The following is a 72,089-nucleotide window of genomic DNA, read 5'->3' on the forward strand; positions in this document are numbered from 1 at the left end:
TTTTTATGCAACTTAGATGCACGGGCTCCACAGTTGCGTCAAATTTTTTCTCGCTTGCAGGTGAGCAGACAACAGGAACACATTTCGCAGACAATGGCGGCACAGTTGTGTCCACGAACACGCAAAGAACATTTTCCTGACAGGGCGAGTTTTCTATAAACGCAACTGGGGTATGGGAATCTATTGTAATTTGTCCTATCTACAGTGGCACCACATAGCTTCATGAAATCGAGTCCCAGAATGACGTCATGCGTTGTATGAGGGAGAACAGCAAACTCTGCAACAAAGTTCTGGCATGCTGAACTAACAGTCACAGTGCAGACACCAAGAGGTTGTAACACCTCTCCACTCACTCCACGAAACTTATCAGGATGGTCCCAAAGAAACATCACTTTTCGTCGTCCAAGGAGGCGGGTGAAAACTAAACTCACCACTCACACTGTTACACCTGTGTCCACCAACGCCATCGTTGGTACACCATCGATAAGCACTCGAACCTTATTTCTAAACATGGAAGCTAACGGAGGTATATCTGTTGAAATCGAAGACTGTCCGGCGACCTCACCTCTAACGGCCGCGCCGGCTAGTTTTCCGTAGGAGGCGAGGAGTGGCGGCGCCGAGGAGACCGTGATTGGTAGGTGCGAGGAGCAGGCGGTGGTGTCACACTGCAGTCAGGGGCCGGAGATTGGTTTCGTAGCGGTCCTGGAATTTCGTAAGGCGCGCCTCCCGGGAATGTCGGTGCTAGGGTAACGCCAGAACGGTTATATCTCGGTGATCGGTCGTGCCTTGGCGGCGGCCGGTAGTCGCAATACCTGGCAATGTAGCCTTCAAAGCCCCAGTTGTAGCAGACTGGTAGAGGACTCCCGCCGAACCAATGCTCAGACCACTCAGCTGTGAAGGGTCGGTGACGAGCTTGCTGAGCGCGGGCTGCCCACCTATGTGTGGTGGGGCCGTGACTAAGACGTTGGCCGCATCGCTGGTCAGCCGCGAATGAGTCACGACGTGGCCACAAAGTTCCAGTTTCGCTGATGTCTGTAACAGATACCGATGGTGGCAAAGGAGCTAATGGCGCCACCGTGTAGTAGAGTGGATTGGTAGGTGGATGAGTAATGGTTTCGTCCACCACACCACCTTGTCGCTGCAGCTCTTCACGCACTATTGCCCGAATAGTAGCGGCATGGTCGGTGGGCGAGCTCACGTCGACGGTGGCGACCGTTGTCACATTTGCCAGACTACCAAATTTCGGGGCAAGTCTTCAGTTTTTCAAACGTGCGGCTGTGATGTTGGACGTCAGAGACAGAGGTGAGGTCCTCCCTGCCTATCAGGAAATTGTAAACGTCTTCCGCTATGTCTTTCAAGAGGTGCAGACCCTGTATTTTCAGACATCTGCGGGTTTATAATCTTGCAAAGCTTAAGAACATCCTCTATATGAGCAGTGCATGTTTCTCCAGGAGTCTGAGCTCTTCCAGCCAGAGTCCGCTCCGCACTTTTCTTCTTTGTGTTGGAGTCACAAAAACACTTCTTCAGTTCTTCAGCAAATAGAGCCCATGTTGTCAAGGACTCTTTATGGTTTTCATACCACATCAGGGCAGTGTCCGTGAGAAACAGCGCTACGTTGTCCAGTTGATCGATAGAGTTCCATGTGGTTGTACCGGCTCACCCTTTTGTAGTGCGTTAGTTACGCGTCCACATCTTCTCCTGTCATTCCCGCGAACGGGCGGGGTTCCATCTAGTGATGCTATAGGTGTAGCCAGCGTAGACCTGCGCGAAGTCGAGGCAGTTGACTCCTGACCTTCGCTCTCGGCCATGATGGTTGTTGTCGGTGGCTGACTTGCCAGATGATGGCTCCGGGTGGCTCCATGGTACGTCGACGTGCCATACCCAGTAGCTCTACCACTCTGTTACGTCTACGAGATAGGTTTATTCATAGCCGACGTAACGGTCGACTGGGCGATATACAGCAGTGAACGCGCACCAGCGAGCTTGTCTTGTCTTGTCTCCTACGAGATCTTGGCTCATACCCACAACCAGCGAGCTCTTGCCACCAACCGAACGTCCTCTTTTTCTGTCACCACCCTGTTCCCAGCTACACAGATGCAGATACCTAAATTACATATGTGGTAACAATGTTATGCTGCTTCATAAAGTGGCAATCACCTGCATTCTGGTGCTACCAGATAATTCTCAATTAGTGGTCATATACTAAATATTGTCTTGTTTTGTCTTGTCGCCTAGAAGAACTTAACTCAAATTCACAAAAGGGATTGGCCACACTGTACCTTGTAATAAAAATTTTTACACAAAGCTTTCTAGAAAGATAAACTAGATAAGAACAATAATAATGTTTCTTTTAAAATGGTGAAAAGTGCAGAGGAATCCGATAAACACGAATATAGAAAACAAATTAGGAAAAATGTAGAAGGGGCGAAAAAAATTTAGATATATCTGGCAGTAACACTAGCAGCGTATCCTTCCGGTTGTCTGAATGAATTTCTCTATGTTTTATCGGGAACCTATCGCGTCTTCTTCTTCAGAAGTTTCTCCGTTCACAGTTTCCACCTATACTTGTTTCTAGGTAGTTTTCTCTTGCGATTTTATGCTAAGTTGGTCTTCCGCGCACTCTTTATATATTCATCAAATTTGACAGTCGTTAATTTGTGTTTTGTTGCTGCTAAATAGGTACAGAACGCACTGTTTCCTTGTCCCATTTTCTCACTCTGGTTACCACCAGTGCTGCAAGTAAGGATTTTATGTCACGACAAGCACACGCGGTAACCTTCCATTTCTTCAACCGATAACTTCAAGCATGCGCTTTTGGGAGGCTTAAGGGTCTCCCTTTCAAATGACCAAGACTGATGCTAAGGAAATGAGACCCGTAGTTTAGGCAGTGTGTTTAGAAAGGTGTTTAACGATTTCAAGTACTTCGTAGTCAACTACGGAAGAGACATCAATCCATACGTCCCGATGGATTGATGTCGCTATCAACGACATGTGTTCAGAAAAAAATGTGAACTACTTGTTGTGCTACATATACTCTACTATGGGAGAGCTGTGAGCCGTCCTTGTTAAGAACGCAGCCTGCCACGATCAGAGAAAAATATGCTTGGAAAAAACTGGTAAACAATTCAGAGCACTTCGTACCCTACTAAGCGAGAACAAAAGCCGTTCCCAAGACCTCGAGCCAAAACCCTTAGTTAATAGCAAGAGCAAGGATGTACTTTTACACGTGTTCAGAAAAAGTGGTTAATAATTTAGACAACTTGGTAGTCTACTATCGGAGGGCTTAAAGCCGTTCCGCAAACTTGAAAAGCTTACCCATCCCTAGCTGACTACCAATAAGCGACAAATGTATGGCTTCAGCCACGCTCCTGTTTTTCCCAATAAGCCATAGTGGTCCAGTGATTATGGTGCTCGACCGCTTTTCTGAAGACGCTGGACCAAATACTGGGCGTGACAGTCACATCTAGATGGACGCAAGATGTCAGGGGATCATGGCCTTTTATTTAGGTGCGCGGTAATGAACACAGGAAACAGGCCTTAAAATTAAAATCCACAAAAACTAATGTAATGCCGACTGGTTTGTAAAAAAAGGGCATTTGTAAAAAATCACAGCATATTCGCGGGGCAAATGATAATGAGTGGGGCGAAGCGTCCGCCGATGAGTCCGTCTGCCTATCGCGATGGATGGAAGCACGGATGAACGGACAGACGCATGAATGAATGGAAGCACGGATGGATAGACAAGTGGAATGACTGGCTCACGGACGCACAGATGAACGGAAGCATGGACGGACGAACAGATGCGTGGACTGCCAGACGGATGGACGAAAGCACGAACGAATGGGTGAACGGTCGGCGCACGCACAGACAGATGGAGACACCGATGGGCGAATGGACGTTTCACCCCACTCATCATCATTCACTGCATGAATATATTGTGGAAACCACTAACGCCATCTAGTTATATAATTCTGATGAACTCATACACACAAGGGCATTTATAGAGCAACTTTTAAACTAAAGGTGGCTACGTACTAATACGACGACTACAGAGGACGGAACGATCCACAACCTAAGGAGCTTCGCCCCTAAAGGTAACCCGGCACTGCGAATGGTACGGAGAGCTGGTGACCGCAGAGCCAAATCGTTGGACTGAAGTAACTATCAAAATAAAAATTACGTGAAGCACACCTATCAGGCATTGTACAACCATGAATGGTAGTGTACCCCCTTTCGTGACTCCAACTAAGCGTTTGCCACCAAGCGGCCACGCTAGGAAACGGTGCTAACAGGGTCCACCTTGAAAAGAGAAATGTTAACATGTTGTGTTCGTTAAGAAGCAACCACATAGTCCTTTAATTTTCGCCGTGCAGCACGTGCGAGCCCGAAAAAATTATGAACCATGCGAAAATGCCAAAGCTTAAGTACCATGCGAAAAAATATAGACAAGGCGGTGACCTGGTTGAAACGGGAGTCGACGCGGGTGCTGGAAAAACGGTTTAGCTCAGGAAGTTCCGGCGGGCGAAGTAGGTAATGGTAACTATGCGTAATTTTCATCGTCGAAACTTGCCCGTCGTGAGTGACTCTTTGCAAGTGGCGCAGATCGCGAAGTCATACGGGTCCACACCGAACTCGCGTTGAGTCACTTCGATTGCCGCTTCCAACTGCTTGCGGTTGCGGAAGAAACCAGCGTTGGACAGGTGGTTGTCTAACCACAGATGGCCGCACACGCGGCACCTGTGACCGAAAGTACCTTGAAAGAACTCTCGTCGGAAGCAGGCGTCAGCCCCGGCATTGCTAGAGGCGTCGAGGATGACTCTGGCCACGCGCCACGTGCGGACGCGAGCGTAGTTGTGGCAGCGAGAGGCCTCTGGATTGGCCGGTGGAGCTCGGCACCTGCGGGCGGGCGCATCGGTGGAGGATGCGCGGCGCTTTGGAGACGTTGCCGACGACATCGACGTTGAGGCCTCACTGACGTTTGCCTTCCGCTGTCAGCATGCTCTCGGTGCTTCCGTTCGGTTTCCTTGGCCCACGTCTCGTCGGCGTTGCTGACGCGTTGAAGACGCTTGCGCTCGGCTCCCTTCACTCGCGTCTCGTCAGTGTCACCAACGCGCCGTCTCCATTCTCAAACGCGAACGGCGAGCATGACTTGCACCTTGTTGGTGTCGTTGGTCTTTCAGTGTTGACGCTTGCGTTCGGCTTCCTTGACTCATGCATCGTCAGTGTTGCAGGCGTGACATCGCTATTCTCGAATGCGATCAGCATTGCTTGCTAACCCTCGCAACGCCCGTAACAGCTGGGTTAGGCCGAATCGCTTGGACGCATGTTTCGGCGGGCGAAGCAGGTTCCCTTTCCGGCATCCTCCCTATTGCAGATAAACTTGCAGAAAGTGTGTTCACTCGATGTGCGGTGGAACAATACGAGCAGTGGAGAGAACAAAGCGAGAGAGAGGTGACACGTGGTAAGCAGTGGCCTGGCAAGGGAGAAAGGGACGTCAGCACGCACGGCGGGGGAAGGCGTGTCCTACTAGGCACCACCCCACAACAGCCGCGAAGGGAGCGTGGTGCAGCGCGTTGGCACGGAGAGGAACGGACAGCGTTACGTAGGCTAGTTAAATAACCGCTTAAAGAGTTAAAGAAGGAAGCGATTTGCAAAGACCATGGAAGTGCACCAAATGCGTGACATCGTGGTGAAAAGATGTCAACGTATTGTTTTCTGAATTCCTGAACGATACAGACGTCGTGACGAATAACAGCGTTAATCAGAAACTTACGCTTTAGAAAGAAGGTGACGGACGCTACGGCTATGATTCGTTCAAATGAGCTTGCTCGGGCCAGCCCGATTCTCCTCAATTAGTACACTATTACTTAGCACGTCTGCATTCTTAGGAATATTCGAATTTCTATAAGGATGCACTGTTGGTTCATTCATAAAGGAGGTGCTTTAGAAAATTTGTTGCGCTACGTATGTGACTGTATTTTCCACATATGCTTGTTTTTTGTGCAACTCTTAGTGCTACCCATTCTCTAATCCAGTAATATATATATATATATATATATACATATACATATATATATATATATATATATATATATATATATATATATATATATATATATACATTACCGCCATTGATGAACGAGCCATTCATACTCGTTTTGGGCTGAGAAGAAGAGAGCATTTTCATTGCTCTGGTTCAGGTGAACTCCTGGCTGTAGGTCTTGTTTTGCTTGTTTTGCTCGTGACAGTACTAGTGGAGACGCTGGGTCTGTAGTCCATGTACTTCAGCTGTGTCGGCCATATTAGAGACAGCCACATCTCTCAGAGCAAGAATCAGCTGCCGCCTGCGTGGGTTACCTTCTGAATTCGGTCCCTTGGGAGACCGTCAGGTGGCGCCGAGGAGTGCACACGCGTTCACATCGGCTCCATCGATCATCGTGCCTAGCAGCGGTTAAAATCATGTGACTACCAGCGACACTACTGGAATTGTGCAGGAAGACGTCAGGTACACGCTGACACCACCTTTTTTGACAAGTGATCTCGGTTTCCTCTGAGAAGTGAAGACCTTCGGCAGAGCATGCCAACCCGCCACGGTAAGCCTCGCGGCGAAGCGAAACACGGAGTCCTGGCAGCCAGCTCTCGGCCCACGCGTCGCGCTGCACCTGCCCGAACCCCAACGGACAACGACCCGGAACTAGCCCAGGCACTTATGGACACGGATGACTAAGGCATCGAAACCCAAGTGAGCTCTGCGGTGGACGCCAACGAAGATTTCCTTTCACCTGACGAGGTGCTATAAGGGGAATCTACTAGCGACGCCGAGAACGAGGAAAAAGACTCTGTGGAGGAACGCAACGACGAAGCCAAGAATGGTCAGTGGCAGGCAGCAATGTCATTGCGACAGCGAAAACACATCAGGAAACAAGAACGCGCAGCCAGTGATGACAGCGTTGCTCGAGGCGTAACTGAGAGCAACAACTCCGGCGCTAGAATGCTTGCAGAAGAGCAACGCGGAAGAGCATCTGAAAGGGGCCGATGACGAACGCGCGCGGCACCGCTGCCCAAAAACGATATGAAGGTTATCATGAGGCCCAGACAAGGGTTAGTTGTGAAGGAACTGAAAGCATGCCAGGTTGCGCGAGGGATAGAACATGCGAGCGGTGACCCGGAGGCCTGTAACAGCCACAAATTTCTGCTTCGCCTTCGCAACGGATAAAACATAATTATTGCAAGCACTCCATACGGAGATGTAGCAGAAACGATCTTGAAGATAAAGACACTGGAGCTCAATGGCACCAACTATCCCGTAAACGCCTACATATCCACTCCTGCTGGATACTTTAAAGGAGTGGTACACGAATTAGAACGCGAAACGCCAGAAGCTGAACTCCTCAGCCATCTCCGAGTGCGCACTCAAGGAGTGACAATTGTTCAAGCCCGCATGCTCGTACAGTCACCAACTGCAGTGATCACGTTAGATGGAGCAATACTGCTGCGCTTCGTGTATTATTACGGTGGCGAAATGCCGCGCGTGCCTTCTCAACCCACACGGCAGTACTATAATCTCTGCAAGAGCCAGGGACATAGGACGGATGTTTGTCCCACACCAATGACAAAGGCGAGTAGCAACTGTTGCCTAAGAGACCCACCTGAAGACCACACTTCCAATCCAGAATGTGCCCTGTGTGGCGGATGCCATCCCAAGGCGGCATCGGAGTGCACCAAAAAACTCAAACGCGTCTATCAAAAGGGCTGGTCGCTGCTATCGCACCAACACAGCACACCACAAACCGCTGGCATGCTCAAGAGACGCTGGTTCAGCACGGACCGTGAGGACTCTGCCCCGCCAGGCGAGGCACGTTCCAGTTCCCGATCCAGGTCTCGATCTACATCCCGATCCAGGTCCGGCTCTCGAGACTGTTCCAACTCCAGGAATGGTGACTACAAGGAGGCCCAAGCAAAGCAACAAAAGCACAAGGGCAAGAAGGCGCAGAAAAAGGAAGCAAAGAACCAGGTGAGCTGGGCAGCGAAATCCTCCCTACACTCACACCAATCATCACAACTCACGCGCTTAAAATGCGAATTAGAGATAATACGGGTAATAATAGGTGACATAGAACGCGAAAATAGGGAACTAAAAAAGCAACAAACGCAGCAACCACAACAAAACTACAGAGGGACCAGAAATTGCAGACGCAACCGAATGCAGGAGGCGACTCAATGATTACGTCGTCGATGCTGAAAGACACATTAAAGGAAGTTATACCGACAGTTATAGAGCAAGTAATGATAAAGGTAGATAGAAAGCTAGAGATTCTGAACAAGAAAATCCAGGCACAACACATCGAATTCACGAAGGCCTTGCGAAAGCATGCTAAAGGCATCAACATCAGAGAAAAAGCTGAGAAAATTTACTACAGGCCCGAATTGTTGGTCATGAACCAGGAGACGCATAAGGACAAAATATCAAACACAGCGGTCAGAAAAGTGTGACATAAGGCAGTGTAACTGCTGTGGTTTCCGGCGGAAAAGAGGGCAACTGTTGCAGCTGCTGGCGTCGCAACAAAAGCCACCTGCTGTCATAGCAGACCAGGAAGCCGGAACACAACGAAAATTCGGGGCTACGAAACTTACAATACCAGGGACGCAGAATGAAAAGTTGCTACATTAGTCAATAACTCAATTACAGCAATATGTCATCAGCCCATAGAAGAGGCGGATATCCCGCATATAATAACAGAAATAACGTACAAAGGAAGCCGCGGAAAGAGCGCCTTCGAACCTAATATCTTTTGTCCCCAAGGACAAAAGAAAGCAACGTTCGACAAGCTCTTTCAAGAGACAGAAAACTAGCGAAAGGGAATCTATTAATCATAGTTGGGGACTTTAATGCCAGGCATGCAAGCTGGGGATATAAGATTCAGGACACCAAAGTCAAGGATATCGCAAGAAAAATTGAGAAACTGGAAATGGTGCTGTTGACTGACCCTGCAATACCAACGAGAATAGGCAACAGCGTATCCATGGACACAAGTCCGGACTTGACGATAGTACAAAACTGCCACAGGGTGGACTGATACAACACCCTTGAAAACCTGGGCAGTGTTCATTACATACTAAGCACCACAATCCGCACCGGCCGAACCCGCAAACACATCGGTACCGCTAAAATTACAGACTGGCATGCATATAGAAAATCGCTAAAAGTGCATGTGACTGCCATAGACGATTTGGAAGAGTGGTGCAAAGTAATTCGAAATGAAAAGCAAATGCTCACCAAAACCGTCGCCAGAACAGATGACACCCCTGAAGTAGACGCTCACCTTCTCCACCTGTGGGAAGCAAGAAGAAACCTCACTAAAAGATGAAAAAGGCAAAAGCGAAATATGAAACTTAAAGTGAAAATAAAGAAATAACGCAGCAAGCCGAACAGTACGCTAATCAACTCACGAAAGCCAACTGGGAACAATTTTGCGATTCACTAAATGGAACACTAGGAACAGCAAAGACATGGAAAATCCTCAGAGCCATGATTGACTCATTGAAAACTAAACCCGAAGGGCGAAAATCTCTTGAAAAATTATTGCACACGTATTCAGGCACACGAGATGACCTCGTTCAAGTCATTTATATTAAGTGTTTCGGCGCCCGAGCCATCGCAGCCCCTTACCAGGATAAATACACTGGGCTCTCAAACTCAGAACTGGATGCACCTTTCACGCATGCCGAGGTCAGAGGGGCAATCGTCAGCATGAAACGCAACACAGCGCCTGGGGCGGATCAATTCACCAGTTCCATGATTCGCAACATGAACGACGAAGCCACAACAGCGCTTCTAAACTTTATTAACAAACACTGGGTGAATGGCACTACACCTCAGAAATGGAAGCATGCTGTAATAATTATGACACCCAAACCAGGAAAAAAATTGGCAATAGAAAACCTCAGGCCAATGTGCCTTACCTCGTGCTTAGGCAAAGTGTTTGAGAGATTATTTAATACCAGACTTCAACGGCACCTTGAACAAAATAACTTGTTGCCAAACACCATGTTCGGCTTCCGCTCGAACCTTTCGACACAGGACATCCTTCTGCTTTTAAAGGAGGAAGTACTAACAAATGTTCCAAAAGCAGGAGAAAACATTGTCATGGCCATCGACATAAAAGGCGCTTTCGACAAAGTAAGCCATAAGGCCATATTAGATGGGCTAGCAATGACAAACTGCGGTCGAAGGACGTGCCAATATTTACAGAACTTTCTTACTAAAAGAACCGCTGTTATCAGATTAGGAGAAGACGAATCCAATGTCTTCCGCCCACCGAGCAAAGGCACACCACAAGGCACTGTGATCTCACCTGCGTTTTTCAACATAGCCATGCTTGGTCTAGCCAAAAAGTTGGAAGATATTCCCGACATTCGAGACTCCTTCTAGCGGATGACATCACTAAATAGACAACCACGGGTAGCTTGGCAGAAAAAGAAGAGCGGCTTCAACTGGCAGCTAAAACCATCGAAGAGTACACTAAAGAAAGGGGACTTCATTGCTCAGCAGACAAATCGGAACTCATTCGGTTCTCCAAGAGTAAAAAACAAAAGACAGACCCGAGCTTTTGCCTTGAGGTCAAGCTAGACGGCAATATTATTTCAGAGAAAATGTTCGTTCGAATCATAGGGATGTGGTTACAGTCCAATCAGCGATGTTTCCACACACTGAATATGCTTAAACGAACAGCTCAACAAAGTGTTCGTATGATAGTTCGAATAACGAACAATCGTGCTGGACTGAAAGAACAAGACATGCTTCGTTTGGTAAAGAGCTTAGTCATCAGCAGACTAACGTACTCGCTACCCTACCACAACATGAATAGAGAGGAGAAAGAAAAAGCAGACAAAATAATAAGGATGGCGTATAAAGCGGCTCTGCGACTACCACAAAGCACTTCAACTGCGAAGCTATTAGCGCTCGGACTTCACAATACATTTGATGAGTTGGCTGAGGCGCAAGTAACCGCCCAGAATTATCGCCTGCTACAGACAGCATTCGGCAGAAAACTTCTTCAGAGGATCGGCTTCGGTGAACAAGTACAGGCACATGGAAGAGCTAAGGAATTGTCGTGCTCAGTCAGAGCCTGGTACAAGATATGCCCCCTACAGAAGAAGATGAACCCAGTTTTACATACTGGAAGATGTAAAGCAAGAGCCACTTACATAGATAAAAAGACAAAATATTTGAATACGGCGAGATTTACTGACGCTGCACCATATCAGGCAAATGCGAAGAACATGGTGGCCGTGGTCACTGACCAAAAACGAAAATGCACAAGTTGTGCCTCCATAGCCCAAGCCTCTATCACAGAAGCGGAGGGGACAGCGATCGCGCGGGCAATCAAGGAGGGCAGGGAGTGAAAAGCCCCAATGACAATAATCACAGATTCGAATGCTGCATGTAGAAATTACGATAAAGGCAGAATATGTATGAAGGCCTTCCAAACTCCAACCAAAGCTCATAAAGACTTTCAAATTGAATACACCCAAACCATTATCTGGGCGCCAGGGCACGAGGGTGTCACCGGGAACCAGTTTGGGGATGAGGCGGCTCGAGGCTTCACAAATCACCGAGCTTCCTTGCACACTGCAATAGAGGAACCAACGCCCCTAGACCCTAACTTTGGTACAATTCTTCAGTATTACAGGGCCAATAAAAAACTGTATTCAGCACCGCATAAGAAACTCACAGCAATAGAATCGGTGCCATTACGCAGAATCCAAACAAACACATACACGAACTTACACAGGCTGCATGTATTCTACCCCACAGCATACAGAGATATATGTCCGTGGTGCGGGGCCACACCAACTCTGTTTCACATCACGTGGGAGTGTACGCAGCACAATGAAGAACACCGCAACATGAACAACACAGAGGAACAATGGAAGGCACTGCTGTCCAGCTCAGCCATTGTTGATCAGCGCTGGCTGGTCCAACAGGTAGAGATGATGGCTAGGGCCAGCGGAGCCCTGGAATAGGAGCCCGACCATTTGGAATGCTCCGCGTTATGCGCAAATAGTTTTCTCTCTCTCTCAGTCACTTGGCATCGACACCCAGAAATATGGCAACTGCGATGACAAGCCAGGTGGTCTAAAGAAGTGATGTCCATGGTTCTCACGCATGTTTTTCATGCGCTACAGACACCAAAGCTGTTCTATGGAGACATCCTCGAGGATGTTGATGACTGGCTCGACCATTTTGATCGGGTCACCAGTATCAACGAATGGGACGATGCTCGCAAGCTGCGCCGTGTTTACTTCTACTTGGAAGACTATGCGAAGACGTCTTAGGAGAACCACGGGGGCTCCCTTGTAAGCTGGCAAGAGTTTAGCCGACAGCTCCGTGATGCCTATCGCAACACCGAGAGGAAGGAGAGGGCTGAGCAAGCCATATCCTGCCGAAACCAGCAGCCGAATGAACGAGTATCCATGTTTGTCGAGGATACGCTTCGGCTCTTCAGGCGCGCGGGCCCTGCTATGCTGGAGGAAAAGAAGGTCCGGCATTTGATGCGCGGAGTAAAAGAACAGCTTTACGCTGGGCTTATGCGCAATCCAGCGACGACAGTCGCTGAGTTAATCAATGAGGCAACTACAATGAAACGTACTCTGCCGCAGCGTTCGTCACAATACAAACGCCACATCCCTGCTACTGCGTGCTCTATCGGCTCTGACAGCAAGAGACAGGCCCTCGCAGACTTTACTCGAAGTATCGTTCAGGACGAATTGCAACAGCTTCAGGCAGTGGGATCTCATCCACCTGTGTCAGCCCTCGCGGATGTGATCAGACAAGAAGTCCGGCAGGCCGTCACACCCCTGACCCCAATCGCACCACCGATTCCCGAGGCCCCAGTCCGGACATACGCAGCGGCATTGCGATCCCCTGCGCCACTGGCTACAGATCCTGCTATATGTCCAAGGTACCAGGCTATGCAATCATTGCAGGACACTGCTTCAAGCCCACCTCTCAGCTGAAGGTTTCAGAGCACACCCTCCTATCTGCCATCTGCCTGAAGACAAAGTGGTAGCAAGGCAAGCACGTGGCGCACCTCGGATAACCGTCCGCTCTGCTAACACTGCGGCGAAGCGGGTCACGTATACCGGAACTGTCATTGCCGGCAACTAGGTCTCCGCGGCTTCCACTTTGATGCTCGATGCCCACGCTACGGTGAGCGGCCCCGCGAAATCGAAGCCTATCTGCCGGGCCGGCGAACTCCAACTATTCAACACCACCAGTCGAGATCACTATCACCTCGCCTGTCTACGTCCCCCAGTTTGCCATCATCGTCTTCCGCTCCTTTCAGGAGCCGGTCACCAAGTCCCCGCAGGGAAGATTAGGAACGGCGACTTCTGGGGGTGAAGTCGTGGTCCGGCAAACTGTAAACGACCCTCCTTCGACGCAACGACCCGACGAGGACCATTCCGGTTTTGCAGTGTTCTCCGACTGTGGAATGATCGTTTCTGCCGAAATCGCTGACTTCGTCTACAATCATGCTGTCAACGCCCTCATCGACACCGGCACCGACTATTCCGTAATGAGCGCCACACTGGCATCTGAACTGATGAGGGTTACAACACCGTGGCAATGACCCCAGTTGCACACGGGAGGTGGCCATCTGGTGATGCCTACTTGTATGGGCACGGATCACATTCGAATAAGTACGTCGACATTTGTGGGCTTTTCCTCGTATTGCACGTGTGCTCATGGCAAGTCATTCTAGGAATGGACTTCCTTCGTAAAAACGACGCCGTCATCGACCTCCGTGAATTACTTGTGTCGTTCGAGGATCCTTTTTGCGCTGCAACTGAGAGTACGTAATTCCGGGAAAGAGCCCCCGTGGAAATAACACTCTATGTTACCGACGATTCTTTAACTCTCCCACCTCTGAGCAGCATTTTTCTGCATGTAGATTTGGGACAGGACGTGTCTGACGCGGTAATTGCAAAGTTGGATTTGTCTCTCCTTATTTCACGACAAATTTGTGTTGCTCGAGGAATCATTCAGCCTAGCAACAGGCATGTTCACCTGCTGGTCACGAACATCAGCGACGAATATCGCCACCTAACGAGACACACTGCCATTGCATATAATGAAGAACTTACCGATGCCGAAGGTTCGTCCATGTTAGCTGCATTTTCATCGAATGACCACCTTGACGAGGCCTTCGCAATCACTATCGACGTAAACGAGAGACTACCTTCAGCTCAACAAGAAAGCCTTTTGCGTATACTCGGCTCATTTCAAGACTGCTTAACCCCTACGTCAAAGGTTGAACAGGCACCACTTGCTCAGCATTGTATCATTACGGAACCCACTGAGAGACCTATCCGACAACATGCCTGTTTAGAAAAAGTTTATTCTTTCATGGGACGCAACAAACCTAAGAGACAAGCGTCTGTATAACAGGCACAATAACAAACAAAAGACAAGGCACAACATACACTACACATTTAAACTAAAGTGTACGAGTCCGTAGGATGTCCATAGTTCATTGTACTAATGCCTATAGTGTGTCGCAAAAAGAGCAAGACGCTATACATGACCAAGTCTAGCAGATGCTTCAAGACGACATCATTCAGCCATCGACCAGTCTCTGGGCTTCGCCAGTTATGCTAGTAAAGAAGAAGGATGATACGTTACGCTTTTGCGTTGATTACCGTAAACTGAACAAAGTCACCAAAAAGGACGTTTATTCTCTAGCCCGGATAGATGATTCGTTGAACCGTATACGCAACGCTAATTATTTTTCCTCCGTGCATTTGCGCAGCGGCTACTGGCAAATCGTAGTGGAAGAGCACAACCGCAGAAAGACGGCTTTTATTACTCCCGACAGCCTGTACGAGTTTAAAGTGTTGCCTTTCGGTCTATGCTCAGCACCAACTACTTTCCAAAGAATTATGGATACTGTTCTCACGCGGCTCAAATGACAATCATGTCTTGTTTACCTTGATGACGTCGTGGTCTTTGCAGATACGTTTAAACAGCACGTCCAACGCCTTCTGGCAATTCTTCAGGAAATTAGAACAGTGGGGCTTGCTCTCAAACCCGAGAAATGTCATTTTGGTTACGAAAAATGAAAGTTCCTTGGTCACGTTGTGAGTCATGCCGGCATTCGCCCAGATCCGGAGAAAACCTGCGCCGTTGCCGCCTTTCCCGTGCTCACAAATAAGCGCAACCTACTCCAATTTCTGGGGATTTGTGCGCATTACAGGCGCTTTGTCAAAAAATTTTTGAAGATATCCGAACCCCTCAACAAGCATACAAAAGACAATGTCTTGTTTGTTTGGGGTTCCCATCAGTGCCATGCGTTCGGCACCCTCAGAAACCTCCTCCAGGCTCCGCTTGTACTGGGTCATTTTGACGAAAGCGCCGACACGGAATTCCACACTGACGCCAGCAACATTGGACTATGAGCGGTATTAGTTCAGTGGCATAATGGCGTAGAGCGCGTGATCGCTTATGTGAGCAGAATGTTATCCCCAGCGGATAAAAACTATTCTGCAACCGAAAAGGAATGCCTCACTGTTGTCTGGGTCATAACAAAATACCGCCCATACTTGTATGGCTGCCCATTCAGAGTACTTAGCGACCACCATTCCTTTTGTTGGCTCGCGAATCTCAAAGATCTCTGAGGTCGTCTAGCACGATGGAGCCTTCGGCTACAACATTTCAATGTCACCATCGTCCACAAATCTGGGCGGAAACACTCCAACGCCGACTGTCTTTGACGTGCACCGGTCGAAAATGCCAACACTGACCTTGAAGACGACAACACTTTTCTTTCTGCCGTATCAGCAACCAGCTTGGCGGAGCAACAGCGTGATGACTCGGAGCTCATCCCACTAATTGACTACCTGGAAGGGCGCGATTCCCACCATCCTCGAAGGTTTGCACGTTCGCTATCTTCCTTTTGTTTCCGCGATAAATTGCTTAATAAAAATAACTTTGATTCAACAACAACACGGAAGAAGAAGAAGAAGCCGAAGTGTGCGAACGCTTCCACTACGGCTCCTGCTTTTTTCAACGTTTTTGCGACGCCACTTTGTGATTTCAACGTCATATTAGTGCAACGACTTCCAGAAGACACAGGGACTCTGCCGACACAATTTGGGCGCAGGGAGTGCTTGCTTCTTGCATTTTATTTCGCCTCCTCTATTGTCACTGGCCCACCGACAGCTAGCCCTGACGAGTGTCTTCTTTGCTCTAACGTGGCACGTGCTTGCTCGCACGCTACGTAGCCGCACTGTCTCGCTGAGCGATGGAGTACCAAGTGACAGGGGAAGACATTGACCCTGAAGAAATCACGCCAGACCAAGGCTGGCAGACCGCCTCGTGTCGCCGAGCAAAAAATGAAGGCTCCAAACGTGTGCCGTCATATAGCGCTTTGAAACGCATCGAGCACAAGCCCCGCAACAGAGAAAATGTGAAGAACAAGATTATTCGAGAAAGCCGAATGCCTCACCTACCAAGGAATGACATCCGCATTATCATTCGGCCCAGAGGGGGTCTTAACATCGCTAGGGTTGGCCCAACGACAATCGCTGAAGCCATCTCGACTTCGGCAGGTATCAGCCCATCGGAACAGCAAGCAGACACGCTCTGCCCCAATATTAAACAGAATATCTTAGTTGCAAGCACGCCCAAGAGAGAAAATGCTAATCGCTACGTGCGCGTTAAAGAAATCCGCATCGCTGACAAGACCTATGAAGTTAGTGCCTACGAAGCGGCACCACATTCTACATTCAAAGGTGTCATTCGAGGGATTCCCGTGCAAGACGGTTCGGCGGACATTGATGCGAAGATTGTCAACGAGCGCAATCCACTAGCTTTGGCTGCCAAGCGCATCGGAAATACCACTGCAGTGATCGTGGCCTTCGATGGACATCGTGTGCCCAATTTTGTGCGATACGGATCGCTGCTACTTCAATGTACACTATACCGTAGACAGATAGATATTTGCTACACCTGTTGTCGGCTCGGCCATCGAGCGGACGTGTGCCCGAACCCTGGATACATTATCTGCAGAGGCTGCAGCGTGCCGAACCCCGAAAAGGAACACCGCTGCACACCAACATGCAAGCTTTGCGGAGGAATCCACCTCACTGCCGACAGGGAATGTAAAGAACGCTACCACATTCCATACGTGGTGCGCCGACGACGATGGGAGCGAGCACACTCGACGCGACACAACAGTTACGATGCAATGAACGAGTTCAACGCAACCACTGACGACGACCAGGCCTCGAAGCTTTTTACAGATGGTCGATCCGATGGCAGCCGATCCCGGTCCCGATACCGGAGTCGTCCCAGGAACCGCACAATGCGTGTATCGAGGTCCCGGAGCCGTCCTCGGACCCACTCCCGCAGCGCGCGAAGTGGGACCCCAACCAGATCTATATCGCGAGGCTACTCCAGGTCTCGTTCTGGTTCACGTCACGGTTCCCGTTCAGGTTCACGGACACGGGTCACGCTCCGGCTCCCACTCAGGTTCCAGGCCTCACCCCAGTCTCACCAGGGTCTCGCGTCAACGATCGCCTAGCCCATCGGCACCACCATCGCCAGGCAACGTCAGCAAGAATAAGCGGGGACCTCTCACTTGGGTGGACGCCGTCCGGAGAAAAGGAAACACTACATCACAGGTAGGGTCGGGTTCACTCCCAGAGCATGATACACACAACACCTCTGAGATAGCGATCTTAAAGCACGAAAATGCGATGATGAAGAAACAATACGCAAACTCACAGTCGCAATTGCCGAACTAAAAACTGAGAGAAACGCACGCGCTGCTATGCCCCCAACCGACAACGACGACAATGCAGTCACTCCGTTGCAGCCGCAACCCGTAGGCGTTGGTAACGACGACGGCGACAGCGCACCCAAGAAACGCGCGGTCGCCCACGACCAGCCAGCTTTAAAGGAAGAGTTAGACGACATTGAGAGCACGCTATCGGCGATTAAGGAAAGCCTTCGCTTTCTTGGCGAAAGCATGGCTCTCGTGCAGTCTACTCTCGCGGTACACGGTAATCGTTTGGGCCAAGTGGAGCAATATCTTGATCACGTCGTCGCCCCTGCCGTTTCCGCGGATAAGCCGTTGTCGCAACGTACAGCCGTGCCCAGTCCACCGCATCACGCGGCCCTTATGCACCCGCCGGGTGCTCAGGCCAACTCCTAAATGCTTCAAGATGGCCAGGCCAATTGACGAGTTGCGAATCTGGCAATGTAACTGCAGGAGCTTCACCCACAAAAAAGCTTTCCTGCAGCAATACCTCCGTAGCCACGAAGCCAAACCTCACATCATGCTATTACAAGAGACTGTAGTACCAACCGCCACGTTTTCCGGATACCAGTGGTTGCCCGGCCCCTCGGGAGGACGCGGTATCGCCACCTTGGTCGCTAACAAGATTGCCTGCACAGCGCACAGTCTCAATGTGCCCGAAATTGAGCACGTTATGGTCGAAATTCTCCCTGGAAACATATCACAACAAAGCGTATACATGCTCAATGTATACAGTAGTCCCAGTCACCATAGACAAAGATTCACACGCTTGTTCTAGAAAGCTGTCCGCCTCGCGGGGCCTAACCCGCTAGTGATTGCAGGCGATTTTAACGCTGCGCATAGCGCCTGGGGCTACACGTACGACACACCCAAAGGTAACGAGCTTTGGAAAAGTGCGAATGACATGGGCCTTATTCTCATTACGGACAAGGCCTTCCCCACTCGCACTGGTACGTCCACGCAAAGAGATACTACGCCGGATCTATGCTTCGTCAAGAATATCTCCGACGCCCACTGGTCCAACCTCGCGGTAGATCTCGGTAGTGACCACTTCATATTGGCTGTACACCTCCCCACAGTAAGCAGGAAGACCAAGTCGTACACGTGGGTCGACTGGGACCTCCTTCGTAAGACCCGCGCAGAACGACCTCCTCCCGATACCCCACCGAGCCTCGAGACGTGGACGGCCCAGCTCAAAGCTGATGTAAACAAGGCAACGAAAACTATCAGCACAGATCTTCCAACCGAAAAGATCGACAGTCGTCTCGCCCACCTACCAGAGGCCAAACAGTCTCTATTGGCCCGGTGGAAGGGCCAGCGCCTTAATCGGAGGTTACGCAAACGCATATCTCAGCTGAACAAGACCATGATGGATCACTGCCGCATCCTTTCAAAACAGCAGTGGGACGAAATTTGTAATTCGATTGATGGTCAGGTTCGAAATGGCAAAATCTGGAACTTACTCAAACACCTCCTCAATGAAACCAACACCCGCACAAATCAGCGTCATTCGATCGTGAAGATACTTCATCAGGCTAAACGAACAGTGTCACTGGAAGATGTTGTCGAGAACCTCGTGGAAAAATATCTCCCGCTCCCCACGGGCCCTGTGATTTCTCACCCTGATTACTCTGGCAGCGACAACACTAACTTAGACGCCGAGTTCTCTATTGAAGATGTGCGCCGAGCTCTCCATGAGCTCAATGGCCGCTCAGCCCCTGGCCCCGATGGCATCACCAACAAGCTCCTACGCAACCTGGACGATTCTTCCGTCACTTACCTCACTGACACTATCAACGAGATATGGAAAAAGGGTGAGATACCCGATGCTTGGAAACTAGCTCACACGGTTCTCATACCCAAACCGGGAAAGGCGCCGAGCCTAGATAACCTACGCCCCATATCTCTCACGTCGTGCGTGGGCAAAGTGGCTGAGCACGTTGTCCTCAACAGGGTTGGTCGATACCTCGAAGATAACGACTACATCCCGCACCACATGATTGGCTTCCGACCAGGGTTATCCACTCAAGACGCCATGTTACTCCTAAAGCATCAAATTCTAGATGGCGGAAACACTCGGGACACTCGTGCAATACTCGGTCTCGATTTAGAAAAGGCCTTCGATACCATAACGCACTCGTCAATCTTGAAAGCGATCGCAGCCCGCGGCCTAGGTCATCGATTTTATTACTTTATCCGCTCTTTTCTCACTCGGCGCAGAGCCGTCCTCCGCGTAGGAGACCTAGTGTCAGAAGAAGTGGAGCTCGGACAGCGGGGCACTCCTCAGGGATCCGTCCTCTCACCCACGCTCTTCAACCTCGTGATGATCGGGCTTTCCGAACGACTTTCAAAAATAGACGGGCTAAATCACACTATCTATGCGGATTATGTAACCATATGGTGCTCCACAGGGTCGGATGGCTTCATTGAGTCCGCCCTGCAAGAGGCTATCGACACCACCGAGTCTTACCTCGACCACACCGGTCTCAGGTGCTCACCTGCGAAGTTGGAGCTGTTGATATATTTGCCCAAACGCCAGGGTGCCAAGCCCAAAGGGTGGAAACCTCTGGCGGAACGCAATATCACCCTCCACACCAAAGATGGTCGTACTATACCCAGGGTAGACACCATCAAGGTCCTCGGCATGATCATCGAGTCCCGCGGAACCAACACCCAAACAGTACACAAGCTCAGGACTAAGACTGAGAATGCCATACGACTCGTACGTAGAGTAGCCAACAGGCACCATGGCCTCAAAGAAGACAACCTGCTGCGTCTCGTACACGCGTTTGTTTTGTGCCATTTTACGTACGTTGCCGCTATACACAAGTGGCTACGTGCTGAGCGCGATCAACTCAATGCGCTTATTCGCAAGGTGGTCAAACGAGCCCTTGGCCTCCCTATCACCACTCCAACGTACAAACTCCTCGAGCTTGGCGTACATTGTTGGAAATTGTTTGAACCTCCCGCGCGAATAGCGCGCGCACCAAGAGACGGAGAACGACGAGGAAGAGGAAGAGACCAGCCGAAAGAGAACACGCTCTTTTACCATGGATGCTGGCGTTTGCGTCTCCTTCATTTGGTGCCTTTAAACTCCGAAGCGTGGTTTTCCCACATCGATTTTGGCGCCGACGACCCGGGAATCAAGCCTACAACGACCCGAGCCTTTCATTCCTGGTGTGGGTGAGCTGCGCTGCGAGCTAGACCGACATGGAGCGAGCGAAGAGCAAGCGGGCCTCGCGGCGATCGATGAACACGAGAATCATCAACGAGGTCAACCAGGTGCTCCAGTCCAATGAGTTCGAGCTTTCTGGACTTCGAATGCTGCACGGCCGCCTACGCGCCAGCAACGTGGAACTTAAAGCCTTGAACAACGAGGTTGAAACCCTGATCACTGACGACCTGGCGGCAGACGACTATGAGGTGGTCATGCAATACGATGACGCCGCTAACAGTACTCTGGCGTTGCTCGAGCACCACATTGAAGTTCTGAAGACTTCTGCTACGCCGGCGTCGTCTACAACTCCAGCCATGGGCGCAAGGACCTGTGAGGGTGCACCGAGCGAGCATGAACGACTTCCACAACGTGAGTTCGGCGCACGACTTCCCAAGCTGGAGCTTCTTCGTTTCGATGGAAACGTGATCAAGTGGCAACCCTTTTGGGATATGTTCCTGCACTCCGTGCACGAGAACCCAAGGCTGTCCAACACAGACCGGTTTCACTACTTGGCCTCACTTCTAGATGGACCTGCAGCTCAGGCCGTCGCCGGTATTCAGGTGACAGATTCTTGTTACGATGACGCGCTGGAAATTTTGAAACGTCGGTTTGGAAACAAGAAAGTCATTGAGCAGAAGTACTTAGGAAATTTGCGCACGCTCAAACCAGTGAAATTAGCGAGTGATGTCACTGCTCTGCGCAAGCTTTTCGACACAGTTCAACTAAACAGGAGGGGACTGCGTAGTCTTGGAATCACGGAGTCATCCTACGCGGCTATGCTGAATGAAGTTCTGCTCAAAGTCATACCAGCTGACATTGTCGTAGAATACTTCAAAAAAGAAAGTATGGAGAACACGACGGAAACGAGCCAGGCTTCATCTGATCAGGAACTTGAGCAGCTGATGAAATTTCTCCGCATCGAAGTTGAATGTCGAGAAAAGAGTTCTTTAGTGAACAATTTGCCAACGACATCGAACAACAGCGTACCTGTATTAAATAGATCATTCAAGAAGCAGTCCGCGACTCCTACAGCATCCGTTCTTCAAAACAAGACACTATCTTCCCCCTCGTCCTGTTTTTTCTGCGCTGCTACCGATCACAAGACAGAGGACTGCACGAGTGACATGACTCTGGCTGAGAAGCGCAACAAACTTGTAACAGACGGTCGATGCTTCCGGTGCACGTCAAAAGGACATCTGGTCCGCAATTGCCGGCGGAGAGTGCACTGCCAAGCATGCAAGCGCAGACACGCCTCCTCGATGTGCAATGCTAGTAGTTCTGAAACACCATCAGTGACTAATGCTCAGAAGAAACCGAATGCTACGGTGCAAGTTTCCACTCAGAGAGCTTCAGTTCCCCGACTCATCAATGATGTTCTTCTCCAGACTTTTCGAGCTTGGGTAACGACTTCATCTCATTGTTGCTATATACGCGGTGTTCTCGACAACGGAAGCCAGCGAACGTTCGTCACTGAGAGCGTCGCTTCCAAGCTAAGTCTACCTGCTGTTGCCGAGACCGAACTCGCCATCAGTGCGTTTGGTAGAGCGAGCGACCCAACCCAACGATTCAAAATGGTCAAGATCACGCTCCGCAGTCAGCACGACGACCTAACCATTGACATTGAGGCCATAGTGGTGCCCTTTATTTGCGAGGAGATGATTGAAGCACCAAGGCAGAGTCGTCTTCTTCAAGCCATCGCAGCGGAGGGGAAACATCTGGCTGACGCAGTCGTTTACCCGAGTGTAGATTGTGAGCCAGGTGTGAGTGTCCTCATTGGATCGGACCAGCTTTGGAAGTTGATGCCCAACACGAGTGAAGTGAGGTGGGATGAAGAAAACCCTGCCTTACTCGCCATTAACACAAAGATGGGCTGGACTCTCCAAGGACCCTTATCTGGTGGTGGAAGCACGAGTAACAAAGCAAGCACCCAAGTATGTGTTCTTCGAACAGGTTCCCACGAAGACGACCAGATCGCCTTCCCATTACAAAGATTTTGGGACCTCGATGCTATCGGAATTGCCGACACGCCGACGTCTCAGTGCAACGCAGATATTTTGGAAGAATTCAACAACACTACCAGGCTTCGGAAAGGACGCTATGAAGTTGCGTTGCCATGGAAATCACCTCTCGTCGACATGGCCGACAATCGCAAAGTAGCCCTTTCGAGGCTCCATGGACTCGTCAAGCGGCTGTCACCAAACGACGAAGCCATGAGAGCCTACGATAAGGCTATCAGGCAGTATGAGGTGGACGGTCATGCTGAAAAAGTTGAAGATGCCCCTTATTGTACACAGCACCTATACTACATGCCGCATCGAGAGGTAATCCGCGAAACATCTACGACGACGAGACTTCGCGTAGTCTTCGACGCATCATCGCATGCATCAGGAGCTTGTTCTCTCAACGAACAACTCGAAAAAGGTCCTAATCTGAATGCTGACCTTTTCAAGGTTTTGATCCGGTTTCGCCTTTTCGCCATCGGAATTACAGCAGACGTGCAGAAGGCGTTTCTACAAATCAGCATTCGAGAAGAAGACAGAGATGCTCTTCGTTTCTTGTGGTTTGAAGGGCTACCAATGTCAGGCAGACCACTGCCAAAAATACAAGAAATGCGAATGACCAGAGTTCCATTCGGCACCTCCGCAAGCCCTTTCCTATTATCTGCAACGTTGAAATACCATTTCGATCACGTTGAACAAATTTACCAAGTAACGGCCGCAAAACTGAAGGCAAGCTTCTACGTCGATGACCTAGTTTTCGGAGCTTCAACGACAAAAGAAGCGCTACAACTCTTCGAAGAGACGAAGGCCATAATGGAGCTGGCCGGAATGAAAATGCAGAAGTGGTCAACAAACTGCGACCTGTTAAGAGAGAAGCTCAAGCAAGCAGGAGAGACGTCAGCTGAGCAGGTCACACAATCTAAGGTTCTTGGGCTATCCTGGAACTACACCGACGACACCATTTCGGTGAAAATTGACTCTGTGACGAAAGTCTTAAAAGCGGGACTTTGTACCAAGCGAACTGTGCTTCAGGCTTCATCACGAATTTTCGACCCCTTGGGACTGCTAGCACCGTTCACCATTCGAGTTAAAATACTTTTTCAGAAGATATGGATGCAAGGACTCGATTGGGAAAGCGTTCTCCCCGAGACATTGAAGATCGAGTGGGACAAGTGGACTGTCGAACTTCAAGACCTCAAAGACTTTAGAACCAAGAGGTATCAACTAGACAACAGCAGCCCTGATAAAAGCACTCACCAGCTGCATATATTCACGGACGCTAGCCCGTGTGCCTACGGAGTAGTGGCATACATACGAGTGGAAGACAGTACCGGAGCGGTTCGACTCCAGCAGCTGCTCGCTAAGTCTCGGGTCGCTCCAATCAAGGGTCTCACTTTACCACGCCTGGAACTCGTCGCTGCGGTTCTTGGAGCTCGACTTCTTAAGCTACTTGTGGATACTTTGCCACACACAAATATAGAATACTTCTGCTGGACCGACTCCCAAGTTTGCTTGAGTTGGATCAAGTCTACAGCCACCAAGTGGAAGCCCTTCGTTTGTAACAGGGTAATTGAGATCCAAGGGCTCACAGACCCGAGTCGCTGGAGACATTGCTCTGGAAAGACAAACCCAGCCGACTTAGTTACAAGAGGGATATCAGCGCATCACCTTTGTACTAGCGATTTATGGTGGCATGGGCCTGACTGGCTATCTGGTACCCAAGAAACGTGGCCGGCAAGTGAAGCTGGTCCTCATGAGTCAACGGATGAACTATGTAGATCAAACGACGAAGACACAACAGTTTTGGCTTGTCAATGCTCGCAAGCAGAGCCACTTTTCGAGCTCGACAAGTACAGCAGCTGGATACGAGTTGTTAGAATCACAGCTTGGATTCGAAGATTTATTCACAATTGTCGAGTGCACACCAGTCGTCGTCTGATGGGCCCACTCACTGCCCCTGAGATAAAAGAAGGCGAGTTTACATGGATGAAGAATGCACAAGCGGAAGCCTTTAGTATAGAACTCGCCTCATTGTTAAAAAACCAACCATTAGCTAAGGCATCCCGAATTCGTAATCTGCATCCATTCCTGGACAATGATGGGATTTTAAGAATCAAGACCCGGCTTGACAACGTAAAAACATCAGAATACGTGAGGTGCCCGATTCTACTACCAGCTGACCACCGCTGCACATACCTCATCATCGACCGCACGCACCGGCGCCTGCTGCACAGTGGTGTAAACGATACCCTTTCAGAGCTACGCGAGTGTTTTTGGGTGATTAAGGGCCGCCAGTGTGTGAAAAAAGTGCTCTCTAGGTGCAAAGTGTGTGCTAGATTCAAGCTCCAACCTGCAACAGCCCCTACCGCACCACTGCCGACCGACAGGGTTAAGAGATCACACCCTTTTCAAGTTGTGGGTGTTGACTTTGCTGGTCCCGTTTTTGTGAAAGGAACCAGTCCCGTGAAGGCCTATATCGTTATTTTTACGTGTGCCGTCGTTCGGGCGATCCATTTGGAGTTGTGCTCCGATATGACGGCGGGGTCATTTTTAATGGCTTTCCGTCGGTTTGTGTCGCGACGCGGCTTGCCTAGTGTTATTTATTCCGACAATGCTCTAGCTTTTCATGCTGCCAGTCGCGACTTAAAAGTGATGTACAGAGCTTTGAGAGACTTCCAAGTACAGGACTTTTGCTCTAATAACCACATTACCTGGAAATTCATTGCAGAACGTAGTCCTTGGTGGGGTGGATTTTGGGAGAGGATGATTCGCACTGTTAAAAGCTGCCTACGGAAAATTCTAGGGAAAGGTTGCTTTGATTTCGAGCAGCTTGTGACCATTCTTGCCGAAGTAGAAAATGTAGTGAATTCTAGGCCATTAACGTACCTCTCCGCTGACGCTACCGATCCAGCTGTACTTACACCTTCGCACTTTCTAACCGGTAGGAAGTCTACTACACTGCCTAGTGCTAATACTGCTGAAACGTCGGGAACTCGCTCCGATACTTTAAAGCATTGGAAGTACAGGCAGCAAATAGTGGCTGATTTTTGGAAGCGTTGGTATAAAGACTACCTCTTGTGCTTGAGGAGTGCACACATTAGGCGAGTACAGCCTTGCAACCAGCTTAAGGTTAACGATGTAGTCGTCATTAAGGAAGACAAGGTGCCCATAACTTTTTGGAAAGTTGGTAGAGTTACTGACGTGTACTTATCAAGTGATAATCACGTTAGAGCCTGCAAGATTGTCTTGGCAGGAGGTACGGAAGTTACGAGGCCAGTACAACTTTTATGCCCGTTGGAGCTGGGCGATTGAACTTTCGGGCGCGGAGGATGTTGGAAATTGTTTGAACCTCCCGCGCGAATAGCGCGCGCACCAAGAGACGGAGAACGACGAGGAAGAGGAAGAGACCAGCCGAAAGAGAACACGCTCTTTTACCATGGATGCTGGCGTTTGCGTCTCCTTCATTTGGTGCCTTTAAACTCCGAAGCGTGGTTTTCCCACATACATAACACGCTAGAAGAGATCACCGAAGCTCAGGAACGTGTGCAATTGACCCGACTCACTACAACCAAGGCGGGCCGCCATATTCTGCGCGAGCTCCGCTTCTTCTCCTCGAGGGCCAGGGACCCCCCAGAGTTGACTTTAATTCCCCGTGAAATCCGCGACCTTATTACGATCGCTCCCATACCACGAAATGTACACCCCGAATACAACAGAGGCAGGCGCCTTACGCGGGCGACCGCCATTCTCAAGCGCATAGACATGGAAGCAGACAACGTCTCGTTCGTGGACGCCGCTGCCTATCGCAACAACCAAGCCTTCGCCGCGGTCGCGGTGTCATCCACGCAGCAGACTCTTAACTCAGTCACAATCCTCACCCGAAAGCCCGAAGTAGCGGAGCAAGTAGCTATAGCTATAGCTATGCTCGACAGCAAACGGGAATTCATCTACAGCGACTCCTGGCCGGCCATCAAAGCCTTCAAACGCGGAGTCATCTCCGACCAGGCGTTACGTATCCTGCGCAATGCGGACCCGAGCGCCCTGAAGCACCACACTGTCATCTGGTTCCCCGCCCATCTCGGCCAGGTGCCGGGTGCCCTATCCAACCTCAACGAGATCGCCCATGATGCAGCGCGCGCACTTACCGACCGCACTGCCACAGGGCAACCTCATCTTGCTGGGTTAGATACCAATCGGGATGCACCAATTACGTACAATGAAATTACAAAGCACTTTTACTTAGAACGCCGCATTTTTCCACCCCCACATCCGAAACTTAACCGACCGCAGGCATTAACCCTACGCCTATTACAGACACACACGTACCCAAACCTTGCCACGCTTCACGTTTATTATCCCGATGCATACCCCAGCGACACATGCCCATCATGTGGACACACAGCGACACTCTAACACATGCTCTGGGAGTGTAGAACAAATCCTCCCGACTCTACCTCAAGCAAGTGGGAGAGGTCCCTCAGGAGCTCACTTCTCGCCGACCAGCGATGGGCCGTCCAGCAGGCCCACGAAGCGGCCGCCAGGTACTCCCTGTCGGTCCCTACGTGGGAGACGCCCGCTACGCGCTAAGCGCGTCCTGCAGGACCGAAATAAAGTTTTTTCATTCCATTCCATTCAACACGTGTTACGTATCTGCGCCAACCACGCTTCGTGGTGACATTTTACGTGCGTGTCATGACGAGCCATCATCCGGACACTTCGGCCATACACGCACGCTGCAATGGATTTGCCGGTCCTAAAACTGGCCACGTCTCGCAAAGACTGAGAAGCACTACGTTCGCACATGTTGCGACTGTCAGCGACGTAAGATTCCACCTTTACGTCCAGTGGGACTGCTGCAACAAATAGACCCACCGAAGGCGCCCTTTTATCAGATTGGCATAGACTTGCTGGGGTCTTCATCTGGAAACCGGTGGATTGTGGTCACTACTGACTACCTAACATGTTAATGTGAAACAAGGGCACTTACAAAAGCCACCGCAGCAGAAGTCGCCCAATTTTTCGTTAACAGCATCGTCTTACGTCACGGTGCTCCAGCTGTCCTCATAAATGATCGTGGGACAGCTTTTACCGCAGAGGTGCTGCAGGAAGTTTTGCCATTAAGTGGCACAGAACATCGTAAACAACTGCTTACCACCCGCACGTGAACAGGCTGACTGAACGACTCAATAAGACAATTGCAGACATGCTGTCAATATATGTGGACATCGATAACAAGAACTGGGCCGCCATCCTTCCTTATATAACTTTTGCGTGTAACACTGCTGTTCAAGAAAGTACCGATTTCACAATTTTTCACTCAGTCCACGGTCGCGAGGTCACGACGATGCTCGACGCCATGCTCCTGCCCGACAGCTTAGGAATATACCACACAAATGCCGCCAAATTCGCGCAGTACGCAGAATAGGCCCGTCAACTTGCTCGTCACCGTATTCAATATCACCAAGCCGCAGACGCACGCCGCTACAATCTTCGTCACCGTGAAGTTATTTTCAAGCCGGGTAATAAAGTCTGGATGGGGACCCCTATCCGACAGCGTGGCCGTTCAGAAAAGCTTCTTCGCCTCTACTTCGGCCCTTACAAGGTCGTACGACGTCCCAGCGCCGTTACTTACGAGGTTCTACCAAAAGGCACTTCGAGACGTTCTCGTTGCCCCCCGCAAACTGAAGTCATTCACGTTTCACGGCTCAAACCATACTTTTCGCGCTGTGAATGAATAGTGGAGTGACTGAATTTATTGGTAACTTCATTGAACTTAAGGTTAAGGATGTTGTAGGTAGCCGGCGGATCTAGACTTGCATAATTTGCAGGCATTCGCCCCGCCCGGTTTCCTCTTTGCTAAATGAAGCTGTGTCCTTTGTTACTTCGTATTTCTTTTTGTTTCGTCTTTTCCTTATCTTCTTTCCTAATTTCTTATTTCTCACTGCATTCTTGACTCCCCAACCAACTACGTTATTCCGCCTTACGCCATTCATTTTGCTTGCATAGTAATTTTCACCTCATTTTTTTTCGCCTTCATGTACAGCATTGAGACGATGCTTCTTGGGAGAGGGAGTAATGCCACCATTGATGAACAAGCCGCTGTGGCTCATACTCGTTTTTGGCTGATAAAAAGAAGAGAACATTTTCGTTGCACTGCTTCAGGTGAACTGCTGGCTGTAAGTCTTGCTTTGCCCATGACAATATATATATATATATATATAAATATATATATATATATATATATATATATATATATATATATATATATACATATATATATATATATATATATACCTTCCCATCCTATATAGCTTCCCATCCTATATATATATATATATATATAGACCTTCCCATCCCCAAGTACACCGGAGCAGCGGACGATGGACCTGTACAGGACTGGTTCGACCTGTTTGAGTTCCACGCTACCGCTGCATCTTGGTCGGAACGGGAGATGGTTACGAACTTCAGCGACTACGTCACCGGTGAGGCATTTAAATTTTACCTCACCCACATATTCAACAACGACGAGTCTTGGCAAAAGATAAAAGAAGAAATGATCGTCTGGTTTCAAGACTCTTATGAAGATTCGACTAGAACACACACTCTTAGTGCATTCGAACTCAATCATCGCAGCCATAAGCAGCCTTCACGCATTCGAGCACAGAGCATGAATTTACAATTCCCGTCTGGTGAAGTTAGCCACATGCTCATGGAAAGACCACGCTGTCGTTTTCCCAACCTTCCACCTGGTTCCTCATCCGCGCAAATATCGCCAATGCTTAACTCTTCACTGCATAAAAGATTTGAATCCACTATTTATGACCCAGATGCATTTATTACATCGTGCGGCATGCGTACCTTGCAGACTAACTTGGTATCACCTGTCATCAACATTACTGATAAACCTGAGGAAGCACCTCATAAGACCCTCGCATTTACGCATGATGAGTTAGTAAATCCGCGCGAAACCAAAGCAGACAACGAATGTTCACAGAAATCTTATTCGGTCAAAGTATTCAGCTCAGAAGCTCAACAAAGACAGAAGCATTCACAATCAGCATCATGTGAGGAAAAGTCTTCTGCAGAAACGACTGGTATTCATCAACCAAAAGATCAAAGCGACGTGAATCTAGCATACAACCTCACTGCCAACGATGAAAACAAAAGCCCAGGTGCTACTTCGGATGCCACAAGTACTCTTCAGGCAACTACCAACAATGAGCGGTTCATAAATACAGAAGATTCTAGTGCACGAAACCTCCCACATTGTCTTGCGCCAGAAACAGCTGCATTGGTTGGCGTTGTAGAAGCCTGCGGAGGACTTTCTAAGAATCCTGGCACACCACGAGCAATGTCACACCACAAGCAAGTCAAGGAAACCAAGAAACTACAACATCAACGTATACTTCATCATCGTCAGCGACGAAAAAAAACTTCATCGAAACCACTCTTAAGGCTCAAAGAACATTGCGAAAAGGCCCATCGTTGTGGATACATTCTCCACCAGAGATTGAAAATGCGCCTTCGATCAAAACATCTGCGACATCGCTATAGAAGAATCTCCAAAAACCACAAAAGCACCCATTGTACTCGGCAGGAACACAGGCAGCGGCCAATCAACCTCGATCAACGCGTACGCAAGCTGCCTGCACGGCCTGTGTATCAGCCACGACGAGGAATGCGATGCCTACAATATCGGAACTGTCTATTCTGCAAGATTTTCGAACATCGTTCGTTCTTCACAAGAATGCCAGCTGTGGTTACCCCTATCTCCACGTCCAAAGCATTTTTGTGTTATCCAGAACGCAACCACCAGCCGCGCCCACCAGAACTCCTGCGTTAACTGGACTGCTGCACTCTCCCATGAAGTCCTTGAAAGTTTACGGAACACCCCTGGAGTATGGAACCAATTGTGAACTTTGACATTTGTGACTTTTTAACCTATCCTTGTTTAGTTTTTATTGTTAGTGATCTATGCTTTCTTTCGGGGGGAGGGGGAATCGTGTGACGTATGAAGCGATGGTTGGTAGAAGCCGAGAAGGAAGAAGTGACAATAAATAAACATGGCGTATGAGCCAGGCCACGTCACCCATTCATCGTAGCATCACACATATATATTGTAAAGAAGAGGAAGTACTCCGGCGCAGAGGCAGCAGCATCGAGTGTGCAGCAGCGGCTCGAGCTCGGAAATTGCGGCTGGTGCATCGCCTTTCAAGCCTTCCAAGCATCAACCTTTCTGCTTAATAAATCTCCTTTATAATTGGTGGAGCCGTGCCGGGTACCGTCCCTTACACCTTCCCGCTACCATCCTGGAACTCCGTTCTTGACGGCTACCTTCTGCTATACCCGACGCCGATCAGCAGACGCTTCCATCTCTTCCGGCCACCTGTCCAGGCAGTGTTCCTCAGCGGGAGCCTCCAATCTTCAGTGGAACAGATGACAACGACGTTGAAGAGTGGCTCTCGACTTTCGAACGGGTGAGAGCTTTTAACAGATGGACGGACGCGGACATGTTGACACGCATTTCGTTCTATCTCGCGGGTGTAGCCAGCCTTTGGCTTAGAAACCACCAGGCAGACGTCCGAACGTGGCCGCAATTTAAAACGTCAATTGTAGCAGTCTTCGATCGACCTGCCGTCCGAAAACTTCGTGCCGAGCAGCGTTTACGCACACGCGCACAAGAAACGGGTGAAACCTTCACAAGTTACATAGAGGACGTCGTCGATTTGTGCAGACGCGTGAACGCCGAAATGACGGAAGCTGAAAAATATAAGCACATCCTCAAAGGGATTGACTACGACGCTTTTGAAATGCTCTTGGCGAAAAGCCCGACCACTGTTAATGACGTAATTAGCCTCTGCCAAAGCTACGATGAATTGCGGAAGCAGCGAGCTCTGACAAGACGTCCTCCAGCGCACGATTTGGCATCGCTGTCTAGTGTGATCAGTGGTAATGACCACGCGTCACTAATAACCGAAATAAAAGCATTTGTCCGCGAAGAAGTTGCACGACAGCTTTCCTTGGTGCCTTTCCCACCAGAAGCTACCACAACTTTACCATCGTCTCTACATGACGTCATTCAAGGAGAGGTCACCGAGGCCTTACCAGCTGCTCGCGAGCCTAATCTTGTGGCTGCTCCTCTCACCTACGCCGCGGCTGCAGCCATGCCAACTCGCAAGGCGCCTGCGCCTCCGTTCCAGCCTCGCGCAAGCTATCCCCCAGCTCCAGTTCACTGGACCAGCACTAACACCACCAACCCGTGGCGCACCCTCGATAATCGCCCGATATGTTACGCTTGTCGATACCCCGGACACGTCGCAAGGTATTGCCGCCGCCGGACGCATATCACCAATGAAAACCACCGTGAGCCTTTCTTCCCGCTTGACTCCAACGCGCAATACGGTTCCTCCACTCCAACGCCAGCCCGCTACCAGGACGACCACCACCCTCGGCCAAGACGTCTTCGCTCGCCCTCTCCACGCCGCCGCTCGCCTTCTCCTATGCGTCGACGGCCCGCACCTAACGAGGAGGAAAACTAGACGACGCAGTTCCTCAGGCAAGAACTGCGCAAGTTTCGGTTTGCCCAAGTCCTCATTTGTCACCTACCAATGTTATTGATGTGTTCGTCGAAAATATCCCTACTGTCGCTCTTGTAGATACCGGTGCAGCTGTTTCGGTTATAGATGCTGGATTTTGTCGCTCAATTTTTAAGGTTACGACGCCTTTCTCCGGATTATCGCTTCGCAGAGCCAGTGCTCAACCTGTTCAACCGACCGCAGTATGTACAGCCCGCGTGACAATTCAGGACGTTCTGTATACGATAGAGTTCGTGGTTCTTTCATCATGCTCCCATAATATTATTTTGGGATGGGACTTTTTGTCGCCTGTGTGCTATCGCCTGTGTGCTATCGACTGTGCTAGGGCTGAGGTCGAATTTTGCTCACTGGATGACCAAGCGTCCGTCGACACCCAGTTTGCCGCTAAACTTGTCGTTAGCGATGGCACCTACATCCCTCCATGCTCTTTTGCGTTCGTGCCAGTTTCATGCAGCGCCATATCCAACAGCACGGTCTTCTTCACACCATCTCCAATATTCGTCGCCCGAAGAGCTCTCCCCCTGCCTTTTGCTGCTCTCGATCTTGTAGAAGGGTCAACCACAATGCCAATTTATAATCATGAGTCGTCGTCTTTATCCCTACTTTGTCGCGAGTGCCTTGGCCACGTCGAGACAATCAGTTCTTTCAGAATTATATCCGTCCCCGATGAGGTGCCTTCTACCTCCGTCTGTGAACTGGCTGTCGTCTCAGCGCCTGGCTCAACGTCGGCCAACATATTTCAACCATTCATCGCTGCAGATTTGACATCTTCGCAGCGTTCACAACTCCTCACCATTCTTGAGAGCTACCGCCACTCTTTCGACGTTGAACAAACATCTCTCGGCCGTGCCTTAGCAGTAGAACACCACATCGACACTTGGTCCCACTCACCGCTGCGACAACGACCATATCGCGTGTCCGCTACAGAACGCCGCGTCATTGCTGACCAAGTAGACGACATGCTTCGCAGAGGTGTCATTCGACCTTCACAGAGCCCATGGGTGTCTCCGGTGGTTCTCGTCAAAAAGAAAGACGGTTCTATTCGTTTCTGTGTTGATTTCCGGCGATTGAACAAGATCACGCTGAAGGATGTCTATCCACTACCGCGCATTGACGATGCTTTGGACAGTTTGCAGGGTGCCGAGTTCTTTTCCTCGTTAGACTTGCGGTCAGGCTACTGGCAGGTGCCTATGGCGGAGGCCGATCGCCTCGCAACCGCTTTTGTCACGCCAGACGGCTTGTATGAATTCACCGTCATGCCCGTCGGACTTTGCAATGCACCTGCAACGTTCTAACGAATGATGAACAACATCCTGCGTGGACTAAAATGAAAGAAATGCTTGTGTTACCTCGATGATATCGTGGTCTTCGCCCCTAACTTTGACACACACTTACGTCGCCTTCAGCACGTCCTTACTTGCTTAACTAACGCCGGTTTGCAATTAAACCTCAAAAAATGTCAATTTGCCATGCGTCAAGTGAACATTTTGGGCCAAGTTGTTTCCAAGGAAGGCATCCTCCCGGATCCCGAGAAATCGCGAGCTGTTACGGCGTTTCCTAAACCTGCCACCATCAAAAAACTTCGAAGTTTCATCGGCTTGTGTTCGTATTTCCGGCGATTCGTCCGAAACTTCGCGTCTATTATATCACCTCTCACGCAACTTCTCAGCAGCTGTAAAGACCTCTTATTGTGGTCCCCTGCCTGCGACGAGGCTTTCACCACCCTGCGATGGCTTCTTACGATGCCACCCATTCTACGCCATTTCGATCCTGAAGCTCCAACTGAAATTTACACCGACGCCAGTGGTGTAGGCCTGGGTGCTGTGCTCGCACAGCGTAAACCGGAACATCAGGAATACGTCGTGGCATACGCTAGTCGCACACTTACCAAGGCTGAGAGCAACTACAGCGTCACAGAAAAAAAGTGCTTGGCCATTGTGTGGGCCCTTGGAAAGTTTCGCCCATATCTATATGGTCGTTCTTTTGACGTCGTGACCGACCACCACGCGCTGTGCTGGATTTGACGTTAAAAGACCCACCTGGCCGCCTCGCTCGCTGGGCATTGAAAATTCAAGATTATGACATACGCGTGGTTTATCGGTCAGGACGGAAGCATGCTGACGCCGACGCCCTTTCCCGTTCCCCCCTGTCCCAGAATGCCACAGCTGACTCCGCTTACGATTCCACATTGTCATCGCTTGACTTTGACAACATTGCTATCGAACAACGCAATGACTCGTGGACTGCGTCTCTCCTCAATCATCTCTCCGACACTTCTGAACTCCCAAAGACGCGAACGCTTCGGCGCCAAGTTCCACACTTCTCGATAGGTGACACGCTTCTCTATCGACGTAACTACGCACCAGAGGGACGCAAGTGGCTGCTCATCGTTCCACGAACCCTGAAGTCGCAGATTTGTTCCTCTTTTCACGCTGACCCACAATGTGGCCACGCAGGAGTCTTCAAGACCTACGAAAGGCTTCGACATCGCTACTACTGGCGTGGCATGTATACCTCCGTCCGCAACTTCGTCCGCTCTTGTGCCGAATGTCAGCGGCGAAAATCTCCACCACACGCCTCCGCCGGTGAACTGCAGCCTTTACCATGCCCTTCCCGACCCTTCGAACGGGTTGGAATAGATATTTATGGGCCACTTCTATTGTCTCCGACTGGCAACAGGTGGATAATAGTTGCTATCGACCACCTAACGCGCTATGCTGAGACCGGTGCTCTTAAAACGGCTACAGCACAGGAGGTTGCCAATTTCCTACTGCGTCATTTTGTGTTGCGTCATGGAGGCCCTCAAGAACTCCTCAGTGACCGCGGCTGCGCCTTCTTGTCCGAGGTCATTGAAAAATTGCTCGCTGAGTGTGCTATTGTACATCGCACATGTACAGCTTACCACCCAAAAACCAATGGGGCTACCGAGCGCTTTAATCGTACTCTCGGTGACATGCTATCTATGTATGTGACGCCTGACCACTCTAACTGGGACTTAGTTCTCCCATTCATTACATACGCCTATAATACGGCAACGCAAGCGACAACAGGCTTCTCCCCTTTTTACCTCCTCTACGGCCGTCACCCCTCCCACACCATTGACACCATTTTGCCCTATCGACCAGACGCGTCCGAGTGCCTACCGATCTTGGACGCCGCCAGACACGCAGAAGAATGCCGCCAGTTAGCTCGTCGCTTTACCTGCGATGACCAAAACAGGCAAAAGGCAATTCATGATGCCCAGACCTCAACTCCCGTTTTTCTTCCGGGTTCTCTTGTATGGCTGTCAGTGCCGCATCGCACAGCTGGGCTCTCTTCCAAACTTCTGCCAAAGTACGATGGGCCATATCGTATTGTCGAACAAACTTCGCCAGTAAACTACCTCATTGAGCCTCTTACGCCACCATCAGACTTGCGACGTCGCAACCGCGAGGTTGTACACGTCCAGAGGCTCAAGCAATACCACGGTTCAACGCCGCCTGCCCAGGACTAAGTCGCCAGGATGGATCCTTTTTTCTCCGTGGGGCCATTGTAAAGAAGAGGAAGTACTCCGGCGCAGAAACAGCAGCATCGAGTGTGCAGCAGCGGCTCGAGCTCGGAAATTGCGGCTGATGCATCGCCTTCCAAGCCTTCCAAGCATCAACCTTTCTGCTTAATAAATCTCCTTTATAATATATATATATATATATATATAAGGAAAAGAAGTGTATACCTGCTCGTTTTTCCGTGTTTCAACACAATAATAATGAGATCTAACAGACAGTAATGCCAAGGAATGTACAGGGGAAGTTATTAGAACCAATGGAATGTAAATAAGAAGAAAGAAAAGTGGATGAAAAAATAAACAGCCGTGAGCAGGAATCGAACCTACGACCTTCGAATTCTATTCCTGCTCACGGCTGGTTATTTTTTCATCCACTTTTCTTCTTCTTTACATTCCATTGGTTCTAATAACTTCCTCTGTACATTCCTTGGCATTACTGTCTGTTAGATCTCATATATATATATATATATATATATATATATATATATATATATATATATATATATATATATATATATATATATATATATATATATATATGTGTGTGTGTGTGTGTGTGTGTGTAACGCTATTATGACTGGGAGACGTGGCCCGGCTCATACGCTATGTTTATTCCATTTTCACTTCTTCCCTCTCGACCTCTACCTACCACCACTTCATACGTCACATGATTCTCCCATTCATCATAGCGTCACACGAGTCGACGGGATGGAGACCTGCCAGCCCCTTCATCAGTCGCACACCATTGACAAGGTTCTCCGCAAGACACCTTGACCATGAATGAACTACCGAACCAGCACCTAGCAGCACACATCGACAAACATCATGACGGAATTAACGACTGACCTTCCCATACCCAAGTACACCGGAGCAGCGGACGATGGACTTGTACAGGACTGGTTCGACCTGTTCGAGCTCCACGCTACCGCTGCATCATGGTCGGAACGGGAGAGGGTCGCCAACTTTACCGACTACGTCACCGGTGAGGCATTCAAATTTTACCTCACCCACATCTTCAAGAATGACGAATCTTGGCAAAAGATGAAAAAAGAGATGATCATCTGGTTTCAAGATGATAATGAAGATTCGATTAGAACACGCACTTCCAGTGCATTCGCACTCAGTCATCGCAATCGTAAACAGCCTTCACGCATTTGTCCACGGAGCATGAATTTACGATTCCTGTCAGGTGATGTTGGCCACATGCTCACGGAAAGACCACGTGGTCGTTTTCCCAACCTTCCACCAGGTTCCTCATCTGCGCAAATATCGCCAACGTCTAACTCTTCACTGCATAAATGATAATAATCCGCTAGTTATGACCCGGATGCATTAAATAATACTTCGTGCCGCATGTGTACTTCGCAAACTGACTTGGCATCACCCGTCATCAACGTTACTGATAAACCTGATGAAGCACCTCACAAGATCGTCGCATTTACGCATAACGAGTTAGTAAATCTGCACGAAAGCAAACCAGACAACGAATGTTCACAGAAATCTCATTTGTTCAAAGTGTTCAGATCAGTGATTCCACAAACACAGAAGCATTCACAATCAGGGTCTTGTTAAGAAAGGTCTTCTGCAGAAGCATCTAGTGTTCATCAATCACAAGATCGAAGCGACGTGAATCCAGTGTACATCCTCACTGACAACAATAAAAACAAAAGCGCAGGTGCGACTTTTGATAACACAAGTACCCTTCAGGCAACCACCAACAAAGAATGGTTTATAAATATAGAATATTCAAGGTCACAAGACACCCCACATTGTTTTGTGCCGGAAACATCTGCATTGGTTCGCGTCGTAGAAGCCTGCGGAGGACTTCCTAAGAATGCTGGCACACCACGATGAGTGTCACACCACAAGCGAGTCGACAAAACCAAGATACTACAACCTCAACGTATCCTTGAACATTGTCAACGACGAAACAAAACTGCATCGAAACCAGTCTTGAGGCTTAAAGAGCATTGCAAAAAAGCCTGTAATCGGGGATACATTCTGCACCAAAAATCAAGATTGCACCTTCGATCAAAACATCTGCTACGTCTCCATAGAATAATACCAAAAAGCCACAAAACCACCCCTTGTACTCAGCAGGAACCTAGCCAGCGTCCAATCAACCTCGATCAACGCACACAAAAGCTGCCTGCACGGCCTGTGTATCACCCACGATGACGAATTCGACGCCTACGAAATCCGAACTGTCGATTCTGCAACGTGTTCGAACCTTTTTCGTTTTTCACAAGAATGCCAGCTGCGATTTCCTCTATCTCAACGTCCAAAGCATTCTTGTGTTATCCAGGACGCAACCACCAGTCTCGCACACCAGATCTTTTATTGATATTGTTACGGGAAAGATTTATTCACCGAGAGCTGGTCTTGCTAACGGCTTAGAGAGCGCACAGTCAAGCAGGCCAACGGGAGAAACTTGAGAGTCCAACCCACTACAACCCCGTTGTCGTCTTCTTCATTTGGGTGCCAATTCAGCTGTGTCGGGGCGACAGTTCCATACACGTATCATCACCCCGGCCCGTAAGGCACCGTCTCGGTGCCTGTTAAATGAGCGAGTCGGCGTTGTAGGGCTTGAGACGAGAAACGTGGACCACTTCCGTTCTGGGTGCAGCAGCTGATGAGTTTGTGGTCGCGGCAATCTCGTAGGTCACAGGTGTGACCTGACGAATGACTCGGTAGGGCCCAGCGTATCGCGATAGTAATTTCTCGCAGAGGCCAACACGTCGAGATGGGAGCCACAGGAGAACAAGAGATCCCGCAGAAAAAACGGCATCTTTATGTCGACGGTCATAAAGAGACTTCTGTGCTGTCTGCGACGACGATAACCGAGCACGCGCTACCGCACGCGCCGTGAGGGCACGGGTGATTGCATCCTGAGCGTACGAGGTGGAGGATGGGTGGTCTGATGAAAGCAGTGTGTCGAAGGGAAGTAAGGGATGACGTCCGTAGAGTAGATAAAAAGGGGAGTAGCCCGCTGTTTCATGACGCGACGAGTTATAGGCGAAGGTTACGAACGGAAGAGCTATGTCCCAATCAGTGTGGTCGGTAGATACGTACATGGAAAGCATGTCCGTCAATGTGCGGTTTAGTCGCTCCGTAAGGCTGTTAGTCTGAGGGTGGTAAGATGTGGTGAAGTTGTGACGGGTAGCACAAGATCGGAGTAGATCATCAACCACACGAGATAGAAAGTAGCGACCACGGTCTGTGAGCAGGTGAGTCGGAGCGCCATGCTGGAGAATAATGTCGTACAGCAGGAAGTCGGCAACGTCGGTTGCGCAGCTGGTTGGTAGCGCTCGAGTGATTGCATACCGAGTGGCATAGTCTGTGGCCCCTGCAATCTATTTATTTCCAGTTGTAGAAGTAGGAAAAGGGCCTAGCAAGTCAAACCCCACTCGATAAAATGGCTCGGCTGGAACTTCGATAGGTTGAAGTAGACCGGCAGGGGGAGTCGTAGGCTTCTTTCGGCGCTTGCAGAGGTCACAAGATGTGACGTAACGGCGAACAGAGCGGTACAGACCCTTCCAGAATACTCGTCGTCGAATGCGGTCGTAAGTTCTGGAGACTCCTAGATGTCCAGAAGTTGGAGCGTCGTGGAATTGTCGCAGAACATCCTTTCGCAGGTGATGCGGTACGACGAGTAAAAGTTCCGTGCCGTCGGGGTGTAAGTTGCGGTGGTACAAAACGTTGTCTTGAAGCAGGTATCTGCTAAGAGATGGGTCAGCATAACGCTATTGAAGGCGGTCAATGATGGTGAGCAGCGATGGATCTTGGCGCTGTTCGTCAGCCACGTTCAGAAAGTCAGCGATGGCTAAAACGCAGGCATCGGATTCCAAATCAGTGGAGCTAGGTGGATCAACAGGGTGCCGGGATAAGCAGTTAGCATCGCTGTGCAGCTTTCCAGATTTGTAAACAACCGAGAACGTGTACTCCTGTAATCGAAGTGCCCATCGGCCGAGTCTTCCTGCAGGGTCCTTAAGCGTCGACAGCCAGCAAAGCGCATGATGGTCCGTGATGACTGCGAACGGACGTCCGTATCAGTACGGACGGAATTTCGCAATAGCCCAAACGAGGGCTAAGTATTGCCGCTCAGTGATGGAATAATTTTGTTTCGCTTGCGACAAAAAGCGGCTAGCGTAGGCTATCACACGGTTGGTGCCATTCTGTATCTGAGCGAGTATAGCACCAATGCCATGGCCGCTTGCATCGGTGCGAAGCTCTGTTTGAGCCGCTGGATCAAAATGAGCCAACACAGGTGGTGATGTGAGGGCGGTGATTATCGACGTGAAGGAATGTTCTTGGTCCCTTCCCCAAGAAAATGCCACATTCTTTTTGAGGAGATCCGTGAGGGGCCTAGCAATATCCGCGAAATTGAAGACAAAGCGGCGGAAGTATGAGCAGAGCCCAATAAAACGGCGAACTTCTTGTGTGGAACGCGGAACCGGGAATTCTCGGACTGCACGGACTTTGTCAGGGTCGGGTTGAACACTAGTGGCGTCAACAAGGTGGCCGAGTAGTTTGATCTGCCGACGTCCGTGCTGTCCGTCCCGGAAAACGTGCCAGGGTCGAGAAGATGGGGGAGAATCACAGGTGATGGAGCCGGCGCGGATGGCGAGGCCTGAGCGCCAGTTTCAGGCATCGCGGCTGGACAAAGCTGGCGTCCACTGCGGAGTTCCAGAGCCGGGTTGTGTGAAGACCCAGCACCTTCCACCAAAAGATGTTACGGGAAAGATTTATTCACCGAGAGCTGGTCTTGCTAACAGCTTAAAGAGCGCACAGTCAAGCAGGCCAACGGGAGAAACTTGAGAGTCCAACCCACTACAACCACGTTTTCGTCTTCTTCATTTGGGTGCCAATTCAGCTGTGTCGGGGCGACAGTTCCATACACGTATCAATATCACCGGACTGCTGCACTATCCCCTCAAGTTTTAGCGACGAAGAATACAACGCGTGCATGTTAAAATTTTTGAAAGTACGTCTTCATTTTGACATTTGTGTTTTCTGAGCGACTCCTTGTTTACTTTTTCTTGTTTGTAAGTTGTAACTGATGCTTTCTTTCAGGGGGAGGGGGAATCATGTGACGTAAGGAGGAATAGATGGTTTGTAGAACCAGAGGAGGAAGAAGTGACAGTAGAATAAACATGGCGTTTGAGCGAGGCCACGTCGCCCATTCATGGTAGCGTCACACACACACACACACACACACACACACACACACACACACACACACACACACACACATATATATATATATATATATATATATATATATATATATATCAGATGTGTGAATTGATAGAGAGCGTAATGTGCGTGCATATATTGGCTTTGAATATCAACTACTGCCAACACGAAGAAGCTAGTGTTCCGAAGCGCAGGATCTTATATCTTAGAAAGCTGGTAACATGATCATGAACAAAAGAAAAAAGATCACTCCTAATACAACTGCTAATACGATTTGCCTATCTTAAGATACACTGTGCCTATTATAGCGCTGTTCTGTAATCAAGTGAACGCCATGCGTGTTCAGCTTTTGATGGGACAACGGAACTCAGTGGGACACATGCCATCGGCCGCACGAGTCACAGCGCAGTTATCTCAAAAACTGTTGAGGCCTTGCCTGTAGCAGTGTAGCAACGCAACGCAAAAGTGCTAGCACCTTTCGGAGATGCCCACTACACATAAGCAGTCGCCTTCTCCGACCTCGGGCTCGCTAGACAGGTTCTTATACTGGAAGTAGATCTGATGCGACTCGCCGAAGAAGCTCAATGTTTGCGCGCACAGTGCCACTATTTTCGCCGTTAGGCGAGTAAAATTGCTTGTGCAGATTATGAAGCGGTTAGCGGCCAGCACCTTTTTTTCTTAGACGAAGCAACGCAATCTGATGACACAATCAGGAAACTACAGCACAGCGTCAAGCGAAAGCGCCTTGTTGACCCTTGCTATGAGCAGCTATCTTTGTTTTTAGGGGCGAAGCTGCTTAAAGCGGCACCCGTTCTTCCATCGTAGTAGTGCTTCACATGTCTAATGCTTTGACCTGCAAGGGGGTGCTGGTGGGATATTTCTCCTGTACGTTGTTGAACAATAAAAAAATTTGCAGCGTGCGCATTAACTAAAAGCCGAATTCTCCTGTCTCTCATTCTCAATCAGCAGCCATTGACATGTACATTGAGCACTATGTGACAAGAAAGAGTTGCTACGTTATACTCGCTGGGCATAACCTCCTTAGTTTTAGAAAGGTTTTGCGAGCATTGGGCCGCAGTGCAATGAATACAGTGATAAGTATATACCATGAACTCGAGGTGGTTAAAGGTGGCAATTAGACACGAAGCGGAAGCCGTAAGAAAGTGTGCGTTTGCCTCCTCTCGTTCAGTGCTTGGAATGTCCGCTGGATGGCGGTGCTTCTATATGTGGAATATATGATAAAAAGTTGCGAAATGGTGGTACTTGTAGTGTCGACTAGATCGATGAACGGATACACAGACAGATGCATAGTTGGACGCACAGATGGTTGCACGGACGGATGGACGGACGGATGGACGCATGGACGGACGCAGGGGCGGATGCATGAACGAACGCAGGGACTGATGCACAAATGTACGTGTGGACGCACGAACAGACGTACGCACGGACAGGCGGATGGACGCACGGATGGTCACACACACGGACGCATGGACGGAGGAAGCAAGAACGAATGAACGGACGGATGCTTCACCCCACTCTCTATCATTCACACTGTGGATATGCTGCCATTTTTACCAGTGTTGTTGGCTTTGGAGCGTTCTCTGGAGTTGCGAATAGATCCTGAGAAAGGTATATAACACCGGTGTGTTACTTGTACTTACCAGCGACGCGGAAACCTGGATGTTTACAACGAGTGTTTTGCCCAACCTAATTGCGGATAACGCAGAGATACTTAGAAAGGAAAATGACAGTTAAAACTCTAAAAAACAGTGACGTCAAAGTCTCGAGTTCTTTATTTTTTGTGTGGTAATTTGAATTGCCGTTCTCTCACAATGCCGACTTGCTCATAGTGGCTCCGACTCGCTCAGAGTGGCCCCTGTATACTGAAAACTTATATGGCAGAGAAAATTCACTTTCGAAAAATGACGTAAGTACCCCTTCAAGTAAGAAAGCAGAGAGGTTCTGGAAACACGTGGTTGTTAAATGTATCTTAGCTGAAATCAAGAAGAAGAAATTGATATGAACGGGGTCTAATGCCTGAGTAAGATACCCCCTCCACCCATCATTAACAGCAACCGACCTGATTTCAACACAATGCAATAACCGCGAAACGAAGCAAGAAAGTTGGGTGACAGATGACGCTAAGAAGTTTGCAGGGATAAGGTGGCTTCAAAGGGCATAGACATGAGTTGATTGGAGAATTATTGCTAGGTCCTTGTCATTCGCAAGGCGCAGTCAGAATGATCACAGTGAAGAACCTCAAGCAGTCAACATTTCCGACCACCTCAACTACGGCGTTCATTGTTGTTAAATTGTGGTAGTGGGACGCAAGCTTCTAACCATTATTATTCTTGTTTCCCTAACAAAGCGTCGAAACGTGCTGGTCGAGCTATCGAAGGTAAACCGAAGCACCTGGTACCAGATAATCTCAGTAAATAACTAGGTCTTCCGCACCGCAAGAACAAAAGAATTCTGAATGCACCGGCAGCTATTTCGTAACCTGACACGGCTTAGTTCGAGCGTACTTTTTCTTCATTTTCTTTTACTTTATCTGCCACCTTTGTGTTTACAGTTAATCCGTTTCGCCAATTTATCGGGGAGAAGCGAACCTTGAGTTTTGTAACACATTCACCTGCGAGCAGCGTGCGATGTAAAATAAGCTGGTGCTTCGGGCAGGAAAGAAGTGCTTGGCCCGTTTCGTAATACTTCTTTACGAAAAAGTTACATGCATACGAAAGGTTGTTTGGATGCGTCCAAGCACGCACTTTCGCGCAGTATGACACACGCGAATAATACTCGCGAAAGTCAAAATAATTGAAGATACGATAGCAGCTTTCAGCCTTGTTATACTCACGTCCACGTCCAGGTAAAAGCGTGTTATTTACGGAGGCCTTCTCAAAATGTCTTTCGTTTCTTCTGGCGGATTCCCCGTAACACGGGCTTCACAATAGCCTAGATAAAGCAAATGAATAAAGAAATGAGCGGGATCACGAACATTCTACTTTAGTATGTGCCAGCAAGTCCGCTGACACCGGTTCACCTTTGACCGACCGAAATTGTCAGTTGATGACGTTCACCTCACGCCATGGTGTCGCGTCCATAACAGCCAGCTTTGGGGAGTGGAGCATGACGCCATCTATTTACATTGTCAAACAGTCAAGCGTAGGCCGATATCAGAGGCAGTCTGATACCATCACGTAAGGTACTGATAGGTTGCGTCGAAGAGGGGTCAAGGAGAAAGAACGCTGCAATAGACTGATAACGGCCAGGCAATTTAGAGTGTGGTTTGCGCCCTGAAACTCATTACGTCTCACAGGAAGCTTCTGTCCCAGATTATATAGGTTCACGAATTGCCAAACGTGCAGCGGTCTTTCACCTTCAAGAGAAGTAGTGTGTGAGAGACACAAAAAAAAACCCTTTTCTTAGACCTTTTTTTTTCTCTGCAGAGAAATCACATTTAATTATCTGCTGTGGCCCTCATACTTACAAAGTGTAACATGCTACCAATTTTTTTTGTAGTCATGGACATATCTCTCTACTTTCAATTTTTCTTTCACTTGCTCTTAGTAAGTTTAGGTAGCATTGCATAATATATTTAAGATAAACGCTGAAAGTAAAATGCGGAGCAGCCGTACGAGCGTGCAGGTTTATGGCTGCTAACTCTGATACAATTGTATTTGAAGACATCCGCGAGAATTGCCGTTTTGGCGGCCCGAGGGCTCGTCGGGCACGCATAGGATTCGCAACGCGTGCTATGTCCGATATACGTGCGCCTACTTGGATGTGTAAAGACCTCCGGAGCACATCCTCGACGCCAAAGCACATAGAGCAAGAGGGCGCGTACGAGGGTACCTTCAAAATGTCATGGATTTCGCGCTATCAGCACTTAGATTTCAAAATGTGAAATAATTGGTGTCATTAGTATTTCAAGCGCTACCCCTTCAGACTGCCCAGTTAATATAATGCTATATGCTGTTTACATTAACACTTTGTTTACTTCATTGTGTTCATATTCCTTGTCATTTGTATGTGCTCATACTTATCGCTCTGTATAGATGGTATTGCTCTGTAGAGAGCTTTTTTTTTTCCTCAACCCAATTCTGCATGGGCCCGAGAAGAACCTGCAATATTGTGAACATAAAATAAATAAATATTGGAGGTTCCGTAAGCGGGATGATTTACGCAATGTCATCCGCTCATTGTGGCCTTATTTTTCAGTGGAAATGTTTTTGGAATAATAATGACTCAAATCCACTTGGAGGGACAATCTCACGTTCTGTATCATTATTCTCATTCCTTGTATACTCAGACTCATAGAAACAGGGAGGAGGACATTTTGTGTCAGGAAAGTACCGGAAAGGGCTGTAACCAGCACGAGCGCGTACCATGAACCACTGAACTCTAGTGGCCTTTCGGTTTGCTGGGAGAGTCAACGCGGATGAAGGCGGCGAATACGCTGATCAAGCTCAGCAGGTTAGCGTGGGCGGCTACAGACCGGTAGTGATGTCGTGATTGTGAGAACTGTGACTTTGTGTGCGTGATGCCGTTTTTTTTCCTCGTTCTCCCTTTCTTTTGGTCTCTAACTGGGGAACTACCATATCAGTGTGGTGTAGTGTACTAATAATCCTAGACTGATTAATATCACTGGCTTTTCTCTGTCGCTGCCTCCTTTCTTCATATTCCTTGATAGGCAAGAGCTAGATAAAGTTAAATTTGTTCTCCAAAAGTTTACAATAAATACACCGGCACCTTTTTGAAGCCGGTCGATGGCCTGACACCCTGTTTGCCCGGACACATACAAGAGAAGTAAATGCAAGATGTGTGGTTCAATAAGTGTTGTAGAACGAATGCTGAAAAAATTTCAAGAGATAATGAGCAATACCGAAGACTCAGCCTGTATAGCGGTCCCCTCCTCGCGCACTAGGAGGTATAGAACACCATCTCTGAGCTTCCCTGTCGGCCATGGATGTGGCCAGTACTCAAGACCTACTGAATATTTCCTAGGCGAGACTTCTTAGCCATCCTAAAAAATCGCGGAATTCGTAACCAAAGTTTGTGGACTCACTGACCAACTTTTTCGATAAGCCATGATTAAAGCTTTGGGTAAGGTTAGGTGTATTTCTCACTACGAGATGCAGTGGCAAATTAGACAATAACTTTTCCACCGTACGTGGCATGGAATGGCGGGAATGATTGCTCAGATGACGTGAATGGGTAATTGCCTGCCTAAAGAATATCGAATGACCAAAGAGAAAGCGACGGGCACAAGCTATATAGCGTACTGCACCAGAGACTTTGAGAAAACACTTCCCACAGCGACTATTTTCACTCAAGTTATCAAAAATATGCTTGAAACATTTTAGAAAAAACATAAAAAAACTGTGTTACAAACAAAGAGAAAGGATCTCTGGTAGCGCTTTTTTTACGTTCAGTAAGTTAGAATTCAGTTCACTCAGTGTAAGTTTTTAACGACTATAAACCGTATTCATCGCTTATTTCTTTGGCCACTTCACCAATTAATGAACCCAGATTTTTTAAGACAATACTATTAACTTCTGGAGTATTACGTCTGAAAATCACAATACGATAGTGGCAAGCTCGCGTCTTTTAACGTGTCCCTAATTTTAAAATTTTAGGCACACACTCTTCTACCAGCAATGTGCCTCAATATATATATATATATATATATATATATATATATATATATATATATATATATATATATATATATATATATATATCTTTTTCTTTTTTTTCACAACTCTAGTCACTCCTCACTTTCAGTTCACTCGACTTGAAGGTGACCTTGAAATTGTAAAGCTGTAGAGATGGACGCTCATTAGTACATGATGTGATAGCTGATGCGGTTTTCGCAGGGCCAGAATTGATAGCGGTTCGAACACCGCATGGCAGCACCCGACATTCGCCTCCCAAATTGGCCTCCATTCATCTTCAAAATTCGATAAGGATGGCGACATCGCCTTGATTTCAGGCGCTTGTTAAGTGTCAACTCTGAAAGGGTTGACGCAGCGTTGGACAATAAACGACTTCGTCTTGGCTAATGTTTACCGAAGCGTCTGTCACGCGGTGTTAAGGCTACAGACTGCATTCGCCAAACAAAGGCCCAGTAAAAGCTCATTGTAGCCGGCAAATGTTCTTCCTAAATTGAGATTTGTTTGGGTGCCAAACAGCTGAAGCTGCCTTCAATGACGTGTCAATAGGCTTTTACCGAGAACCGGTAAATCAGACTCGCTTGACTTACGGCTTTGCAATTGATGCGACTTCTGTCGCTGATATAGGCTGAAGTCGATGCACTGGCACTAGCATATTGTTTAGTACTATGCATTTTCTTAAGTGATTCTACAAAGTAAACACTGTGGTCATTAGATTCACGTATCTATGCATTTTTCAAATATTAAATCACGTCATCTCATACTTATGTATTGCTGTCCTGCCTCAAAAAAGCCTAACATTTGTTCTTTGATTGAATGCTTAGAAGTATTAACGCCATCACAAGATCAAAATGAGTAGGCGTTGAGCACGGGTGTTAACTTTCGCTGGTTGGCTGAATTGTTGGACAGATAAAAGCAGCGGAAACTGCGGTAGGCAGAGCGTCTTTTGCCTACCAAGAAAGCGCCACCGCATTTTCGTGGCGTAAGTTTGGTGGGATTTGTCTATAGTCTTCAAAATTCATGTTCGTCTAAAGTGGCCTCTAATGCAGTATCGTGGTCACATACACTCTCAGAAAAAGAAAAACAGTGTCTTTTGAATTTTGTGGAGTTCTCACTTTTCACGCGTGCGACTCACTTTAAAGAGAGACGCGAGCTTTGTTTGAAGGCCATTATATTTTCGTCGGAGAGTCGTGCTACCCACGATAGAGTTGAAGGGCCTCTTTCTATTTTGTTATACACCTGGCGAATTGGAAAACACCAAAGACTGTGAAATGTATTTCTTCCCCTTGTAGTGTGTGCCCTTCTGCTACACAATCTGTAAATATACTAAAGAAATGCAATTCGACAAGTGATTAGGGTGATTTCAGAGGCTTTTAGGGGGACGGCTCAGTGCTCTCCCATATTTGAGTACGAAGTACTCGAAATGATTAAACATTCTTTCTAAACACAGCTTGATTAGCAAGGGTACTTAGTGTACCGTAAATCGTCGGGTTGCAGAATTCTTAACCATGAAGTGTACAGTACACGCTGTATTTTTAATCAACGAACATTTTTTTTCGAAACCTACAGTCTTACTTCAGACGCAATGCAGGACGCAAAGCACACAAACATTAATATCCCTTAAATCTTAGTACTTATTACGCCTAAAACAAATAAGCATGTGAACATAAAAATGCTGGTCTGAAACTTTGACAATCACGTTTAATTCTTTCACGCGTCTAGATGTTCCAGAGTGGTCAGTCGTTAGATGCAAAAGAAGCTTCAGACAAGGGGGAACCACTTGGTGCTCAATTCCAACTTACAGTAAAATTTTCGTTGGAGGATTCAGGGAAACCGTATAAACTTGTGAAAAGCGGTCGACACCCACAGCATGCAGGACCATGGTTGCCGGCTACTCTCGTATTACTGACCAAGTGAGCGTATTTGTTTCTTTTTCTTTTTTTGGAATGCCCACTGATATCAAGGCAAGTAAATAGTCTTTTGTGCTTCATTTGTGTTTGAGCTAATATTTCTGTCTGTTATTTATTTTTATACCTAGTTGGCCTAGTTGTTTTTATTCCTTTTCTCCGAATTTATCATTGTATTTTGCGGTTTCTTGATTCCAACCATGAAATACCACATGGTGCTGGGTTTATCGTAAAAACTTCAAAAATTTTCCAAAAATTACAGTGGCTCAGCTCAACTATGACAGCTAAGGTATACGTAGCGTAAGCTATGAACAGATATAAGAACGGACAGACAGACAAAGAGACAGGTGGACCGACGGATGGTTAGCGAGTCAGCTCACGCTAGTCAAGCCGTAGCCCACTAATGATACGTTACTTCAGGGCTTCCGGGCCTTCTCCGGTGTTCCAGCTTCACGAATAAATGAAAATATTATTGTTCCGCCAGATAAGGAGGCCGCCTACTCCCTGTATCCTGACATAAGTGACGGGGACCAGCACCTCTGGGATTAGAAACAGGCGAAGAGGTTCCGACTTCTCGAAGCTTCTACCGCCAGACGGGTGGCTAGTTGCTGTGAAGCGGAGTCCTCGCTCCGCGGCAGATCTTCCCAGGCCTCTCTAAAATTTATATTTGATTTAGCACCTGGGGTGCTATCACACTCCCATATTATGTAGTCGAGGGTCTTCCTCGCCCCATGGTGCTGGCGTATGTCGTTTTGCCTATCCTATTTTTGAACATTATCTGCCCGGACCAGGTTTACAAAATGGCCAGCTTGCAAGTGCCTCCATATGACTGCCTCTATGATTCAGGCTTTTATCCGGTAGTGGCACCACTTTCCGAAGTAGCTCATAATTTTCAACAATTTCAGCGTAATTTTGTAGGCACTCGCCTGTGTCTCGGCAGTAGGGCGGCTTCATATTCACCCTGAAGTAAAAAGCTCGGGCTAGCTCGTGTGCCGCATTTTCCAGCACTCCAGCTATGCGCCATGTGACATCACTAATCCTCGCGCATGCTCAGCACAGCTCTTGTACGTGCACGTGAAACCGCTCTGAGGCCTTTTTCTTTTGTAGCCAATGCTTCAAAATTAACAAGGTTGCTTACGCATTCGCCTAAGTTGACAGGACTGCAAAAACTATCCCGTTTTTCCTATTAGTCGATATTTTGATCCTTCCTCACCTTTCTCCGATAGTTTTCAGTACCTACGCGGCTCTGATGTCCTTTCGACTAAGCGACGATGTCTTGTGATGACTTCACCATGTCAGCCCACGTTGTGTGCATCCCAGAGACATCATGTTTCCTCGAAAATTTGTCTGTGTATCACGTCCTGATAACGTAGCAGTTTCACCATTAAAATTATTACTTCACAACGTCGTCTGGGGTCGTCATCATTTGACCTTTAACAACGAAGTTGGTATTAGTTGAGGCTGTGGTGGGACAAATGGTAGTCCGGTGCCCTGGGCCAGGGCCAACAACCTTGCCAGTGCTTTATCATCAAGCGGCGGCGCTGGTCTGTTTGACGCAACGCGTGGCGAGCTCCCTCAGCCCAAGGGCCCGGTGAAGCAAGCGGCACCATTCAGTTTGGCAAGTCTTACGTAATACGTGTCAGCATCACTCGTTCTTGAGTGCAACCCCACGCAGCGGCTTTAAATTTGAGGATCATCACGCAACCCAACGTTAACATCATGGCCAGCGGCGCTTCTGATTGGATGTTGGTGATGTAAATGTCCACCCGGTGCCTATAAAAAAAAAGTCGACCTTGCGTCTAAGAGAAGCCGACGTATGCGTCAAAGAGGAGACATCTCGGCTCTTCGAGTCCTTAAGCTTTTGCCCCTGTGCCGAATTTGTAACGCCTTCATTTCTATTCTGTACATAAACCTTGCCTTAACTCACCGTCGTCTCGTCCGCTCGTCCATCAGCTCTGCGCAGAAGCAGTCGCAAGCTGAGCAACACACGCTACCAAAAAGCCAGTGACCTTGGCAGCGACAAGTTTCGAAGCAGTGGCGCCTTCGGGACCATGTTGGCGTCGCGCCACGTAAAAATACACTCCGAGCATAGCTTACAAAAATTACTCGAACTGAGTGTATTGAGCTCAAAACGATTGTCTAGGCCAAAAACAAAGATAACAGGGCAAGTTGGTTTGGATTTACAACATAATACAAGAGTCGCACTGGAAGGGATACAAAAGGAACGAGAAGGTAGGACATGCCCTCGTTCTTCTGGACAACGTATAAATGTAATGTCTCGGACAGGCCTTGCACTGTTAGCGCATTGTATGTCTTCTTCCCTCACTTTTCGTATTTGTTCCAGCTTTGCCGAGTACACTGAAGTGGCACATGACGGAGAACATAAACGGTATTTGCTGAAAACGTATAGTTTCAGGTAGCCTAAATTTACGCACGTATTGCCACCAATTACGAATAATCTACGTAAGACATCTCAAGCCAGGTGGAGTTAGCATACTCTACCTGCGAAGTCGGGAACACGGTGCTCGAGCATTCTCGAGAAGCGTGTTGGACTGTGTACATACACGCCCTCTTTCATAGTATTTATATATGCCTCTTGTCACGGTGGCGTACTCACGATCCGTGATGAAGATGATTAGTGAATAAATATATGGTATTCGGCTTAGCTTCAACTGAAGTAATCCTTAAGAAAACGTAGACGTTCAAAGACAGGACAGAGAGGTCAGGCTAACACGAAAAATCTCCGGCGTCCAAGTTTCCACACCTAACTACTAAAATGAATCCTCACCAGCTCTGTAGTTTTAGTCATTTGACCTAAACTACTTTTATAGAATATTTAAGCCAACTTTCATGGCTCCTGTTCAGACGCACCTTCGCCAACTACAGTGGCAGCACCAATGACAACAAGTTTCCCTGTATGTTGCCTTAACGCCACCCTGTAATCCCGGAACATTTCTTGGTGGCGAAAAACCTTGAAGTGTACCAGTGGTTCAGCATCTACGAGGGCGCAAGTTATGTTGCTCGGATGGAACCGTTGTGCCTGAGAACGTAGTATTCTCTCTGGACAAAACTCCCAACGTCTGGTTTGAGACACACGCACACGAAGTTACAACCTGGGAAATGTTTAAACCACAGCTCCGTGCCTTATCAAGAAGCCCATCGGGTCTTGACACCCGGAAACATTCTTTGGTACGTACCCAGGCGTAAGACAGACCCCGAAAGATATGCTTTTGGATTACGTGTCCGCTGACCGTCATGACAGGGACCTTGGAATGCCAGACACCACATTCCCGTAGAACTCGCAGCACGGCGCTGCTGGATACTCACCGTTTTACCGGTTAATTGGACGCGAATCGACCATGTCTTTTGATATCTTTCTTCTGGCAGCGCCAATCTCGACCCAGGAATACGCCCGCGATTATATAGCTTCATCTGACCACACCTATGAGCTCACCCGCAACAGATTAACGGCTTCCCAAGAAACACACAAGCACCGTTACGAGCACCGTTGAAAAGGGCCTAGTGACGAGCACCATTATGCATCAGAAACAAGGATTTGCAACGTGTGCCCTGTTTTCTGTTTTGTCCACAACGCGACTTGCACATTCTTTGGGGAAGCTGCTCTCTCTTTATGCGGTCCTTTACCGCGTGCTTCGAAAAGCTATAAACGTTGTCACAAATGTTCTCATGATAATCGTATACAGCCTCTTCTGCTCCGCTATTCCCTGACGACACGCTACCACCATCAATCTGCTGTGGCCTCATAGACGTTGCGGGTTGACGATTTTGTCACCATGGGTAGCATTCAGTTGTTTTCGCCGATGGTTATGATGCATAGTGGGATATATTCTAAGCAATGCACTGAGAGAAATCTGCGAAAGAAGATGTCTTTACGTGAGCCATGGTTTCCTGCTATGTCAGTGAGCTTATTTTAACGTAATAATAATAGTGTTTTGTTTTTTTCTTTTTATTAGTATTTGTTTATGTGTGTTTTGCCTGTTTTAGTTTACTTGAGTGGAATTTCCTTCGGAAATTTTCTCAGCGATGTGTAAGCCTAGAGCCCTATTGTATGTAGCGGCCATCCCATGATTGTCGTTTTCGTGCAGCATCAACATCGTTCACATGGCACCTTTCACCTTCCTCGCACTTTTCAGAATTTTGTGCTCTCTCTGGCATTCATGTCCATGTTACAGAATTATTCAACCACCAAATCACGTAGTTAGCAAACAACCTTAAGAGGGTTCGAAATTACCTATTATATACAGCCCTCCCTGTCTGCTTTACCTGTTCTCCCATTTCGGACATTTGTTCACGTCACGTTACACTGTCATCACATAGCCTGTCGACCGGCTTGATCCCTGTTGGAGAGGCGACGAGTGCTTTCCTCAGACGGGGCGGGGCCAAATTACCTCATTTCTCGTCATAACTCTTTTCTTTCTCTACCACAAATCTATCCTCCACTCCCCATCTCTTTGCAGCACTGTTGAAGTGACCTCCATTGAAAGACGGAGTTAAACTTTTCTTCTTTTTTCTCTTGCAAAGCCACCCGGCTTAATCTTCTGCGCACGCACTCAATGGCATACCTGCGAATTGATGATCGACGTCGCTGACCGCGCTTCTGATGGCGCGTGCGCTTGTGTGCGACATAGAGAATGGCGTAACTGACTGAGGAGCCAGTGAAGACGTTTAGCGTTTTAGGTGGTGAACGGTATTTTGTTCCGCCTATCGATTTGCAGCAATGACTGTAAAAACTAGCATTAAAGTAGTACGCCAATCCACGCAGGCTGCTCCTTCGTTGAGTAGTGCCAAGTACAGTATTACAAGCATCTCAACATCCTTAATTTTTTTTTCCGGACATGTGAAGCAGCGTAAGCAATCGGCTGTATTGTGTCAGAATCAAAAGGGGTGCGTTGCTTTGTTCAGTGGTTAGTGTACAGAGCGTTAAGCGCTCTGTACACTTTCGTTGTACTTTCGGCATGCGAAATAGCGTGACGTACTAATCGCTGTGTGGGTATCTGTAAAACTATTAGAGATGGTGAACGATGTTGTTGCAACCCAACATATCAATCCATGTACCGCTACGGTTTGACCATAAGAGGAATATTTCGCACGTGCCTGGAATTTCCAGCAGTCAAAGTGCTCATCTTGAAATATACTAAGTAATTTCTAGCCGGAAGTTTGAGTTCACAGTAAGTGCAGTAGATCTTATGCTTGTTTTCTCAGTAAATACGCTGTCTTTTCAGTTATTATGCGTGACGCTGTTGAGAGAGCTTAAAATTGGCAGATCCAACGTACAGTGGGAATGGATGATATGCGAAGCACGAATGAGAAAGGTTGGTATGTCACTTTAATTCAGCACAACGTTACGAGATGGAAGTAAACAATGCCCTACATGACTTCAGTGTCACGATTATCACTCTTGGATGTGTCGTTTGCCTTCGTAATCTATTCATGTCACGTGATCCAAGTTTAGTATATGTGGAGCTAGTGGAACGGCCGCTAACACGCTATGAGCGCGGTATGTTTTCACGTTGTTACACGACACGCATGTCAGGATTATCATGTTTGCACCAGTCATATACTTTCGTCAGCCATTGACGTCACGTAACACCAAATTTCTTATATGTGGAGCTGGCAAAACAGCCACGAGTGCTTCATGAAAGGCCCAATATACTCCAATGTAGTGTTGACGCGCGTGCACGCCGGGAACAGCGAAGCTACGTTAGTAAAACACGAGAACTCTATAGTCTGAAGCCAGGCGTGGCTGGCGCTACTAGCGTCCATCGGCGCAGCTCGACGGCAACCTGCTCGAACTGCGACATGCTGCATTTCGCGCCGATGCGTTACCTAAACAACACTGCCTCTCCTTCTTTTCATGACGGAGAAACGTCGGACGCGTTGAAACGCGCATGCGTGAAAGCAACACAGTGTGCGCCTGTGAGTCACGTAATACTAAATTTGGACCAACGCCTAGAGTGGCAACGCCGGTGTGACGCGACGAAATGAATGCCGGTGAGCACGCCCACCGCGTCACGTCTAAATGTACTGGCACCTTGACTGTGGCATGTAGTCATGTTCTCACATGACACGCATCTCATGATTATCATGTTTACAACAGTCACATACATTCGTCAACCATTGAAGTCACGTAATACCAAATTTGACATCTGTGAAGCTAGCGAAACGGCCGTGAGCATATGATGAGTGTGGCATGTAGTCATGTTGTGACATGACACGCATGTCGTGATTATCATGTTTGGAGGAGGAGGAGGAGGAGGAAGGGAAGAAATGAAAGTAAGGGAGGTCAACCAGGCGCACGTCTGGTTTGCTACCCTGCACTGGGCGAAGGGGTGAGGGGATTAAAGGAGAAGAGAAAGAAAAGTGAAGGGAAACGTGTGTGTAGATGTGACCTTGTCTATTGCACGCTTATAAGCGGTCGCGTAGTCCGGTCGTCTTTAGAAAACTTAGCAGTGCTCGCGTCGCTTTGCTGGCCTGCGACGCGTACAGCCATGAACCAAGGATCTTCTCTTCGGAGAAAGGTCTACTGTCTAGTGTCTCTAACGTTTCGCGTAGCAAGTTGCGATCGCTCGAAAAACGTTCACATGAACACAGTAGATGTTCTATTGTCTCGTCAGTGTCACACGATTCACATCGGGAGCTATCCGCCATTCCTATTCGAAAGGAATACGCCTTTGTAAAAGCTACTCCTAACCACAGGCAGCACAGTAAAGTTGCATCCTGGCGGGAGAGGTCTGATAGAACTTGAAGCTTTCTCGATGGGTCCAATTTCTGTAGGCGGCGGTTCCTGACACTGGGGTCACTCAGCCAAGTTTGGTCACTCAGCCAAGCGAACGAGTGAAGGCCCCTTGCAGCGTCGGTTCTTGACAATGGAGTTGGGGTTGTCTGGGCGTCCACGTGGGCGGATCGGGCAGCATTATCAGCAAGGTCATTACCGACAATGTCCCGGCAACCACTGGAACAACACGTCATGTCCTTTCGATAAAACTTCGGGAATCACTTCTCTTATTTCTTTCACTAGTTGTTGATGCTCCTTTTGTCGTAAAGCTGATTGCAAGCTCTGAAGGGATGTCTTGGAGTCGCAGAACACAGCCCATTTTCGAGGTCGGGCTTCCGCGATATAAAGTATAGCAGCACGTAAGGCGGCACGCTCCGCTGCTGTGGATGTTGTCATATGCGACAGTTTGAGCTTTATAGTGACCTGGTACGCCAGGATGACAACAGCACCTGTGGAGCTGTCAGCCGAGACCGATCCATTGGTGCAAATGTGGGTCCTCTGGCCGTATTTTTCGTTGAGTAGCGACAATGTCACCTGTCGTAGGACCACTGTTGAATGACGGCTCTTGTTCGTCATTCCCGGAATAGTGAGGCACACCTGTGGTTGTTTTAGGCACCACGGAAGTGACGCTGGTCTTATTGCTGAAGTGAAGCCGAAAGGAAGGCATTCTCTATGGGCAAAAATAATCTTTGAATACATCGCTTGTGGTCTTTGAAGTGACAACACTGAGACATGGTAACCAGGAACTCGGCAGAGGTGTCTTATGAGGGCTCTCGAATTGTCAGTGGTGATGTGTGTTTGAATTGGGTGCTCTCTTGCGAATTTAATGGCTCCGTAGGTGGAGGTGCATCGCGGCAATCCTAAGCACATGCGTAGTGCTTGTCTTTGCAGACTTTCGACGGTGCGGATGTTCGTCTTGCACGTACTTGCCAGTAACGGCAAACTGTAGCGCAAAAATCTCAGAAACAGTGCCCTATATAGCTGCATCATTGACCTTATTGATGTGCCCCAAGATTTTCCGCAGAGGAACCGCATTATATGGACGATAGAAGTTAGCCTTCTCTTCAGGTAATTGCAGTGGGCACTCCACGAAAGGTCTCTGTCAATAATCACACCCAGGAAGCGATGGTTCTTCTGGTATGGAACATTTTGCCCATTGATAGTAACGGGGTATTGTGTCATGGCTCTGCGAGTAAACGCAACCAATGCACATTTCTCCGTTGAGACGGAAAGACCTTGCTAGCGGAGATATGAGTGTGTCAGGGTGGCAGCCTGCTGGACTCTTGCACGTACTTGTAGACGAGTTACAGCCGAAGTCCATAGACAAATATCGTCAGCATATCTGGATATGAGGATAGTACTTGGCAAAATTTCACGAAGTCCTACCTTCACGAGGTTAAATAAAGTGGGACTTAATACGGCGCCCTGAGAGACGCCACGGGAGGTGTAGTAATTGGTGGTAGGTCCATCTGAGGTTTGTACAAAAAAAGGACCTTCTCATCAAATAATTCTGGGTCCATTGGAACATCCGACCGCCGATTCCAACAGCTTCCAACGAGTCTAGGATGGCTTTATGTGTTACATTATCATAAGTCCCTTTGACGTCGAGGAAGAGTGCCTGTGGTATGCGCTTGAGGCTCTTCTGTTGCTGGATAAAGGTTGTGAGATCAATCACGTTGTCAAGAGATGACCTACCTCGCCGAAAACCCGTCATGCAGTTTGGGTACACGTCGTAGCACTCCAGGTATCATTCTAGGCGTGTATCATCCTTTCCATCACTTTTCCTACACAACTTGCGAGGAAAGCAGGGCAAAATGATGTCAAATCAAATGGTGACTTTCCTGCTTTGAGTAGTGGCACAAGTCGACTTATCTTCCAATCCTGAGGAACAATGCCCGCCTGCCATGAGTGGTTGTAATAGCTTAACAACTGTCCCCTTGCCTCCTGTTCAAGGTTGGCTAGAGCGGCGTAGGTGTTGCCATCGGGTCCTGGTGAAGATGATCGTCGGGAAGCCGCCAAAGATGCGTCAAGTTCTTCTATAGTGAAAAAGATTGTCCATTTCGGAGATGCGGGGTTCAGGGATAACACTCCTAATGGTGCCAGCGGACAAGGCGGACACACCAGCGATTCGCGTACAAAACTCACTTGCCACTTCAAGTTGGGTGGGGCCTAAATGGAGGGCTAAATCCATGAAAGGATGTCTTTTTTGGGGAGTCGAGCGCAGGCCACGAATAGTTCTCCAGATGCGTGACAACAGCTTTCGGGGATCCAATGATTCGCAGAATGATTTCCAGCGTTCCTGTTCCAGTTTGTCTAATGTCGTTAGACTTTTTTCTGTATGCGTCGTGCCAGCCTCAAGTCGCACATTGCTTTCGTCCGCCTGTATCTCCTTTCCGCCCTTCGGCGAAGCGCGCACAGTTTTTCCAGTTCAACGTCGAAATCTGAACGCTTGCCGGTGAACGGGAGGAGACAGGAAGCTTCCCTCATTGCCTCTTTGATGACATCCTCCAAGTTCTGGTCAGGGTCTTCACGGCATGTATTTTCTATGAGTCGCTGAAATTTGGACCAATCAATTCTTCGTATTGTGGTCTTAGGAGAGGTGTTAGTAAGACCCCTTATTCGCATATAAGTTGGAATGTGGTCACTCCCATGCGTTTAGATGTCTGAAAACCAGTGCACTTGTGACCGGAAGTTTCTGGATACCAGAGTCAAATCGAGGCAACTGCTGTACGTAAGGCCCCACAGGTATGTAGAACTGTCATCATTTAAGAAACATAGGTCGTGCTTGGAGGCGAATCACACGAGGTTTCTTCCTTTAGCGTTGATCGTCGAACTACCCCAGATTAAGTGATGTGCGTTGAAGTCTCCAGTTATAACCCACGGGCCCGTAGTTGTTGTCAGTATGTCTCGTAGCCGGTCTTGGTGAAATCGTCCAGATGGTGATATGCAGACACCAATGAGTGTGAATGACACTTTTTCCTTTTTAACACGTAAGCAGACATACTGATTTTCATCATGCGGTTGAACTGCATGATGCACATATGTGAAATCTGGGCGAATGTAAACAACCACCTTGCTGCGTTCCTCGCACGTTGAAGAAACGAAAGATTCATACCCCGATAGTTTAGGAGGTTGTTGCACGTTTGGTTCACATATAACTATTATAGCAATACGATTCTTGAATATATACTGACGGAATGAAGAGATGTGGGATCTCAGGCCTCTCGCGTTCCACTGCATTATCGACGCTTGTCGGACCTCGTTGCGGAAGGAGCAAATTGGTCGAGCCATGGTTGCTACTGGAGACTTGCAAATACTGGACTTAGAGCATCCAGTACTTGTAGTGTACTCTGAGCGAGTGGAGACTTCAGGCTGCTGCACAGCTTTCGCATGGCATCCAGCAGTGTTCGGAACAATCTGATAACTTCTGTGTCCTCCTCAGGCAGCTTGTCAGCGGCTGGCTGGAGTGATGTGACTGTCGATGTGCGCTTGGGATTTGCAGGTGGCTGTGATTTCGGCAATGAAGGCCAAACTGATTCATCTGCAACAGTGCTGCTCGTTGGTTTGTTGACCGCGCTGGCCGCCTTTGGTCTGGGAGGCAAGGGCGGTAGAAGAGAAGGGTGGTGGAGTGGCGCTTTCGATGCAGTGCCTGCGGCATTCTTTGATGAACGGCGGTGACGATGACGCCTCTTTCGGACGGTCCTGGCAGCCTCGCGATGCGACGAATTGTCTCTGACCATTTGTTTCAATACTGCTATTTCTCTTTGGATTTTGGGGCATTCTTTTGATGAAGCTGCATGTGACCCATGACAATTCGAGCATTTGAGGGTAGTTGCTTCGCAATCATACGCAGAATGGACTTCCGCGCAACGAGCACACACCATCTTATTTTCGCATACGCTTCTCACGTAGCCCATCTTCATGCACTTATAACACTGTGAGGGCTTCGGTACGAAAGATCGCACAGAATGACGAAAATGGCCCACCTTTACGTGTGAAGGAAGAGAGTCGCCCTTGAACATGATCTTCAAGCAGCGTGAGTTTCTCAAACGGACAACTTTTGCGATGACGCTGGCTTCATTTGCCGGTTTCACCAGAACATCAAAGTCGGAGCTGGGAATGGCAGTATCTACATCGTAGATGACTCCAGTGACGACGTTAGAGCTCACAGGAATGTAGGAGCGAACTTTCATTCCCCCCAGCTCGTTGACGTTGAGCAGTATATTAAGTGCCGCAGCATGCAAAACGTCGATGGCCAATACGTTCTTACGCGTATTCACTCTGATGTCTGTGATCTCGTTTGACACGAGTCCTTCCAGCATCACCGAAGCAGATTGCCTGTTGAGGCGCTTCATGTTACCGTCCAGTACCTCAGGGACAAAAAGGATAGTGTTTGTCACGGGTCTCCTTGGCACTTCATCGTTCAACGTACTCGATGACGAAGATGTTCGGACGTTCCGCCTTTTCGCTTTACGGCTCAGCACCAGCTTAAAATCGTCGTCGGAAGGCTCTTCGCTGCTCATTGGGTAAACAAGAGCGCACTCGAGGTCGTAGTCGCTGTAGAGTCCCGTACGCTTTCTGGATGCGGCCACCGCCGACGCCGCCATAACTGGCGGACGTCCGTGGGGGTCCACGTCCATCACCGACGGACACGGATGTGATATTCGCGAAGTTCACTTATAATTAGGTGAAAAAAGAGAGCACCTACTGAAACAGCGATCTGCTAAGCAATCACTTCGTCGCCGTCTTCATTATCATGTTTGGATGTGTCATTTACCTATGTCGTCCGTTCACGTCACGTAATAGCGAATTGGGTACATGAAAAGCTAGTGAAACGGCTGTGAGCGCGTCATGAGCCTAGCAAGTAGTCATGTTGTTACATGACACGAATCTCATGTTTATCATGGTTACATTGGTATCATACCTTCGTCATCCATTCAAGCACCGTAAGGCCAAATTTGGTATATGGGACGCTAGCGAAACGGCCGCGAGCGCATCATGAACGTGGCATGTAGTCATGTTGTTACATGACACACATATCATTATTTGCAGGTTAAGGTCTATCGCTTGTGCTCCCCATACAATTATGTCATACCATACCAGTTTTGCAACATGCCATGTGAACGAAACCACCACATGAGCTGCAGGACCGTGAAATGTAAACCATGACATTAATGAAAAATATATCATGATTTTCATGTTATGACTAGTCAAACGTGTTTTTCATAGTCATGGTTGGCCATACCAAGTTTGGTATCGATACCATTATCAAAATGGCCACGAGAGCTAAAAGTCGTAGGCGGCTAGATAGATAGATACGCTCAAAGTGGCTGAAGTTCGCTAAGAAATGCTTCGCATTTAATAAAAGGCCGCTCGCATCTTCCCATGCAAAGAACTCGAGTAAATGCGGCACAGAAAGGTGGGGGTCTCACGTGAATGTTGCGTAATTGGGTATGGGTAAGTAATTGGGTATAGGTAAGGTACATAAGAGTGCAAATCTTTGGGCAAGTCAGTGGTTTATTATACTGACGACAGCGCAAAAAGGCACAACGAACCAGGACAACGAACTACAGAGACAAGAAACTTGTCTGTGTTTCTTTATAGTCTATTCTCGCGTCTGGCACTGTTGTCAATATAGTTCTTAGGGCAGTATGCATGCGCACTACCTGCGTGCGCAAAAGCATGAATACTGCCAACCGATGAAGAAATACGCAGGGAATAGGAACGTGACGTAAAAGGGAGTGCGGACGTAAAAGCGAATTAAGCTCCGCACGCGCGGACAAAAGCCCTCTTTTCTACTGTAGCAATTTTGTGAGAGGAACAGAAGGAGGCGAGGAGAGATTCGAGAAGCGAAGGAAATGTGCAATAACCAGTAACGTTTTCCCACACGTGGGTTCCATAAAGGGAAGCATCATTTGTACCTTTTGACAGCAGTGCAGGCGGCTTCGCGATGTCTCTGACTCGCGTCTGCAGGTTTATTCTAGAACTCTCCAGATGTGAAGATCAACGCACGTTCTCGCAACGCGCATCGAGACGTCTGGCCTTCTTTATTTCTTTTATTACAATGCCTGGAGTTTATTCTTAAGCGGAGACTTTAGACAGGAGTGGTTCGTCATAAGTTTCAGCGGGGGCGCTGAATTAAACGCGGAGCTAGCGTATGCAGATTCGCTTCTCTCGTAGAAGCCGCGTCAGGTGGCTAGGTCTGCTGTGAATCGGTCTGCGGTTCTTTGAATGAATGATTGAACGTCAGCAGAAATTAGGGAGAGTATTTCTAAGAAGTTCAGAAAACCCAGTCCTAGAGTAGAAAGCAGAGGTTTCATTTTAGCGCACGCTTACTAAGGAACTGAGTAGTTATTCGGTGCACTTTAGTTATTGCTATTTCTTTGCAGTGACAAGATAAAAAAATGGCGAGAGTGTGTGCCTCGACTTTTTTGCAAGGTGCTTCTTTTCGTCTTTTACATATTTAGCCTAATTAAGTCGACGAAGGTACAATGACAGTTTTGATGCCATGTCCCAGTTGGACAGAGCAGTTGGACAGAGCAGAAGATGTTCTGACGTTCCGCCTTTTCGCTTTACGGCTCTGCACCAGCTTAAAATCGTCGTCGGAAGGCTCTTCGCTGCTCATTGGGTAAACAAGAGCGCCCTCGCTGTCGTAGTCGCTGTAGAGTCCCGTACGCTTCCTGGATGCGGCCACCAACGCCGCCGTAACTGGCAGACGTCCGTGGGGGTCCACGTCCATCACCAATGGACAGGGATGTGATATTCTCGAAGTTCACTTTTAATTAGGTGAAAAAAGAGAGCACCTACTGAAACTGCGATCTGCTAAGCAATCACTTCGTCGCCGTCTTCATTATCATGTTTGGATGTGTCATTTACCTATGTCGTCCGTTGACGTCACGTAATACCGAATTTGGTGCATGAGAAGCTAGCGAAACGGCTGTGAGCACGTCATGAGCCTAGCAAGTAGTCATGTTGTTACATGACACGGATCTCATGTTTATCATGGTTACATTGGTATCATACCTTCGTCATCCATTCAAGCACCGTAAGGCCAAAGTTGGTATATGGGACGCTAGCGAAACGGCCGTGAGCGCATTATTAACGTGGCATGTAGTCATTTTGTTACATTACACACATATCATTATTTGCAGGTTAAGGTCTATCGCTAGTGTTCCCCATACAATCATGTCATACCATACCAGTTTTGCAACATGCCATGTGAACGAAACCACCACATGAGCTGCAGGACCGTGAAATGTAAACCATGACCTTAATGACAAATATATCATGATTTTCATGTTATGACTAGTCAAACATGTTTTTCATAGTCATGGTCGGCCATACCAAGTTTGGTATCGATACCATCATGAGGGAGCCACGGGAGCGGCCGCGTCAGCAGCACGTGTAAGTGAGCTCTGCACATATCTGCCTATAACTTTAGCAATGTTGGTTCTAGGAGGGTCAGAGTGGTGTCTATTTGTTTGTGAAGATACAAGGAGTTCAACCGCTACAAATACTGCTATTACAAACGAAAAGTTTAACTTTTAGGAGCGGAAAACAGTGTGAATCTGTGAAAACAACAACAGTCAGACCACGTGTTTTTTACGATCGCTTTGAGCTTCGTTAATATTCTACGGGGAAACTTCTTACTTTTAAAGTTAAAAGTCCTTAGGGTAGACCTGATGCTACTGAAGTTTGATCAGGCTAGGTTTAATAGTTCTAGAGTTATTCCGCAATCAAAATTAAGCCAAATCACTAAAAAATAAATTGGTAATATCACCTTGCAAACGCATATAAATTTTGTCCGCTTAATATAATAATAAACAGCACCCCATAGGCTACCCGGAAGCCCAATTCCGTACACTCTAGGCTCTTAATTAAGGTGGTAATCAGCAAAAAGCTCATCTCATTGAAACAAATTTTCAAAAGGAGCTACAAACGCCACCGAAAAATAGCTAATATCTTCTTTTAGAACACAACAGTCTAGTTTTTTCCGTGTAAAAATAATTTTGATAGCTTAAGATAACCAGAAGATACAGAGTTAGAAAGAATATACCGAAAACCGCTAATAAACGTGTGGCGCTCGTGTCTGCCCTCTCTCAAAGGAGGAGAGTGGCTCACTGTTTGGGAGAAAGGTACGCCCGTCAGATCGCTTTTAACTTTGCTAATAACCTACCGGGAAACTTTTAACTCATACAGTGCAAAGCTCTAGCTGTAGACCTGTCGCCGCTCAGGTTTCATCAGGACAGGAGTAATAGTACCGGAACTATTTCGTGACCAAAATTCATCCTAATCACTAAAAAAGATTAATTTGGTAACATCACCTTACAAACGAATTTAAATTTTGTCCGCTTAATATATCAATAAACAGCACCCCATAGCCTAATTGGGGGCCCAACTCCGTGCTCTCTAGACCCTTAATTAAGGGAGTAATCAGCAGAAATCTCATTTCAATAAAGCATTTTTATAAAAACAACCACAAACTTGACTGATACACCGCTGAAACCTACATTTAGAACATAACAATCCGGGTGCAGCGTTGGCATAATGTTTAGAGCATCCGCCTCGCATCCACCTCGCATGCAAGAGCTCCGTGGTTCAATCCCGGCGCCGCGCAGCTCCCAACCGAAAAAAAAAAATCCGCGTGTTGATGGAACTGCATTAAGAGGCCTTAGGTGCGGCCTCACCGGTAACCACCACCGGGAACGCACTCCCTCACCAGAGAAGGATTGGCCACTCTGGTGCAGTATCTGGCCCCTACCTCCCACATGCATACGTCAAATAACTCACGGCCCTCAGTTCCCAGCAGCTGCGAAGCAACTGATTATGGCGGCGGTCAGATCTGCAACGCAGCAGAAGGTGCTAAGAATCTCTGGACTACAGGCCGCCTTTGGAACCTGAACTTGGCAACGTTTAACGCTAGAACCTTATCTAGGGACGAAAATCTAGCTGTACTATTCGAGGAGCTAGATGGTGTTAAATGGGATATAATAGGGCTCAGTGAGGTTAGGAGGACAGATGAGGCCTATACTGTGCTACAGAATGGACACGTCCTTTGCTATCGGGGCTTGCCAGACAGACGAGAACTGCGAGTGGGGTTGCTAATTCACAGAAACATAGCTGGCAACATAGAGGAATGCTATAGCATTAATGAAAAAGTGGTAGGTATTGTAATTAAACCGAATAAAAGATACAAGATGAAGGTAGTACAGGCTTACGCGCCTACATCCAGCCATGATGACGCTTCAGTTAAAAGCTTCTATGAAGACGTGGAATCGGCAATGAGTAAGGTAAAAACACAGTATACTATAGTGATGGGCGACTTTAATGCAAAGGTAGGGAAGAAGCAGGCTGGAGACCAGGCAGTAGGAGAGTATGGCATCGGCAATAGAAACGCCAGAGGAGAGCTACTAGTAGAATTCGCAGAACGCAATAATTTGCGGATTTTGAATACTTTCTACCGAAAACGAGAAAACCGCAAGTGGACATGGAGGAGCCCTAATGGCGAAAATAAGAACAAAATAGACTTTATAATGGCTGCACACCCAGGAATCGTGCAGGATGTGGAAGTGGTTGGCAAGGTACGATGCAGTGACCATAGAATGGTATGGTTTCGAATTCGCCTAGACTTGAAGAAGGAACGACAGAAACTGATACGCAAAAAGCCAATCAATGAGCTATCACTGAGAGGGAAAGTACAGGAATTCAGAGTGTCGCTGCAGAACACGTACTCGGCTCTTAGTGAGGAAACCAACCTTAGCGTAGATACAATGAATGATAGATTAACGAGTATCATTAGGGAGTGTGCAGTGGAAGTTGGAGGCAGGGTAGTTAGACAGTACACTGGCAAGCTTTCCCAGGAAACGAAGAACCTAATTAAGAAGCGTCAAAGCATGAAAGTGTCAAGTACAACAGACAAAATAGAACTGGCAGAGCTTTTAAAATTGATTAATAGGCGTAAAGTATGCGATGTAAGAAGGTATAACATGGAGAGAATTGAACACGCTCTGAAAAACGGAGGAAGCGTCAAAACATTGAAGAGGAAACTTGGGATAGGCAAAAGTCGGATGTATGCACTAAGGGACAAAGGAGGCAAAATAACTACCAATATGGATAGGATAGTTAAAATAGCGGAAGAGTTTTACAGAGATTTGTACAGTAGCCGAGACAACCACGACCTTAATACTAGAAGAACTAGCAGTAACCCAGATGACACCCTACCAGTAATGATACATGAAGTCAGAAAAGCTTTGGAGAGCATGCAAAGAGGCAAAGCTGCTGGTGAGGATCAGGTAACATCAGATCTGCTGAAAGATGGAGGACAGATTGTGTTAGAAAAACTAGCCACCCTGTTTACGAGGTGTCCCCTGACGGCAAGGGTACCAGAGTCTTGGAAGAACGCTAACATCATCTTAATACATAAGAAAGGAGATGACAAGGAATTGAAGAATTACAGGCCGATCAGCTTGCTCTCTGTAGTATACAAGCTATTTACAAAGGTAATCGCTAACAGAGTAAAGAAAACACTATAATTCAATTAACCAAAGGAACAGGCAGGATTTCGAACAGGCTACTCAACAATTGACCACATTCATACTATCAATCAGGTAATAGAGAAATGCTCAGAGTATAACCAACCACTATGCATAGCCTTCATAGCCAACCACTATGCATAGCCTTCATAGATTACGAGAAGGCGTTTGATTCAGTAGAAATATCAGCCGTCATGCAGTCACTGCGGAATCAGGGCGTAGATGAAGTATATATAAACATTCTGGAAGAATGTTGAGACTCACACCGCGCTGGAATTAAACACACAAATAAAAGACACACTGAAGCACAGGTAGGACACACACGAGCGCGAACTAACAACTGTTTATTCGATGGAAATGTGACACACACATATATAGGTTGAAAGGAGAGAAAAAGAAGAAAAAGAAAGAGCGTGAACATGCGCACTGCCCACCAAGATAAAGCGCCCATCAGTGCTAATCAAATCCAGCCTTGTCAACTATCTAAAATGTCTACGTAAAAAAGTATATTCATTGTTTGACAAATGAATAGATGGCACACTAACACATTTGTCCTCACCAAACCTGCGCATCATGAAAGCTTCAATGATTTCTCTTTCCCTTTTGTCTTCTGATCTGGATAAAACAATGGTCTTTTCAAAGTTCGGCTTACAATGACACTTCATGCAATGGGTAGCTAAGTTACTGGGGTGACTGATTTGCTTGCAGTTATAATCATGCTCGCGTAAACGTGAGTTAAGGCACCTACCAGTTTGCCCAACGTACCAATTTCCGCAAGGCAAAGGAGTACCATATACAACATTTGTTTCACATGGAACAAATTTGTTAACATGCCTAACCGAACATATGTGGTTGTTCCCTTGGTTGCCGCTGTTTACTTGGTGACAAAGCGAAATTAATTTGTGAGGTGCCGTAAAGGTCATGGGTATGCCATGCCTACTTGCAATTTTTTTCAGTCCATGCGAAATGCCGTGAACGTAAGGCATAACAATAGGCCTCTCCTCTGGCTTCTCTTTTATTCCTACGTTCGTGTTGTGCGTGCTGCCGATGGTTTTTAAAAGCCTCTCGGCCAAGGCTGTGATTAAGGCATCAGGGTAATCACTGTCCCTAAGTCTATCAATCTGCTTCATCAAACTACGTGCAACCATGTGGTCACACGACTTTTGGCAGCTGTTTAACATGCACGCATATGCAACACTTCTTTTCACAAGCTTGGAGTGACCCGAGCTGTAGCTTAACAAACTTTTATCACCTCTAACGTCATATTCCCAGCACATGTGTCCCTCACCTTGCGAAATCATGATGTCTAAAAACTTTATGCCAGAACTTGTGGGCAACTCGTAAGTGAAATCAAGACCACGAAATGTTGTTTTAAACATCGCGACAAAAACTTCGGGTTTTATGTTGGCACATTTCGACCTAGGGAAACATAATAAAAAATCATCAACGTAGCGGAAACATGCCACAACGCCGTACCCTTGCAATCGGGGTTGCAATTCACGATCTCCTTTCGCCATGTACAAATTCGATAAGATCGGCGCCAAGCACGAGCCGATGCAGATACCGTCGTTCTGAACAAAAATGGATCCATTGAATTCCACGTACAATGACTGAAGGTAAAGGCGCAGCAAATCCAGAAAACTACGAACACTAATCCCACACTCGTTTTGAAATCTGACAACCCCGTAAGTGTCAATGCCTTCCTGCACCGTAGTAATGGCCTCAGTTTGTGGGATGTTGTAGTACATGTCCTTGACGTCTATAGACGCTCTTCACGCTCTTTCTTTTTCTTCTTTTTCTCTCCTTTCAACCTATATATGTGTGTGTCACATTTCCATCGAATAAACAGTTGTTAGTTCACGCTCGTGTGTGTCCTACCTGTGCTTCAGTGTGTCTTTTATTTGTGTGTTTAATTCCAGCGCGGTGTGAGTCTCAACAATGTTCAACCAACTAGCCCCCACTCTTGCCCTTTTAACCGTCATTCTGGAAGAAATCTACAGGGGATCAACTACTGCCATAGTGCTTCATAAATAAAGCAACAGAATACCAACAAGAAGGGTGTAAGGCAGGGCGACACAATCTCCCCAATGCTATTTACCGCGTGCTTACAGGAGGTTTTCAGAAGCCTAGAATGGGAACAGTTAGGGATAAGAGTTAATGGAGAATACCTCAGTAACCTGCGCTTCGCCGATGATATTGCATTGCTGAGTAACTCAGGGGACGAATTGCAACTCATGATTACGGAGTTAGACAAGGAGAGCAGAAAGGTGGGTCTTAAAATTAATCTGCAGAAAACGAAAGTAATGTACAACAACCTCGGAAAGGAGCAGCGCTTCGAGATAGGTAATAGTGCACTTGAAGTTGTAAAAGACTATGTCTACTTAGGGCAGGTAATAACCACAGAGCCTAACCACAAGATTGAAGTAACTAGAAGAATAAGAATGGGGTGGAGTACATTCGGAAAGCACCCTCAAATTATGACAGGTAGATTGCCACTATCCCTCAAGAGGAAGGTATATAACAGCTGTATCTTGCCGGTACTTAGCTACGGAGCAGAAACCTGGAGACTTACAAAGAGGGTTCAGCTTAAATTGAGGATGACGCAGCGAGCAATGGAAAGATAAATGGTAGGTGTAACCTTAAGAGACAAGAAGAGAGCAGAGTGGATTAGGGGACAAACATTGATTAAGGATATCATAATTGAAATAAAGAAGAGGAAATGGACATGGGCCGGGCATGTAGCACGTAGACAGGATAATCGATGGTCATTAAGGGTAATTAACTGGATTCCCAGAGAAGGGAAATGGGTCAGGGGAGACAGAAGGTTAGGGGGGCAGATGAGATTAAGAAGTTTGCGGGTATAAATTGGCAGCAGCAAGCACAGGACCGGGTTAACTGGTGGAACATGGGAGAGGCCTTTGTCCTGCAGTGGACGTAGTCCGGATGATGATAATGATGATGACCATCATCGAAATGGCCACGAGCGCTAAAAGTCGTAGGTGGCTAGATAGATAGACACGCTCAAAGTGGCTGAAGATCGCTAAGAAATGCTTCGCTATTAATAAAATGCCGCTCGCATCTTCCCACGCGAAGAACTCGAGTAAATGCGGCACAGAAAGGTGGGGGTCTCGCGTGAATGTTGCGTAATTGGGTATGGTTTGGGAATTCTGCATAGCCATTTCGCCTTTATTATTCTTATTTTTCAAATGAAGCAGGAGCGTTGCTTTCAACGAGTCGTGGGATGCTGATGCTGGGTTGAAGGTCCGGTTGCTTCTATCACCTCTACTCAAGTCAAGCAAAGCGCTAAGTCAAGCGAACGCCATGTAAAAACACCCTTGACTGAATTTTACACGCAAAATTCAGTACCTACATATAGTATGTGGCTAGTGAACAGATTTGCAGCTCTTGCAGTTGGTTCGTACTAGCAGACGCTGACTGCGTCGGCCTTGCGAGGCGAAAGAGAGAAGGGGAGGGGCGATAGTTGGCACAAGACGCGAGCATGCGCAGGGGGGGGGGGGGGGGTGTAGACGACACCGCCCACGTCGGACGTGACTATAAAATTCTCACATATTAAATAAGCAAGTATTTCAATCAATTTTACCTAGTTACTTTCCCATAACCTCATTTGCAGCAAATTAAACCACTCTATCTAAGCACCAGCTTTAGGATGACGACTAATCCCGAGAGGTGACTACCCAGGTGTTCACAATGAAGGAGAGCTCATTCTATGTGATACCTAGATGCCTTTACTTTGAATTAGGCCGCGGCATTCCAGCAAACAATCCCGCCAGTCACTGACCGTGCCGAAAATAGCGGCTTTATACGGCCAGACGTAAAACCTATGCACGTCATTATGCTGATACTAAGTCATTAGCGGTGGTTGCTTCAGCACCAGAAGCACTTTCTCTCCCGGGTGGACCTGCGTTTGATTCCCCCAAGACATCAGAGCCTCGTTCGCTCTTCCTCCACCATTTTCTCTCCCTCGTTTTTTCAGGTAGCTTTTATTTCTCGTAGGAGCGCTTACCGAGAATAATTTCCTAATTGAGAACCCCAGATTAGCGACTGAGTGTGGCGAGTCATGCAGTTTAATAACTCCAAATAAAAGAACGCAAGATAAGAAATCAGCCGTTCAGGGTTGCACGTAGGAGCCATGACTTTAGATAATCATTTCACAAGAGAATAACGTCAATTAACACACTGGATAAATAACTAAAATTCATTCGTTGTAATAGGTGTATGTATAAACTACGAAACAAATAAAATAAAGGGTAAGATCGCAACCCACGTTCACAAAAATTATGGACCGTTTCCCCGAAGGGAACCCTGATGGAATGTGAAGCAGCAGCGGTGTGCACGGCGTTGACGCGGTTGAAACGGGTGTGGATGCGGGTGCTGGAAGAACAGTTTGAAGTGAAACTCAGTGTAGTGTTCACTCGAGTAAACGTTTCTTTGGAGCACAAAGACACGGAAGGCGGGTTGGGTTTTATGTAACTTTCGTCGCAGATAAACAAGACGAAAGGGTAGACAGATTCGTTGACGCGCCCACAGCAGCCGTACGGACGCAGCCTGCGAGCCATTAGCAATGGCAGGCCACGTGTGTACGGATGGCTGCTGCGGACGCACCACTAAATCTTTTTAGTGTTCCCACTCGACATGTGGTCGAGCGTTGCGGGCGGTGGAGAGGATTAAGTGAGTTAAAAGTCTGTTGCATGTGTGTGGAGGAGCAAGAAGCTACTGCGGGTGAGAGAGAGAGTGACGTCTACGTGGCGCCGCCACTTGACCTATTGGCACAGGTTTAAAACCTGTGGCAAGTGGGTTGTGCGGACTCACGGGACAGCGTTACACAGACTAGCCAAAGAGCTGCTGCGAATCTAAAAAAAGCAGAGAATATAGAGCGTCGGAACAAGGTGCTTTCTTCTATGTAGGTTGCATCCTTAACCTTTTTTCAATACGATCTAACTAACCCTTCAACACACTCTTGAAAACAGATCGGTTTGCCCTGACGCTTCATATCGAGATCTCATTTGGTGGTTTCTTAGTACCTAAGCGTAGGGCTCAGTAACACACGTTGAAATGTTGATAACATTATTCAGGGGCCCCAATAGACTGCAGACAGCTGATGGCTAGCTACTCAACTGTACGGAAATGTTGGCACAACTTTGCACATCTTACATGGTTTAGGAAGTCTTGCCTAAACCGTGGCATAGTGATTCTTGGTGGAATGGAAGAAGGCACCTAATTTCTGCCTACCTCGTGAGTGACACGGCGCATTGCCTTCTAGGGGATGGGATAAGGGGATGAAAAATAATGGTAGAAGGAGAAAGATATAGAAGACGGAGCACTGGCCACACACGAGTGATGAAAGAGGAGAGAACATACAGGAAAGATAGGGGACACGGTCCAAAGATTTCGAGGGCGGGGCACCACTCAGCGATAGCTGCACGGCGTCAGGAGATCGTGGACGGTGGGCCGATTGACGAGAGCTACCTTGGCGTCGCAGATCGCTGGCAGCACAACCGCTGAGTACGGAATGCAGCGAGCAAGTCCCTAAACGGCTTGAGAAGGCTTGCATGACTTTTGTAACGTGCCTCACCTCCCTCTCTTTCATCATCGGTGAAGTCCCGCACGCTCGGAGTTACCGCTGCATCGCGAGCGGGCTCTTAGGTGACGCGAGTGCCGCGTGCCTCGTACATGGCCTCCGAGATGGTGGACGCCCGCATCTCGGAGACTGTGCCTCGTATCTTGCGCTTCGTATGCTGCTCATTAGGTGGCGTTAGCTTGACACCATCTTCACTCATGTACGCAAA

Source organism: Rhipicephalus microplus, chromosome 6 (assembly GCF_043290135.1).
Source record: "Rhipicephalus microplus isolate Deutch F79 chromosome 6, USDA_Rmic, whole genome shotgun sequence".
Taxonomy (NCBI): Eukaryota; Metazoa; Arthropoda; class Arachnida; order Ixodida; family Ixodidae; genus Rhipicephalus; species Rhipicephalus microplus.